Source organism: Myotis yumanensis, unplaced genomic scaffold, assembly GCF_028538775.1.
Source record: "Myotis yumanensis isolate MYYU_CA2020_CCGP unplaced genomic scaffold, mMyoYum1.0.hap1 SCAF_12, whole genome shotgun sequence".
NCBI classification, from domain to species: domain Eukaryota; kingdom Metazoa; phylum Chordata; class Mammalia; order Chiroptera; family Vespertilionidae; genus Myotis; species Myotis yumanensis.
Genome location: NW_027223763.1, coordinates 61778051 through 61850139, shown reverse-complemented (window position 1 = coordinate 61850139; position 72089 = coordinate 61778051). Strand labels below are relative to the sequence as shown.

At 46.1% G+C, this 72089-nt stretch overlaps 1 protein-coding gene and 1 pseudogene across 1 annotated transcript; both read right to left on the bottom strand.

The window, feature by feature from the left end:
- Positions 1-13826: 13826 nt before the first annotated feature.
- LOC139020340 (small ribosomal subunit protein uS2B-like) lies at positions 13827-14659 on the bottom strand (annotated as a pseudogene).
- An 8408-nt stretch (positions 14660-23067) lies between these two features.
- Positions 23068-68812, bottom strand: MTAP (methylthioadenosine phosphorylase). The gene is made up of 8 exons (XM_070431769.1): positions 68700-68812; positions 59479-59565; positions 57866-57924; positions 56051-56218; positions 41840-41942; positions 34984-35223; positions 30614-30736; positions 23068-24923 (listed from the first exon to the last, which is right to left on the bottom strand). The coding sequence occupies exons 1-8, from the start codon at positions 68730-68732 to the stop codon at positions 24885-24887; spliced, it is 852 nt and encodes a 283-aa protein (XP_070287870.1). The 5' UTR covers positions 68733-68812; the 3' UTR covers positions 23068-24884.
- Between the last annotated feature and the right edge of the window lie 3277 nt (positions 68813-72089).

Sequence of the window (72089 nt, the reverse complement as noted above, 5' to 3'; positions counted from 1 at the left end):
TGATTAATTTCTAGTCCATGCCATTATGGGGAGAGAAGATGCTTCATATGATTTCAATCTTCTTAAATTTATTGAGACTTTTTTTGTGTCCTAACTTGTCTATTCTAGAAAATGTTCTATGAGTGCCTGAAAAAAAAATATACATATATCCTATCTAATAAAAGACAAAAAGGGTAATTAACCATACCTCCGCTACGTTTCCCATTGGTAATCAGCAAGATATGCAAATTAACTGCCAACAAAGATGGTGGCCGGCAGCCATGCAGCTGAAGCGAGCAGGAGGTTTGCTTGCTCCAGTGATGGAGGAAGCCAAGGTTCCCCACCTGCTGTGGCCTACTCTAAGCTCTGAAAGCAATAGCTCCAAAAGCAACAAAGTTTCAATTATAGAAGCTAAACAAACCCCAGATACCTGCTTTCAGCCAGCCACAGCCTCAGAGCTGGGAACGCCAGTGAAGGCAACAGAGTTTCAATTATAGAAGGTAAATAAATCCCAGAATAAAAAAAAAAGAAAAAAGGAGAGGCTGGGAGCTTCAGTCACAGGCCAGCCTGAAAACAGCCATCAGCCCCTCATCCAGGCTGGCCAGGCACCCCAGTGTGGACCCCCACCCTGATCCAGGACACCCTTCAGGGCAAACCAGCTGGCCCCAGTCCTTGCACCAGGCCTCTATCCTATATAGTAAAAGGGTAATATGCAAACTGACCGTAACAGCAGAAAGACTGGGAATGACTGGTCACTATGACACACACTGACCACCAGGGGGAAGATGCTCAATGCAGAAGCTGCCCCCTGGTGGTCAGTGTGCTCCCACAGCGGGAGCTCTGCTCAGCCACAAGCCAGGCTGATGGCTACCAGCACAGCGGTGGTGGTAGGAGCCTCTCCTGCCTCCTCAGCAGCATTAAGGATGTCCGACTGCAGCTTAGGCCTGCTCCCTGCTGGCAAGTGGACATCCCCCGAGGGCTCCCGGGCTTCCAGAGGGATGACTGACTGCCAGCTTAGGCCTGATCCCCTGGACTGCGAGAGGGCACAGGTCGGGCTGAGGGACTCCCCTGAGTGCACAAATTTTTGTGCACTGGGCCTCTAGTATATATATACTCTGCTGTTTGGTGATGAAGTGCTCTGAAGATATAAATTAAACCCAACTGATCAAGTATTTCATTTAAGGTCACTGTATCCTTGTTGCTATAAATGGGGTGTTAAAAAAAAACCTTACTGTCAATCTCTCCTTTTATGCGCATTAAAATGTGTTTTACAGCCCTGGCCGGTTTGGCTCAGTGGATATAGCGTCGGCCTGCGGGCTCAAGGATCCCAGATTCGATTCCAGTCGGGGGCATGTACCTTGGTTGTGGGCACATCCCCAGTGGGGGGTGTGCAGGAGGCGGCTGATCGATGTTTCTCTCTCATCGATGTTTCTAGCTCTCTATTCCTCTCCCTTCCTCTCTGTAAAAAATCAATGGAATATATTTTTAAAAATGTGTTTTACACATTTAGATGCTCCTATGATGGGTGCATAAATGTTTAGCAGAGTTATATCCTCTTACTTGTTTGCCCCTTACTTCTTTTTGTTTTTAATGTATTTTATTGATTTTTTTTTTTACAGAGAGAAAGGGAGAGGGATAGAGAGTTAGAAACATCAATGAGAGAGAATCATCAATCAACTGCTTCCTGCACACCCCCCACTGGGAATGTGCCCCCAACCAAGGTACATGCCCCTGACCGGAATCGAACCTGGGACCCCTTAGTCCACAGGCTGATGCTCTATCCACTGAGCCAAACCGGTTAGGGCTGTAGCATACTTCTTTGTCTCTTACTCTAGCCTTTGTTTTGAAGTCGATTTTGTCCAAAATAAGTATTGTTACTCCAGCTTTTTTCTCCCCCATTTCTATTCACATGAAATATCTTTCCACCCCTTTACCTTTAGTCTGTGTATGTATTTTGTTTTGAGGTGAGTCTCTAGTAGACAGCATATATATGAATCTTCCTTTATTATTCAATCAGTTACCCTATGTCTTTTGATTGGAGCATTTAAGACATTTACATTTAAAATAGTTACTGATAGGCACATATTTATTGCCATTGTATTCTTTTTTTACTGCAATATTTTATTTTATTTTTATTTTTTGAATAAACTATTGTTCAGATTATTACAGTTGTTCCTCTTTTTTCCCCCCATAGCTCCCCTTCACCCAGTTCTCACCCCCACCCCATGCCTTTACCCTCCCCTCATTGTCCTCGTCCATAGGTGTAAGATTTTTGTCCAATCTCTTCCTGTACCCCCCACATCCCCTTCCCCCACAAGAATTGTCAGTCTACTCCCTTTCTATGCCCCTGATTCTATTATATTCATCAGTTTATTCTGTTCTTCAGATTTTTTATTCACTTGATTTTTAGATTCACTTGTTGATAGATATGTATTTGTTGTCACTTTGTTGTTTATAATTTTTATCTTTAACTTTTCTTCCTCTTCTTAGAGAATACCCTTCAGCATCTTACCTAATAATAGACAAATATGTAAATTGACTGTCCCTTCAATACGCTCACCAGCCAATCAGGGAAGTATGCAAATTAACTCAACAAAGATGGCGGTTAATTTGCATACATAGGTGCCCAGCAGCCTGGGTCCCAGGAACATCACTGGCACCCAGGTCACTCCAAGGTAGGCCCTGTGTGGGCCCTGAGCAGTGTAGGAAGGGCCTGAGCCAGGGGGCTCCTGGGCAGGGGTGGAGCTTGCCATCGGAGCTGCGGGGGCCCCTTCCCAAGCCTAAAGCCTCAGCCAGAGGCGTTAGGCCTGGGCGGGGGGCAGAGCTGGTGATCCAGGGAAGATAGGGGTCTCCTGCCCAGGCCTGAAGCCTGGGCCATAGGCATCAGGCCTGGGCTGGGATGGAGCTGGAAATCGGAGGGGTCTGGGAGCCTCTGCCCAGGTTTGATGCCTGGGCCAGAGGCGTCAGGCCTGTGCGGGAGGCGGAGCCGGCGATCAGAGGGAGATGGGGGTCCCCTGCCCAGGCCTGACGCCTCAGCCAGAGGTGTCAGGCCTGGGCAAGGGACTGATCAGGCAATAGGAGGGTGATGGGGGTCGACACCTCTGGCTGAGGCATCAGGCCTGGGCGGGGGGCTGAGCCGGCGATTGATGTGAACTACAGAGGAAACACCTTTTCTGACCGCTCATTGGCTAAGCTCCCTATATGCCACTGGTAATATTCTTAGTAACGGGTAATAAGAATCCAAAAAGGTGATCTAGGGTTTTTCACCACACTCCTGGTGAAAAAAACGAAGGTCTACTTCTCTAGGGCTAAGAAATGTCATATCCTGCCCTAGCTGGTTTGGCTCAGTGGATAATGCCTCGGCCTGCCAACCGCAGGGTCTGGGTTCAGTTCTGACCAAGGGCATGTACCTAGGTTTCAGGCTCCTCCCTGGCCGGGGCCCAGGTCAGGGCTCATGCAGGAGACAACCAATCAAAGTGTTCCTCTCACTTTGATGTTTCTCTCTGTCTTTCCCTTTCTCTTCCACATTCTCAAAAATCAATGGAAACATATCCTCAGGTGAGGATAAAAAAAAATCATAAAGAAATGTCATATCCTATGAAAGACATCTTGAAAATGCCTAAAGAAAGTTGTCATTTTTTCATGGTGAAAGGACTGGAGTCCGTGTTGATGAAAAAACCTTGGTGGCTGCAGTGACTGGCAGTGGCCCCAGCAGCGGGGTGATGGGGCTGGTGCCTTCCCCTGATCAGCCCGGTCGCCTCCCACAAAGGGAGGCCAGACTGCTGCTTAGGCCCGCTCCCCAAGGGGAGCAGGGAGCAGGCCTAAGCTGTCACTAGGACATCCCCTGAGGGCTCCCAGTATGTGAGAGGAGGCAGGCTGGGCTGAGGGACCCCCCGCCCCAGTGCATGAATTTTGTGCACCAGGCCCCTAGTTTCATATAATACTGGTTTGGTGGTGATGAACTCCTTTAGCTTTTCCTTGTCTGTGAAGCTCTTTATCTGACCTTCAATTCTGAATGATAGCTTTGCTGGGTAGAGTAATCTTAGTTGTAGGTTCTTGCTATTCATCACTTTGTGTATTTCTTGCCACTCCCTTCTGACCTGCATAGTTTCTGTAGAGAAATCACCCGAGAGTCGTATGTGTACCCCCCCATAGGTAACTAACTGTTTTGCTCTTACTGCTTTTAAGATTCTCTCTTTGTCTTTTGCCCTTGGCATTTTAATTATGATGTGTCTTGGTGTGGTCCTCTTTGGATTTCTCTTGTTTGGGGTTCTCTGCACTTCCTGGACTTGTAAGTCTATTTATTTCACCAGGTAGGGGAAGTTTTCTGTCAATATTTCTTCAAATATGTTTTCAATATCTTGCTCTCCCTCTTCTTCTGGCACCCCCATAATTCAGATGTTGGTATGCTTGAAGTTGTCCCAGAGGCTCCTTATACTATCTTTATATTTTTGGATTCTTTTTTCTTTTTGCTTTTCCGGTTGTGTGTTTTTTGCTTCTTCATATTTCAAATCTTTGACTTGATTTTTGGGATCCTCTTGTCTGCTGTTGGATCTCTGTATATTATTCTTTATTTCAGTCAGTGTATGCTTAATTTCTGATTGGTCTTTTTTCATATCCTTGAGGGTCTCACTAAATTTCTCGGAGGTTTCTAGAAGATTCTTGAGTAACCTTATAACCGTGGTTTTGAACTCTATATCCAGTATTTTGCTTTCCTCCATTTCTTTCATTTGTAACTTGTTACTTTGTCTCCACATTTTGGTTGCTTCCCTGTGTTTGTTTCTATGTACTGGGTAGCTGCTAAGTCTCCTTGAGTTGATAGAGTGGCCTTGTGTGGTTGGTGTCCTATAGGGCCCAGTGGCTCAGCCTCCCCAGTTACCTGAGATGGACTCTCTTAGTGCACCCCTATGCAGGATGTTTGCACAGTCTTTTGTAGTTAACCCTTGATTGCTGTTGGTATCACTGGGAGGAATTGACCTCCAGGCCAATTGGCTTTGGTGACCAGCCATGTCTACACTGGAAAATCTGTTGCACAGGAGACACCCTATGGGGCAGGACTTGCTTCAGTGGGGGTTTGGTGCTCACTGAATCTGTCCCGTGAGTGTGTCTTTTATGGATGTGAAGAGTTGTAATCCGTTATCATCTCCAAGGAGGTGCACGGTCAGCCACTATCTGGGGCCACTCAGCAGGAGCTACAGAGACATCTGCAGATTCCTCCTCTTTGTATGGAGTTTGGAAGTGCCCAGGTGAGGCCCAGCTATGACGCAAGGCTGCTGCTTCTACTAGGTATTGGGCCTTCTTTTGGAATCTCTGGGGCTCTCTGATCCAGCTGCAGTTTGTTTTAGGCGAAAGGACAGGCAATTCATATGCAAAAGCCGATGCGCACAGTTTGGGTGGGGTTATAAATTGAGTGGGGTGTGGTCTCTGGGAATCACCAGGGTGGAGCAAACAGCAATGGCTTCCCTGAACTGGAGAAGTCCCTGGTTCTCCGCCCGCGCACCCATGCAGGAACAATGATTGCTTCGAGCACCTCTAAGAGTAAGCCGCCCTCATGTTCCTGTTCCAATGCCAGACAGTCCAGTTTCTCCCTGTATGTGTCTGGGTCCCCCAGAGTCTCGCCTGTCACTGTAATTCAGGGCAAGCGGGAGCTTGTATCTCCCTCCTGGTTTAAAGAACAGCACATCAGGTGCCAGCACTTTCTGCGCTTCCACACCTCTTACCTGTCTCAATGTGCTTTCTTCACCTCTCTAGTTGTAGAATTTCCACTCATCCAGCTTTCCCGTGGTTCTGGGTGGTAGTTGTTCTGCCATTTAGTTGTGATTTTTGTGTGGTTGTGAGAGGCAGCAAGTATATGTGATTACCTATGCCACCATCTTGCTTAATCACCATTGTATTCTTTTAAAAACATGTTTTAAAAATTGATTTGAGAGAGAGAGGAAGGGGGAGGGAGAGAGTAGCATTGATTGATTGCCTCCTACACTCTACCTTTTGGGGATGGAGCCCACAACCTGGGTATGTGCTCTGACTGGGAATTGAACTGGTGAGCAGTCAGTGCATGGAATGATGCTCAACCAACTGAACCACACTGGCCAGGGCTGCCATTGTATTCTTTTAACTCTTTCCCTCTCCTCTTCCTCCTTCTCCTCCTCCTCCTCCTCCTCCTCCTCCTCCTCCTCCTCCTCCTCCTCCTAACATGCCCTTTAACATTTCTTATAATGCTGGTTTGGTGATAAGAAACTTATAGCCTTTTCTTGTCTGGAAAGATCTTTATTTCTCCTTCAATTTCAAATGATAGCCTTGCTGGGTAAAATATTCTTGGTTGCAGATCCTCGTTTTTCATCACTTTGAATATTTCTTGCCAGTCCCTTCTGGCCGGAAATGTTTCTATTGAGAAATCAGCTGATAGCCTTATGGGAGCTCCCTTGCAGCTAACTGACTATCTTGCTTTTGCTGCCCTATGATTCTCTATTTGTCTTTTACCTTTGGCATTTTAATTATTGTGTGTCTTGGTGTGGGCCTCTTTGGGTTCATCTTGTTCAGGACTTTTTATACTTCCTGGACTTGTGTGTCCTTTTCCTTCAAACGGTTAAGAAAGTTTTAGTCATTATTTCTTCAAAAAGGGTCTCAATCCCTTGCTTTTTCTCTTGTCCTTCTAATACTCTTATGATGTTAATGTTATTATGCTTCATGTTGTCCCAAAGTCCCCTTAAACTATCCTCCTGCTTTTTAATTCTTTTTTTTCTTTTTTCTTCTCTGATTGTGTGTGTTTTTTCCTAACTTGTCTTCCAAATCGCTGATTCGATCCTCTGCTTCATCCAAACTACTTTTTAATTCTTCCAGTGTATTCTCAATGTCAGATATATTTTAACTCCTGACTGGTTCTTTTTCATGGTTTCTGTCTTTTTTCATGCTGTTGTAGTTCTCACTGAGTTCCTTGAGCATCCTTATAAACATTACTTTGAACTCTATCTGATTGTGTGCCTCCATTTTATTTAGCTCTTTTTTTTTTTTTAGAGATTCTTCCTGTTCTTTCATTTTGCGCCTGTTTATTGGTCTCCCCATTTTGTCTGTCTCTTTGTTTTCTTCCGATATATTAGATAGATCTCAGTCTTCATGGAGTGGCCTTATTTAGTAGGTGTCCTATGGGACCCAGTGGTATGATCTCCTTGATCATATGAGCTGTTTTCTCTAGGAATGTCCTTTTTGTGGGTTATGTGGGCCCTCCTGTTGTAATTGAGTCTTGATTGCATGGGATTGACCCACAGGCTGGCTGACTGTGACGCTCAACCCAGACCTTGGCATGCAAGCTGTTGTGCAAAGTGCTGACCAAAAAATTATTTTTTAAAAAGTTAATTAAAAAATGAAAAAGAGACTAAGAAAAGATAAAAGGAAAAAAATAAGGAAAAAGAGTAAAGAGATAAGAAAAGAAAAAATGTTTAAGAAAAAAGAGAAGATAAAAGAAAAACATTTAAAAAGAAAAGAAGTCCCATTCGCCGCAGCAGAGTTTAGTGTCTGTTGTGATCTCCCTCTGGATAGGCTCTTTGTGAAGTTTGGGATCCTGCTCTGATGTTGTCTGAAGCTTGCCACTTGGTGTGTTGTTTTGGGGCCTCTTGGGAGGGACTCTGGAGCAGGCCAGTATCAGACGTCTGGGCCTGGCCCTTGGCAACCTGTTTGAATATACAAGTGATCCACAGCTTTTAGTTGCTTCTGTGGGGCATGGCTGCACATGGAAAGAACCAAGCTACTTTTCAGGACAGCTTTTATTGGAACTGGGCCCCAGGGCAGGTCAGCAAATGTGCCAAGGCACCCCAGGATCCACCTCTGCCTCTGCCTGCCTCCATTTGCCAGCTGCTTGTTAAGCTCAGTCACTGAAAGAGCCTCTGGCAGAATCTGAAGGATGGGGCTAGTGGATCTCTCATCAGGGGGAGGTGCGGTTCAGACTTAAGGAAACGTGGTGGGTATAACACCCCGTAACACCCTGTTCCAGAGCCACACGTCTGAATCTTTCCTGGATTTTGGCCTGACCTCTTTAGGATAGAGCAGCTAGTGGTCAGATGGGTAGACCTCCTGAGCCCAGAGATTGGTCTGCCAGAAAGGGAAAGCCAGATGGATGTTTCTATCAGATCTCCTGAGGGGTAAGCACCAATCAGGCTCACGGGAAAGTGGCGTGAGCTGCCCTGCTTCAAAGCCAGTCACTGATACCCCCTGAGTCAGCTCTGACTTCTTTGCCTGGGCCTATGCCCTTGATTCCTCAGCAGGGTGTAACATGGCAGAGTGCTGCAAGAGGCATTCCTGATGGTGTGGTAATTGCTCTCCCTCAGGCTGATGCCATTCAGAGGGTATTGCTCCATCCAAGAAAGATGGCCACTGCAGTATCCGAGAATGATTCAGTACAGGGATCCTGGTGGCTGTCCCCCTATACTTCTCCCCAAGCCACAAACCCCAGATTCTGTTCAGATGACTCCAGTCCACACCACCCTCCCTCTGCCAGAGCCCAGGGTGTGTGGCTATGAATGAAATTTTGCATGTTGGCCCTTTAAAATATTGCCTGTATCTCCATCAGACTCTGCCTCTCCTTGGTGGACAGAAACCTTGCTGCTTTTCACAGCCAGAAGCTATGTGGGCCTCTTCCCAGCTCTGATGCTCTGGGCTGGGAAGCCTGGCCTGGGGTTTAGGCCCCGCATCTCGTCAGAGTAACCTACCATGGCTGAGGTATCCCTCTGGCACCTCAGCCACCACCCGTGGGACCTGTGTCAACCCCTTTCAAGTCTCCGCCCTTCCTACTAGTCTTGATGTGGCTTCTGCAAATCCTTGGTTGTAAGACTCCTCTTCAGCTAGTCCTCAGTTGGTTATTCAGGGTGATTGTTCCCCAATTTATAGTATTTCCAATTGGGTCCTGGGAGGAGGTGAGTGCAAAATCCACCTACTCTGCCATCACCTGAACATTCTCTCTCTCTTTCTTTAAAAGATTTTTTATTTTAGAGAGAGAGAGAGAAAGGGGGAGGCAGAGAAAGAGAAACATTGATATGAGAGCGCAGCATCAATTAGCTGCCTCCTGCATGTCCCCCACCTGGAATCAAGCCTGCAACCCAGGCATGTGTTGTGACCAGGAATCGAGCAGGCAACCTTTCAGTGCATGGGACAATGCCCAACCAGCTGAGCCACTGGCCAGAGCTCTTCTTTTTAAATTCTTATAATAGTAATAGTTCATCACAGTTGCAGTTATTAGTTTTTCTTCTTTTCTAGCATAAGCATCTAAAGGCTATAAATTTCCTTTAAGTGTAAGAGTAAGCTGCATGTCACAGTTTGATACATAATCAAATTTTCTAATTACTCTTTATTTTTTTACACATGAGTTATTTAGAAGTGTATTTTTAAACTTACAAATGATACTATTTGTTTATGATTTTTAATTTTTATTGACCTTCACTTTTGTATTGTGGTCAGAGAGTAAAACCTCTGATAAAAGTTACTTTAAAATTTGTTGAGACATAATTTGTGTACTGAAATGTCATTATTTCTTATAAATGTAATGGGTTTTTGAAAAGAATGTAATTTTTCTAATTATCATATATAACATATATTTATTTAATAACATTTGATAATTATGTTGTTCAAATCTTCTATATCTAAATTTTTGGTCTATTTGATGCATCAGTTACTGAAAGAGAAAAATAAAAATCTCTCACTTGGATTGTGGCTTTGTAAATTTCTCTATGTAATTCTGTGTTGAATCTCTAGACCAGTGGTTGTCAACCTTCCTAATGCCTCGACCCTTTAATACAGTTCCTCATGTTGTGGTGACCCCCAACCATAAAATTATTTTGCTACTGTTATGAATCGTAATGTATATATCTGATATGCAGGATGTATTTAGGCGACCCCTTGTGAAAGGGTCATTGGACCCCCAAAGGGGTCTCAACCCACAGGTTGAGAACCGCTGCTCTAGACCAATTTGAGGAGTATTGGCATCTTAATAATATTAAGTCTTCTAATCCATAAGTATAGGATGTTTTTCCATTTATTTAGATTATTAATTACTTTCAACAATGTTTTGGCCCTAACTGGTTTGGCTCAGTGGATAGAGCGTCAGCTTGTGGACTCAAGGGTCCCAGGTTTGATTCCAGTCAAGGGCATGTACCTTGGTTGTGGGCACATCCCCAGTGGGGAGTGTGCAGGAGGCAGCTGATTGATGTTTCTAACTCTCTGTCCCTCTCCTTTCCTCTGTGTAAAAACTCAATAAAATATATTAAAAACAACAATGTTTTGTAGTTTTCAGAGTATAACTTATTTTTTTAATTGTGATAAAACATATTACATAAAATTTACCATCTTAACTATTTTTAAGTGTACAGTTTAGTAGCATTTAGTACATATATATTATTGTTCCACAGATCACTACATTTGTTTTCATTTTACAAAGCTAAAACTCAATACCCATTAAACAACAACTCTCCATTTCCCCTTCTCCCCAGTGTCTGGTAACTACCATTCTATTTTATGTTTCCATAAGTTTAATTTCGATACATAATATAATCATACAGTATTTGTATTTTTGTGACTGGCTAATTTTATTTAGCATGATGTTCTCGAGGTTCTTCTATGTTATAGCATGTGACAGTATTTCCTTCCTTTTTAAAACTGAGTAATATTCCATTGTTTGTATAGCATATTTTGTTTATACATTCATCTCTTGATGGATATCTGGGTTGCATCCACATCTTGGCTCTTATAAATAAAACTGCTATAAACATGGGTGTTTGAATATCTCTTCAAGATCCTGTTTTCAGGGTTTGTTTTTTTTGTTTGTTTGTTTTGCATATATACTCAGAAGTGGGATTGCTGGATTAATTTGTTGTTGTTTTTTTATTGCAGCCATCCTAATTGTTGTGAGGTGATATATCAGTGTGGTTTTGATTTGCATTTCTATAATGACTAGTTATATTGAGCATCTTTTCACTTCTTGGTCATTTATGTATCATTTTTGGATAAATGTCTATTCAAGTCTTTGTCCAGATTTTAATCAGGTTATTTGTCTATTTGTTGTTGAGTGGTACGAGTTGTTTATATATGCTGAATACTAAACCCTTATCAATCAGATATATAGTTCAAATATATCATCCCCCATTCCATAGGTCACCTTTATACTCTATTGATTGTATCCCTTGATGCACAGAAGTATAAAAGTTTGGTGTTGTCTCTTTTTACTTTTGTCACTTGTGCTTTGGTATCATATACAATAAATCATTGCCAAGTCCAATGTTGTGAAGCTTTCCCTATGTTTTATTCTAGTTTTAGAGTTTTAAGTCTTCTGTTTAAGATTTTAATCCATTTTGAGTAATTTTTGTATGTAGTATGAGGTAATGATTCAACTTCATTCTATTGTATTTATTAAAAAGGCTATCCTTGCCAAAACCGGTTTGGCTCAGTGGATAGAGCGTCGGCCTGCGGACTGAAAGGTCCCAGGTTCGATTCCGGTCAAGGGCATGTACCTGGGTTGCGGACACATCCCCAGTGGGAGATGTGCAGGAGGCAGCTGATCGATGTTTCTCTCTCATCGATGTTTCTAACTCTCTATCCCTCTCCCTTCCTCTCTGTAAGAAATCAATAAAATATATTTTTTAAAAAAGACTATCCTTTTACCATTATGTATTTTTGGTACCCTTTTTGAAAACCAGGTGACTGTATATGTGTGGGTTTGCTTTGGGGCCCCTTTTCCCATTGTATTGGTTTCTAAGTCTGTCTTTATGCCAGTACCACACTGTTTTGTTTATTGTAGCTTTGTAATATATTTGGAAATCAGGAAGTGTGATGTTTCTAGTTTTGTTCTTTTATATATATAATTGAATTTTATATATATAATTGAATTTTATATATATAATTGAATTTTTACAGAGAGGAAGGGAGAGAGATAGAGAGTTAGAAACATTGATGAGAAACAGCGGTCAGCTGCCTCCTGCACACCTCCTACTGGGGATGTGCCCGCAACCAAGGTACATGCCCTTGACTGGAATCGAACCTGGGACCTTTCAGTCCGCAGGCCGACCCTCTATCCACTGAGCCAAACTGGCTACAGCTAGTTTTCTTCTTCTTCTCAAGATTGGTTTGGCTATTCTATATCCTCTGTGTTTCCATATAAATTTAGGATTTTTTCCCTATTTGTGAAAAAGAATGAGAATGTAGTTTTGATAGGGATTGCTTTGAATCTGTAGATCACTTTGGGTAATATGGAAATTTTAACAATATTATTCCAATCCATGAGCATAAGCTGTCTTTCCATTAATTTGTGTCTTCTTTAATGTCATTCATCTGTGTTTTGATGTTTTCATTACATACGTTTATTCCTAAGCATTTTATTCTTTTTAAAAAACTGATTTGAGAGAGATTTGTTGTTCCGCTTATTTATGCATTCATTGGTTGATTCATTTTTTAAATTTAAATTTTATATTCTTGACACTATAGCAGATCTCCCCAATTTTCCCCCCTTTGTCCACCTTCCCTCAGCCCCTGACTCCACTTCCACTTGGTCCTCACCACACTATTGTCTGTATCCATGGCTGTGTTCTTTAATAGTTTATTTTTGAAAAAATATTTTTAATTGATTTCAGGGAGGGAGAGATAGAAATATTGATGAGAGAGAAGTATTGATCTGCTGCCTCCTGCATGGCCCCCTACTGGGGATGGATTCCCCAAACCCTGGGCATGTGCCCTGACCAGGATAGATGCTCAGCCACTGAGTTACACTGGCTAGGCTGCTTTTATTTTTTAAGGATAAATTTTCTGAATACAGAATTCTTAGTTAACACTTTCTTTCTTTGAGCACTTTGAATATATTATTCCTCTGGCTTCTGGCTTCTGCTGAAGTCAGGTTTGAATATTATTGGGGTTCCCTTGTAAATGATGAGTCATTTTTTTCTTACTCCTGTCAAGATTTTCTCCTTGTCTTTGACTTTCAGTATTCCTCATATGATACTTCTGTTTGTAGACCTTTTTACCTTTATCCTTCTTTGAGTTTGTTGTGCTTCCTGGCTATGTAATTACTGTTTTTCAGTACATTAGAGAAGTTGTCAGCCATGATTTTTTCAAATATGCTGCACTTAATAGTGACCCACATTTCTCTGAGCCCCATTCATTTTTTTAAAATTCTTTTTTCTCTCTGTTCTTCAGGTTGCATAATCACTATTGATCTTTCTTCGAATTATTATCTTCTGCTAATTCAAATCTACTGTTGAGCCCCTTTAGTGAGTTTTTCATTTCAGTTATTATACTTTTCAATTCTAGAATTTCCATTTGATTCTTTCCTTATCATTCCTATCTATTGACATTCTTTATTTGCTGTGACATTTTCACCATACCTTTTCTACTCTTTAATCATTGGTTTCCTTTTGTTCTTTGAACATATTTGTAATAGCTACTTTGAAGACTTTGTTAAATTTGACATCTGGTTGCTCTCACAGGCAGTTTCTGGTTTGTTTTTCTCCCCCAGTGGATGGGTCATACTTTCCTGTTTCCTTGCATGACTAATATTTTTTTTGTTGAAAACTGGACATTTTAGATAATATATTGTAGCACCTCTGGGGACTGGTGCCTCCCCTCTGGTGCTTGTTGTTATTTGCTAGTTTTTTTGTTGTTGTTGTTTTGGTTTCTTTAGCAACTGGCTGGAATCTTTTTCTTTCCTGTACTGGTAAGCTTCTGATAATGCTCCCCAGAGAGCATATTCTTGGGTTATGTCCATTGTCATCCTGGGTTAACAGTATATTTTGTGCATGTTTTAATTTTTAGAAATTCTATTTTCCTTCAACCTTATTTCTATTTTGCTTAAAAGTTTGCGGAACTTTTAAAACTCCTCAGTTTATTCCTACCCATTCAGTGGCCTGCACAGTGGGGGGCTGCAGACCAGTCTTCAGGGGCAGACTGAGCTCTCCAGGCGTCAGTAGGCAACTGCCAAATAGACACAGAGGGCACCGGCATGCCTTCACACCAGTCTGCAACCTCAGGTTGAGCAGCAGTGAACTTGGGGGCTAGAACATCCATTCACCCTGAAGTTCCTCCTTGGAGCACAGCCGTGGTCTGCTCTTTGCTTTCAGTCTCTTCAGGAGCTCTATCGAAGTAGACATCAGATATGACCTCCCATGGTGTTCACTGGAGATGGTGCCACACTGGTGCACACCTTCCTGGGCCAGGCAGGATCCACTGCATCTGCGTGAGCCCCCTTGTTATTGCAAGGGATGGCAATGTCCACACAGGCAGAGGAGAGTCTGTGTTACACAGGTTTACTGCCCCCGTGAGAAGCTGATGGGCAGCCCTGGAATCAGTAACCACAGAAGTCTCAGCTCCCAGATGGCTGCCTGGATCTGGCTAGTGAAGGTTCCAGGAGTGAGGCGTCCAGCAATAGCTGTGGCTCCGGTGGCAGCAGCAAACTTCAGCACAGCTCGTGGCCAGTATGCCTGGACCATATGACTGACATCAGCTGGGTTTTCAGTGGCCACAACGGCACGAGCTGCCAGAAGCTTCTCCCAGGTTCTCTTCAGATTTATGATGTAGATGCCATTACTTTTCCTTTCGTGGTTGAATTGTTCCATTTGGAAGTCAAGGTTGGTGCCACCAAGCGGGTTCCTGCTGCAAGGAATGTGAAGACATCCTCCTCTTTCATGTGCAGGACATTTAGGGCTCCGGACATTGTGAAAGTTCTCCTTCAAGTTACATGGGAGCCGAGAACAAGGCTATTTGGGCCCCTCCCTGGGTAGCTGGGGAGGGGGTGGGGTGGAGGACAGTGGTTTTTACAGGGTTCTCTTTGGCTGTTTCATTTCCTGACCATAGCCAGCTGTTAAGGTTTACTAATTGCTATGTGATTGCTTTATTTTAAACTAGAGGCCTGGTGCACGAAATTCGTGCACTGGGGATGAGTGGGGGATTCCTTAGCCCAGCCTGTGCCCTCTCGTAGTCCGGGACCCCTCCCTCCTTACCACCCACCTGCTTGCTGCTTTCTACTGCTCGGCTTGCTGCTCCTTAGTGCTGCCCGGAAGGCTCCCGCCACTGCCACTGCACTCGCCAGCTATGAGCCTCACTTCTGGCTGAGTGGCACTCCCCCTGTGGAAACACACTGACCACCAGGGGGCAGCTCCTGCACTGAGCGTCTGCCACTTGGTGGTCAGTTCATAGCCACCAGTCATTCCACCATTTGGTCAATTTGCATATGAGGGTTTTATTATATAGGATAGGATATTGAATGTGAACTGTAAATGAAAAATAAAATTTAAAAAAGAACCAAATAAAATTTTAGATCTGAAAATTTTTAAAAATATATATATATTTAATTCTCACCTGAGGATGTTTTTAAAATTGATTTTTGGAGAGAGAAACATCCATGTGACAGAGAAATACCAGAAATACCAGCACCTGCTTACCCACTGGGATCTAACCAAACCTAAGTATGTGCCCTAACCTAGAATCCAACAGGAAATCCTTTGGTGTACAGGTTGAGACTCTGACCAATTGAGCCACCTGACCAGGGCAGATCTGAAAATTTTTTTAAGTGTATCCTCCAGATCCTGGTCAGTGTGGATCAGTAGTTAGAGTGTCCTCCCACGCACCAAAGGGTAATGGGTTCGATTCCAGGTAAGGGCACATACACAGGCTGTGGGTTCCATCCCTGTCAGAATGCTTGGGGAACTTTCTCTCTCCCTTCCTCTCTCTCTAGAATCAATGAAAAGAACAATCCTTAGGAGAGAACTTAAAAAGAAAAAATAAATGCTGATTTGGTTGAGTAGATAATGCTTCTGCAGGCGAACTGAAGGGTACTGGGTTGGATTCCAATCAAGGGCATGCACCTGGGTTGCAGGCTCAACCCGGGCCCTGGTCGGGGATTCAGCAAGAGGCAACCAACTGATGTCTCTCACATTAGTTCTTTTCTTTTCTTTTTCCTTCTTTCTTTCTCTCTCTTTCTTTCTTTTTTTCTTTCTTTCTTTCTTTCTTTCTTTCTTTCTTTCTTTCTTTCTTTCCTTCCTTCCTTCCTTCCTTCCTTCCTTCTCTCTCTCTCTCTCTCTCTCTCTCTCTCTCTCTCTCTCTCTTCCTTCCCTTCCCTTCCCTTCCCTTCCCTTCCCTTCCCCTCTCTGAGAAAAAAAAAAAAATCAATGCAAAAATGTCCTCAGGTGAGGATTAACCAAAACAAACCAACAAACACCCATCCCCAGTGTGATTGTTGAAGGAGCATATGAAGTATTTGTTGAATGAGCGGGAAGGGATGAGACTTCACTTTCTATCTTTTTTAGCAACTCTGCAAGCCAGAGGGTTTACTTTTTATTTTAATTTTATTGAGAGAGGAAGGGAGTGAGAGAAACCCCAGTGTGTTGTTCCACTTATTATGCTCTCTTTGGTTGCTTCTTGTCTGTGCCCTGACCAAGGATCCAACCCGCAACCTTGCTGTATCGGGAGGAGGTTCTAACTAACCCACTGCGCTGCACACTGCCAGTCAGGGCCCCTCAACAAAACCCCTCTGGCTGCCCTGACCCCTGCTGTGGGTTGGAGCTCTGCTACAGCAAAGGTTTGGGTTCCATTCTGCCAGGGCACCTACTTAGGTTTCGGGTTTGATCCCCGGTTGGGCTGACTGCTGCTCAGGAAGTGACTGAGGACCGTGTGTTCTAGTCATTTGGTGGGGAGCTGGGGTTCCATTGCCAACCTGGCCGACTCTGATCCCCGCTACCCCCACTCCTACATCAAGGACGACTTCAACTATGGCAGCTGCGTGGCCTCCGCCAGCGTACACATCCGCATGGGTAGGTCACCCTCTCTGTGGCTCGCCAGGCGTGGCTGCTGCGCAGTCGCCCCAGAGGTGGATTTCCAGGTTCCCAGGGAGAGCGCCCTCCGCGCCGGACTCCCAGGGAGAGCTGGGTCAGAGGGAAAGCACTTCGCCTGGAGCAGAGCACCTGTCCTGTGCAGGGCTCGCGGGGTTTGTGTCTTCGATCCTGCCCTCAGCAGCCCCAGCGCAGAGGTGGTGGGTCTTGGGGCTGCTAGGTTCAGGGTCCTCCTGCGGGTTTGTGTCTCTGATCTGGCCCCCACAGCCCCAGCACCTTGGTGGCTGGCCTTGGGTCTGCTGGGTGTCGGGCCTGCGGGTTTGTGTCTCTGATACCCCCAGCAGCCCCAGCACCTTGATGGCAGGGTTTGGGGCTGCTGGGTGCTGGGGCTGTGGATCTGTGTCTTTGATCAGGCCCCAGCACCAAGGTGGTGGGCCTTGGGGCTGCTGAGTGCCGTGCCTGCATGTTTGTGTCTCTGATCCGGCCCCCAGCAGTCCCAGCACCAAGGTAGTGGGCCTTGGGGCTGCTGGGTGCCCGGCCTGCTGGTTTGTGTCTGAGGCTGCTGGGTGCTGGGCTCCCCTGCGTGTTTGTGTCTCCAATCCGGCCCCCAGCAGCCCCAGCACCGCCTAAATAACTTAAGGGAAACTTTATTTAGTCTTCTTTTTTTTAAAAAGCAATCTAGTTTAAAAATGAGTTGCATTTAAGAGAGAACAAAGAACATGGTACCTAAGAGTGAGATAGACAGACAGAGGAGAGGCTGGGCACTGGTCAGGGGCTTACATGCCAACTGTTCTCCACCTAGGATATGATATAAAATCGGTTTCTTTAGTTTTCTGCTCAACGGTCTTCTCCAGCGAGTGGAGTGGCATCTGCTCTTTTCTCCCTGGGGCCTGGCTTGGTGGTCGCCTTGGGGTCTGGCTGCGCTCCAGCGGGCTCCTCGTGGGCCTGCCTGCTCCGCCTGGCCCTGTCCACACAGTGCTTCCTCCAAGTCTTCCTTGGGCGCAGACCCGGTCCATCACCTCCTCCTGTGTCTTGCAGCGCTTCCACAGAGCTGAGAAAGATGCCCACACGGAGTTCAGGTCTGCAAGGAGCTGGTCCTCTGCTTTCAGAACCTTCGGGATCTCCCCTTGCAATTGTTCCCTTCCATGACCTTCCTTCCCTTCCTCCAGCATCTTCCCGAAGCACCATACGCCTGCCCTCCAGCATCAGGCTGTCTTTGTGTGGCTTCCAGGGCAGTGTCCAGGGCCTGGTGGCCCCACTGCGGCCCTTCCGCGTTGGGCGCCAGGCCTGAGGCCCGGGGAGGCCGGGGGAGGCCCTAGAAGGGGGGCAGCTACCCAGCACGTCCCACTGCACCAGGCACATGTGCGCCCACCCCGCCCGCGCCCTCCAGGCCTGCGCGGCTCCACGCTGTGCTCAGGGCCTGGGCAGCACTCCAGGAGCGAGGCGTGGAGGTGTCAGGACTCCTCTCCAGGGCGACCCTTCACCCGGGAGTCCCTGCTGCCCCATTCACCCCCTGGGCCAGCGGGGAGCACCCTCGGTGGGTAAGCTGCTCTGGGCACTGGGGAGGAGGAGGCCGCGGAGGGCGAGGCCCTGAAGCAGGAGGAGGCCGCGGAAGGCAGGCAAGGAGCCCAGGACTCATGGCGCTCCCCAACCCCCCCACCCCCCACCACCCCACGTCCCACTGGGGCCTGCACCCAGGAGTGCCATTGCTGCAGCAGGGCGACTGGCTGGGCTTGGAGGTGAGTCCTCTGTGCACAGGCCCAGCGGCCTGCCTGGTGTGGGTGGGGGTTTCGGGTCACCTTGAAGGAGGCTCCAGCCTTTCTCTGCTCCTCTCCTGATGGAGCGGTGGGACTCCGGCGCTGTGGTCAGAGGAGCCGCCTTCCAGCCCCCAGGCCGCTTCTCGGAGTCGGAAGTTGTGCCATCAGCCTCTGCCTAGGACAGGACCTCTGCACCCCCAGGGTGCATAAACACACAGGGCTTCCATCAGGCTTCGCTGCTCCGCAAGCTCCACTTCTTGGAGCTTATGTATGCAAATTAACCACCATCTTTGTTGGGTTAATTTGCATACTCTCTTGATTGGCAGGTTAGCATAGCAAAGGTATGGTCAATTTACATGTTTGTCTATTAGGTAAGACTAGAGGCCTGGTGCACAAAAATTTGTGCACTCGGGAGGGTCCCTCAGCCTGGCCTGTGCCCTCTTGCAGTCTGGGATCCCTCAGGCAATGACCACCTGCTGGCTTAGGCCCGCTCCCCAGGGGATTGGGCCTAAGCTGGCAGTCAGACATCCCTCTGGCAGCCCAGGAGCCCCCTCGGGGGATGTCCATTTGCCAGCGGGGCGCAGGCCTAGCTGCAGTCGGACATCCTTAGTGCTGCTGAGGAGGTGGGAGAGGCTCCCACCACCACCACTGTACTGGCAGCCATCAGCCTGGCTTGTGGCTGAGCAGAGCTCCCCCTGTGGGAGCACACTGACCACCAGAGGGCAGCTCCTGCATTGAGCGTCTGCCCCCATTGGTCAGTGTGTGTCATAGTGACCAGTTATTCCCAGTCGCTCTGTTAGGGTCAATTTGCATATTACCCTTTTATTGTATAGGATAGAGGCCTGGTGCACGGGTGGGGGCTGGCTGGTTTGCCCTGAAGAGTGTCCTGGATCAGGGTGGGGGTCCTGCTGGGGTGCCTGGCCAGCCTGGGTGAGTGGCTGAGGGCCGTTTTCAGGCTGGCCACACCCCCTTCAGGGAGGGGGGTCCTGCTGGGGTGCCTGGCCAGCCTGGGTGAGGGGCTGATGGTCATTTGCAGGCTGGCCACAGCCCCTTCAGGGTGGGGGTCCCTGCTGGGGTGCCTAGCCAGTCTGGGTGAGGGGCTGATGGCTGTTTGCAGGCTGGCCACAGCCCCCAGCCACCCAAGCTCCCAGTGAGGCTGGCTGGAAACAGGTATCTGGGATTTATTTAGCTTCTATAATCGAAACTTTGTTGCCTTTTGCGGAGGCCACAGCTGGCTGGGAAGCTTGGCTTCCTCCATCGCTGGGGCAAGCAAGCCTCCTGCTTGCTCCAGCTCTGTGGCTGCCGGCCACCATCTTGGTTGGGTTAATTTGCATATAGTCACTCTGATTGGCTGGTGGGTGTGGCAAAGCTATGGTCAGTTAGCATCTTTGTCTTTTATTAGTGTAGATAATGCCCGAGGCAAAAATTGCTCACCAATAAACCAATGAAATTCAGACTCCTTTTAAGGGATAATTCTGAAAATCAGTTGAGATTTGTTCTTGCCCCAGTCTCCTCCCAACTATGTCCTTCCCAGGTTCTCTCATGCAAATGAGCCAGCCTACAATTTAGTTTTTATGTCCAATGATTCTACCAGTATCGTACCCAATTGCCCTTCCCTACAACTTCTACTTTTTGAGAGCACCCTTAGTGTTTCAAATGAAACCAGTTCCTTTAGGAAAAGGAGCTCTCTGGTGTGTGGCCTGCTCTCTCTCCAGGAAACACCTCTGGTCATGCCTATGGAGCTGGAGGTGGGGACAATGGCAAGCTTCTCCAGTTTAGTGGCTGAGTGCTCAGGGGTGGTGGTGGGGGACAGCACCTTTAGCTCTGATTTGCTTGGCTCTCCCAGGATGGAATCACTGTCTAACCAGCCAGCAGAAAGATGACTGGGGCCCCCATATTACTAGCAGCACCGCTCAGTGCAGAACCTCCTTGGTGGCTAGGCAGAAGAGAAACCCCACCTCTCACCTACACTTGACCATAAGTTAGCTTCAGGAACAGGTGGGAGCAGGATGAGAAATACTGACATCCTGGGAGCTGAAGGAGGTGGGGCCCTGTGTCCTTGGCTGCACCAGTCTGGTTCCCATCTTGTTGAGTTGGGAGAAGTGATTTCAGTTCAAATTCCACACTCTCACTGTTCTTATAAAATGTTAATACATTTTCTTGAATATGTGTTTCTTTAATTGCCATATATTCTTCAACCATATTGAGATTTTAACTGATTGTTTTAAAACAATTTTCAGGAGTTTTGCTGGTGAGTCGAGTTCCTCATGCTAAACTCAGTCACATCCCTCATTTTCTTTATTTCCTCTTTCTGGAACATGAAGTCCCTTTAATAAGATTTGTTAGAACTTGTGCTATATTTTACATTTCCAGCTATCATATTTTCATCTCTATTTCTCTATACATCTTGGTTTTTTTCTTGAGTTCCTAATCCACCTCATCAATTTTCCTCTCCAACTGTAATGTTCTGAATAATTCTAGATTTTTAGTTTTATTGATTATATTTTAAATTCAAATTTTTATCAGTAGTATTTATTTTTTCAATTTAACATTAAAAAAAATTCTGTATTGACTTTTTTTTTTTTTTTTTGAGGAGAGAGAAACATCAATGTGAGAATGGCTGCTTCCTGCACACCCCCTACCAGGAATCAAGTCGGCAACCTTGCAGTGCTCAGGATGACACCCACCCAGCTGAGCCACACTGGCTAGGGCCCATTTAGTTGTTTCAAAAATCCACCTAGTCCTGGCCAGTATCTCAGTAATTAGAGCATCAGCCCAAGCACCTAAGGGTTGCAGGTTCAATTACTGGTCAAGGGCATGTGGGTTGCAGGTTTAATTCTGGGCCCTCGTTGGGGTGCATTCAGGAGGCAACCAATCAATGTGTCTCCCTCACATTGATGTTTCTCTCTCTCTGCCCCTTCTCTAATAATCAATGGAAAAAATATCCTCATGTGAGGATTAACAACAAAAAATCTGCCTAGTATTTTAAGGTAGTCTCATTGTTTATTTTTTCTTCATGTGGCTTTGTTCCTAATCATTTACCAAATATGTTTCACAGTATACTAGTATAGCTGATCCATTTTTAAATCCTACAGGATTTTGATTATTTACTATTAATGACTTCAATGGTATGAAATGTATATATTGTTTTTAATCTTAATTCAAACAGGGAGGCTGTCACCTTACTTTTCAGGGGTTACATGAAGGTAACTTTGAACTGGAATAATTTTTTGCAACTCACTAAATTAATGATAAAGGCATCCAAAGCTGATGGCTGCTAACATCCAAGAGATGAGATATTATGTCCCTCCTATGGAAGACCATACCACCTCCTCTAAAGTAGTCTTGAAAAAAAAAGTCTAGATTCAATTTATCAAGTTAGAGGAAATATAGACAGAGGATTATGTTACACTATGGGGATGCAGTTACAAGAATCTGGATTATATTTAAGTCTCAAGGACAAACTGGATTTCTTTCACCAAATAAACTGTAAGAAGAGGAGAGAGAATGTGAAAAAGAAAAGGCAAGGAGGGGGAGGAGAAAGGGAAAGTCAGTAAGAGGGTGAGGGAACAGAGATGAAAACAAAATGCATGTCAACCACTTGCAATGTATGACCTGTAACTGAATCCTGTTTCAAATAAACGATGTGTAAAAAATGGCATTTATGAAACATCTGAACTGTTGAATATCCACTACATATTTGATGACATTAAGGAATATTTATTCATTTTTTCGTCTCAATGGTTTTGTGATTATCTTAAAAATATTGTTTAGAAATAACACTGAAATATTCATGGATTAAATTATGTGATATGAGAAATGCTTCAAAATAACATGGGAGGAGGCTAGGGGTGGGAGTTTAGAAGACAATGGCTGAGATAATTCTTGAAGCTGGGTGATTTGTATATATTTGGAAATGGCTTTCTTATTACTGCTTTAGCCTTGTAATCTTGATTCTTATTGGGGGGAGGGGGCATCTGTAAACTAAAGTGAGGTCAAAAGTGGCAGTTTATGAATGTGTCATCACATTCCAATGTGTGGACTTTTTAAGCCTGAATCATCTATAAAACTGAGGACATAGTTTGAAAACACTGACAATTTCCTTTTAATCTTCCCCAAATGAAATCATCAAATGCTTTTGTGTTTTTTTATTCTATAAAAATGTGCTCTCCAACAAATACCTATGAAATCAAGCACATTTTTCAGTTGCCTAGTATAAACAACTCCAGGAAGTACTGAGGCTAATTTGCAAAACATTCTTATGTCTCAAATGTAACCTTGCAATACCAGCCTTCTCCACTCTTTTGGTTAACGCTATGCATAAACTTCTGATTGTCCATCCTCAAAATCAGGAAAATAATAAGTAGCTCATAATATGTACCAATAAAGATTTGTAAGTTGATGCAGATGTACTAACCTGTAACTGGCCATTCTTCCAAGGGCCTAAATCACTAAGCTAGAACTTTTCTATTACGCCCATAATTCACTTCCAAATGCTCAAAACTGATCACGATGTCAATTTTGTTTTTTTAAAAAAAAAAAGAGAGAGAAGCATACCAAGAATAAATGGTCCAAGTTCTGAAGAATGAGGTCTAAGGAAAACTAGATAGGCTTTGTATAAGCAATGAATGATGGGTAACAGAAAACAAGTATAGTCCATTTGTGAAGTCTGGAAATGAGGTTGCTAGAAAAGGCAACTGGATTAAGAAAAGTAAAAGTGGGGGAGAACAGTACTTTCTGAAGGCAGCAAGAAAAAAGCCCATGTTTTCACCTTCACATCTTCAGACATCTAAGAATAAAAGAAAGTACGGGGTGGTATATATTACAGGGGAGTGAAAACAATTATTGGTTGGAGCCAGAAAATCCTGAGTTCAGATCCACTGGGTCCTTTGTGGGTCTCTAATGTGCAAGTAGAGTTGAAACCACTGCATTAGCGATTCCAAGACATAATCACATGTAACCCAAACAGCTCAATATTAATGCTGGAGGGTAACGGGTTTATTTCACTGTTTAATTACAATTAGTAACTTATAATCTTGAAGGCAGTTTCATAGACACAAACACACTGACTTTACAGACTCTTTGAACAGACGAAAGCTATATCATTCAAGGACCCTGTATAATAGACCACAGTGAAAATTAACGATCCTGAGAAAAAAAGATCTGCCTCTGATAGAAAAGAAAACCCATTCCTTTAAAGTTAACAGTAAAATGTTAATTTAAAAAATATCTGGCACACGATAATGTGTGTATGTAGTCTTTTCAATAGCTTAAGACTATCCTAGTGTTAACTGCCCGGCTCTTCTCACGAAGTTGTTTGCAAACAAAGTATCTCGATGACTGTTCAAGTCGTTAATGATCTTTTTTTTATATATAAAATAAAGATGGAACTCAAAAAGAATTCCTTTTATTATTACCATCTTAATTTTTGCTTCATTACCAGAAATAATGTATTTAACGGCTGGATCTTTCTCAGTAATTTTTATTTTTAAAACAACTATACTCTGATTATATTTATGTAGAAAAAATGTGTAGACAGAAAAGTATAAAGAAAATTAAAATGATCCAATATACCCCTAAAATATAACAAAAGATTATGTCTTTTTTGCATTTATGTAGAATTCTAAAACAAAACCAGTACTGTAAAATGCTCATGTTTTTTTCATTTTATATTATACAGCAACCAATCCTTTAGGACATTAAATATTACATAAAAACATGATCTTCAGTTGGCCCCTTCATAACCTAATTAGAGCTAAACCATAATTTATCTCTAATTTTTGGATATTCAGATTGTTTGAATATTTGCTATTAAAACTGGCACTATATAAAACATCCTTCTTTACACATAATTCTTTGCAGTTATCATTCCCTACCATATTTCTAATTTTTTAAAGATGAATTTTTAAAGATAAAAGGAGCAGAGTAACCAGCAAAAAGGGTGTTAAGTGTTTTTAAGCCTTTTGGTACATTTACCAAACCGCTCTCCAGAAAGACTGTACACATTTACAGTGCCACCGATAAATAGTCCGAGTCCCATTTCGTCTTCATATCCTTGGCAACATAAGAAACTGCACCTCCCACCTGTTATTGTTATGGATTTAATGGGGGAAGGGTGAATGGTATCTTCTTGTCTTTTCTCTACAGGTTAGGAATTTTCACATGTTTACTGGTCATTTGCTTCCCTGTTTTTTGGAGCAGTCCATGTCTTTCGGAAGGCATCTTTCACACGGGCATGGTCTTAGCACATGTTCTTCCTTAGCGGGCAAGGGCACCAAAGCTTTTCAGATTAAGCAAGAATTCCCCAAATGACTAGAATTAGAAAGTCTTATCTTCTGGGAAGTCATGCTATATTTTAATGTCTTGGTAATAAAACAGAGAACTGGGCCATATTCTGAAAGGAAAAAAGTAGGCACAGATTATAATTAACCAAGCACTTACTGGTTTTTATGTATGATTTTACTGGAATGCTGTTAAAAACCGTATTTTGATTTTAGAGTGTAAACTCATGAGTCATACACTTTTAATAAATTCTCCAGGAAATTTGCACATTCATCAAAGTAGAAATCACTAACCAGATGTGGGATTTCTGCAGAGCTCCTAACCCAGTGGTTCTCAACCTTCCTAAGGCTGCAACCCTTTAATACAGTTCCTCATGTTGTGGTGACCCCCAATTTCATTGTTACAAATTGAACATAATTAAAGCATAGTGATTAATCACAAAAACAATATGTAATTATATATGCGTTTTCCGATGGTCTTAGGCGACCCCTGTGAAAGGGTCGTTCAACCTCCAAAGGGGTCGCGACCCACAGGTTGAGAACCGCTGGACCTAACCAATTCCTTACTCTCCCTTCCTGTGAGCAAGGCTCATGATGCTTATCTCAGAGGACTGCTCGGATTCTCACCATCTCCATTCCATCCCTTACATATCCACTAGGACAAATTTACACATCAGCCCCAGCCTGGATTTTTGTTTATGCAACCTCCATTTTTCACCCTATCCCACTGAAAAAAATCATTCAAATTTTAATGTCACTATCTCCAAAGAGAATAGGATCTTCTTCATGATAGTAAGTCTAATTGTATCGTTGCAAGCCACGATTTGACATACAGTGGGCACTCAGTGTTTCTGAAACTAATTAGTGAATGATATACATTTCAGTGCTGAGAGAGCTGAGAAGAAGGAATAATTGCAAGGTGATCCTTAGTGCTATAGAACGAAGGCCTTGATTCTTCACTTTCTCTCTTTAGGTTACATATTCCTTTCAGAATCTGATGAAAGCTACATACACCCTCTTTAGAAAGTTATAGATAGGATACTACACACAGCTGTAACCGGTTTGGCTCAGTGGATAGAGCGTCAGCCTGCGGACTGAAAGGTCCCAGGTTTGATTCCGGTCAAGGGCATGTACCTTGTTTGCTGGCACATCCCCAGTGGGAGTGTGCAGGAGGCAGCTGATTGATGTTTCTCATCGATGTTTCTAACTCTCTCTCCCCCTTCCTCTCTGTAAAAAAATCAATAGAATATATTTTTTTAAAAAAGAATACTACAGCCAAAACCGGTTTGGCTCAGTGGATAGAGCGTCGGCCTGCGGACTGAAAGGTCCCGGGTTCGATTCCGGTCAAGGGCATGTACCTGGGTTGCGGGCACATCCCCAGTAGGAGGTGTGCAGGAGGCGGCTGATCGATGTTTCTCTCCCATCGATGTTTCTAACTCTTATCTCTCTCCCTTCCTCTCTGTAAAAAATCAATAAAATATATTAAAAAAAAAAAAGAATACTACAAACCAATTTTACACACAATTTCAGAAGCTTCAGAGGGGAGGAAAACACTGATTTCTAACATCTGGCATTCTGACTTATAAATGAAGTGGAAATATTAAATTTATTGTTTGACAAGTCATCTAAGTTCAAGAGATTAGTCAAATTGGGACAGTTGAGAAAAACCAAAACCCACCACATCTTAAGATGCAGGGAAAAAATAGCAGTATGAGTCACAGTTCCAAGAAGTCAAGGTGGGCTTGCTTAACCATGCTTGCGCTGTGATGCGTTATTGCATTATCAGAGGCTAAGTGCACAAAATTTGTGCACTGGTGGGGGAGGGGAGGTCCCTCAGCCTAGCCTGTGCCCTCTTGTAGTCCCGGACCCCTCGGGGGATGTCAAACTGCCGGCTTGTGGCTGGATGGCCTTCTGCTGCTGCATATTCTGCTGCTTGAGCTTCAGCAGCTGGTGCACATACACAGGCTGGGCCACTAGCCTGTCCTGTGAACACCATCGAGTGGGTGAGTCAAGCGCAGTGGCAGGCTCACCTGAGTTCCCTGAGTCACTGAGATGTTCAGACTAACTGCCTTCTACAGAGAACGTCACCAGGATCAGGTCTAAGATGGCAGTCAGACATTCCTCTCGCAGTCCGGGACCCCTTGGGGGATGTAGCAGTGTGCCAAGCAGCAGGAAGCCAGGGAGGAGCCTGAATCAAGGCTGGGTGCCACACCGCTCGCACTCATCCTGGCCCACTGCCACCGCCTAGTAGTGCTGCCATGGAGTCAGGAGAGGCTCCCACCATGGCAGCTGCACTTGCCAGCAATGAGACCGACTTCTGGCTGCACTGGAGGCAGCTCCTGCGTTCAGCGGCTGCCCCCGGGTGGTCAGTGTGCATCATAGTGGCTGGTCGTTCCGCCGTAAAAGTCACTTAGGCTTTTATATATATAGATGCACATTACACTCAGGCAAATGTAACCGTTTCTAAACTGACATTCTCCAATTCTTATTATTTCCAATTCTTATTATTTTCTAGTCCTCTTGTCTTCAATAAGGGCTTTTATATTTCAACTAGAGGCCTGGTGCACAAAAATTTGTGCACTGGAGGCGGGGAGGTTTCCTCAGCCCGGCCTATGCCCTCTCGCAGTCTGGGACCCCTCGGAGGATGTCCACCTGCTGGCTTAGGCCCGCTCCCTGGGGGATTGGGCCTAAGCTGGCAGTCAGACATCCCTCTGGCAGCCTGGCAGCCCTCGGGCGATGTCCACTTACCAGCAGGGAGCAGACCTAAGCTTCAGTCGGACATCCTTAGTGCTGCTGAGGAGGTGGGAGAGGCTCCCACCACCACCGCTGTGCTGGCAGCCATCAGCCTGGCTTGCGGAGCTCCCCCTGTGGGAGTGCACTGACCACCAGGGGACAGCTCCTGCATTGAGCATCTGACCCCTGGTGGTCAGTGTGTCATAGTGACCAGTCATTCTGCTGTTAGGGTCAATTTGCATATTACCCTTTTATTATATAGAATAGAGGCCTGGTGCATGGGTGGGGGCCGGCTGGTTTGCCCTGAAGAGTGTCCCGGATCAGGGTGGGGGTCCTCCTGGTGTGCCTGGCCAGCCTGGGTGAGGGGCTAATGGCTCTTTGCAGGCTGGTCACACCCCCTTCAGGGTGGGGGTCCCCAATGGGGTGCCTGGCCAGCCTGGGTGAGGGGCTGAGGGCCGTTTTCAGGCTGGCCAAGCCCCCTGTCGACGGAAGCTTCCAGCCTCTCCTTTTTTAAATTTTATTTTTTTTTTTATTCTGGGATTTATTTACCTTGTATAATTGAAACTTTGTAGCCTTAAGTGGAGCTCAGAGCCAGGCCAGGCGGGAAGCTTGGCTTCCTCCATCGCCAGGCGCAACCCAAGCCTCCTGCTCGCTCCAGCTCTATGGCCACAGCCGGCTGAAAGCAGGTATCTGGGATTTAGTTATCTTCTATAACTGAAACTTTGTTGCCTTGAGTGGAGCTCAGAGCCAGCTGCGGCAGGCGGGAAGCTTGGCTTCCTCCATCACTGGGGCAAGCAAGCCTCCTGCTTGTTCCAGCTCTGTGGCTGCTGGCTGCCATCTTGGTTGAGTTAATTTGCATATAGTCACTGATTGGCTGGTGGGCATGGCTTAAAGCATAGCAAAGGTATGGTCAATTTGCATGTTTGTCTTTTATTAGTGTAGACTAGAGGCCTGGTGCATGAAATTCGTGCATGGGACAGGGGTGTCTCCCTCAGCCGGGCCTGCATCCTCTTGCAATCTGGGACCGCTGGCTCTTAACCACTCGCCTGCCTGCCTGCCTGTTCGCCCCTAACTGCTCGCCTGCCTACCTCAATGCCCCTAACCACTCTGCCTGCCTGATTGTCCCTAACCGCCTCTGCTTCTGCTCCCGTGGCTATGTCCAGAAGGTCATTGGCTGTCCAGTCTACTTAGCATATGACGCTTTTATTATTATAGATATGATAAAATACTTCATGGAGGAAAGGGATTATCATTTATTCATTAAAGAACATTTATTTCCTAGGTACACAGGTTGAAACCAACTGATGTTTCTCGTTCCTTATGGACTTAAAAGTCTAGTAGGAAAGATAGATTACAAATCCCATATTCTTGACTTTGCCAGTCCTAAAGGCACCTTAGTTATACTAGTGTGCAGGAGCCTGCTCATACCAGCTTACGAGACCCATCTACGTGTATCCTGTCCAGCTTATCAGTGGCTTCCTGTTGGTAGCTTAACACTTGGAGTGGGGGAAACGAGTTAAGTCGGCTTGCGTGAATTGCGCGTACTCCGCGGGAGCCGTCTTAACTCGGTTCATAGATTTGCGGTGGAGTGCGGGAAACGTGTAAGCTCGGGCCGATTGTAACTGCGTATTACCAAATATTTGTTTGTTTGCCGTTCACAAAGATACCTACCTGCGTATGCGAACGGTTTCATACCTATTGGGGTAATAGGTATCATAAAAATCCCTGATTTTGCGCGGGAAACCTAAATAATTGCCCGCGCCAGCTTATATTTTGGCGGGAAATTCACCCCACACCGGAGTGTTAAAGTCAGCTATACTGGAGCATTTACACCACATACACTGGCAAACAGTATAAATCATGACTTCCCCACACCCAGGGGTTATCAATCATTCACTACCATATTGCATCCTCATCACACTAAAATTATGGCTCTCGTTCCAGGGCTCCTCAATGGTAATTGGGGTAGGGAGGGCTTATATCAACCTTTCAAATCCTTTCTCAACTACAGGCATAAGACCTAAGTGTATAGGTGTGTCCTAGGAGACCTCAGAACATACTGGCTACCCTCTTTGGATATTAGGTGAATGTAAAATCTGATCAGTTTGAGGCAACTCCTTATCTAATATGGTTAATCTAGAGTCACAACATGTCCAAATAAAAATCATACATGTCTGAGTGTAGCAGTCAGTTTAAATTACAGGGTGGGACAAAGTAGGCTTACTGTTGTGAGTATGCAAAACACAGAGTTTATTCTTGTACTATTACTAATTATTTCCTTATTTTCCAACTGAGCAACTGTAAGACTATTTTTGCCCCACTCTGTATATTCGGGGAGTTACTACTAGAGTTGAAAAGTTACTGCCTGATTGGCATGGATCAGTGGTTGAGCGCCAACCTATAAAACAGGAGGCCACGGTTTGATTGCCAGTCAGGGCACATGCCCAGGTTGTGGGCTCAATCCCCAGAAGGGGGCATGTAGGAGGCAGCTGATCAATGATTCTCTCTCATCATTGATATTTCTATCTCTTTCTCCCTCTCTCTTCCTCCCTGAAACCAATAAAAATAAAAAAAATAAAAAGTTACCAACCTGCAACCCACCCGATGTTTATCACTAATGACTCTTAGTTAGATGCAACATGAAGAGTAAGCAGATATTCCTCGGCACCATTTTGTTACTGCTCTGTCAGTTTTAGCTTAAAAGGCTGCAACCACTCTGCATGGATCTGCCAAAGAAAAAACAACTTCCTTGGCTACATAGGCCACGTGAAGAGCCAGTGCTATCCATCTTGTGAAGTAGGACTTAAGAGATACGCTGCAGGGCAGAACCGTGTCAAGAATCTGGCGGACTCTCCCCACCTCAACTTCCAATGGTCTTGCATTACCAGCCAGCTCTAACTACCCAATATCACAAATGGTTACTAAGGAAGGAAATGGAATGAAAACTTGCAGAAAACATCCAGGCTAGTATAAAACACAGGAGGAGATGCACCAAGGGTGAGATGCACATAATAGGAAAGGCAGCTGAGGATGTGGAAGTGTCTGCTTGCAGATGGCTCGGGATACTTACCTTCAGGTTATGGAGGGTTTCTGACCATTCCATGGAACCTATCTGAGGTATGGTCGTGAGGAGCAAACTTTTGGCTTTGTTGGCATTTTCTTTTAGGGTCTTTAAAACCCGGTCCACCGAAACCTAGGGAAACAGCAGCACAGGATGTTTCCAGCAATTAAAAAATCACACTACTTTTTGTGGAACATTTCCCTAAGTTCCTTCCCAATCTGTGAAGTCAGTTGACCCTAGTTTCAACCCCAGCCCAAGTTTTGCATTTATCAAAATGGTCTTGGTCCCATGGGGGAGGTGTTAGAGAAAACAAACACCTCTGAAAAGTACCGTTTGCAACATGATTTCTAAGAAACTCTCTCCAGAGGTGTGATGTGTTAGCAGCTCTAGAAAGCTGTGGCTATTCTCCCCAGGTCCACAGAATGGATCCCAGTCATGAAACGGTTGCTACACTGGATCACCAACCAGTCCAAAAAGAAACATTTCTTGAGAGAAGTCTTCCAGCTCATAAAGAAAAATGATGAAATCAGAATATCATTATTTTCTTTTAACAGCTCCCAATGAATTAATGGATGGGCTGCTAACATCACACACACAACCCAAAACGAACAAACAACCCACTCTTCTGATGAAAAAACTAAACGCTACGTAGGATACCTGAATCTGCACAAGTCTAGATCCATCTACCAATTTACATAAAATACAGAAGACAAAGAATCTGGTTAAACTACCCTGAGGAGATGATTTCAACAATTCAGACTGTGGGAAAGTACAGGTCAAATCACTTGGTTTCTTTTTAGAAAACTTGGAAGAAGAAATCATCTGAGATAACTGGAAACTCGAACTTTGCCTGGGAATGATAAGGCATTATGGCTGGAATGTGACAAGGACAAGGTGGCTCGGTTAGATATCTCCTAACATGTTGATGGACAAAGCTATGGATCAAAGTACAGATGAAATATGAGTGGCTATAAGTTGATGTGATAATGGTTGACCTTGGATTCACAGAAACCCATAGAATTGTCTGCTGTTGTACATAACTAAAATTGCTTCCTAAGGAAAGGCTGGAAAAAGCTGTGGACTATACACTGGCCGGTTAGAGGAAGAGTACTTGTCACACTTCACTCTACTTAGAAGAAATCCAAGATTCAGGGCACAGCGATTACAGCTTTCATTCAGTTTCCTGGAGTATAAAGTCCAGACCCCTCCCACAAACACCAGGATGTGGTTAGACAAAATGATCAGTACCACAGCGGAGGGAGTCCCGTTACTGTGGGAACACAGAGCAGTGACCAGCTGGGTGCCTGTCAGGCCAACATACGGGCACAGTTCAAGTGGATCCTTGAAATGCAGGCTCATAAAGCATGCAAGAGGTTTACCTTACATTTACTCTTATCCCTACACTTCCTGTGACTGGTATTTCTATGTAGACTGACTTCTGTTCTCTTTGGTCCTGCTATTGGGCTCCACCCAAAATGCCTCCCTATTAACCTCCTCACGATCAAATCTAACCCTCTGTTGGAGGACCAGCTCAATTCTCAAGTTTCCTTCACAAATTTTTTGTAGTCTTTCTACCCCCACTGCCATCACTGCTACTATCTGGTGACCAACCTCCTAGGAGCCAGCATTCAACTAGTTGCTCTACACATTCCATTTGGCTCAATTCTCCCAGTAATCTAGCAAGATCAGAAGTGTAACTGAACAACTCACACCCCTCACCCTGAAGCCCTGGCTCCATCCCGCAGAAGAGCAACTTGTTAAATTACAGGCCTGGCATCACAGGTAATTGGAGGAACAGGAATTTGAAGGTGGCGTGGCAACTCTAAAACAGTTTGATCATGCCAGGCTGCACATCTGGTGTGAAGCACAACACACACAGCTGGCTGAGATGATGCTATCTGTCATATATTCGTGTGGCACTTAACATTATTTGCCTTCATGACTTACCACTTACACAAACCTAGCTTCTCTACTTTTAATTGAAGTAGTTCCAACTGACTGCTTTCCAAACCTCACGGGGTCGACTAAAGGAAAGCACCGTTAGCTCTGCAGAGAGATATGTTCCTGGACCAAGGAGAAAGCCACAGGCAGGCAACAATGCGTCCTCAGGGAGTGGCAGACACTGACGTCTTCTATTCACTGGGAGCAGCTTCCTAACACCGTGAGGCCAAGCAGTTCTCTTTGATGAGAGGGATTGTGCTGCAGCAGGATTTACAAATCTCTTACATTAAAAAGCATCCTCGTGGTTAATTACACTGAAGAGTCAGGATAAGGCATCATGCAAGACACAGAACCTGTGTTCATCTATGTCCCAAAATCCAGGTAAATGAACAGATAGAGAGCAAGAATATTCCTGCTTTACATGAAACTGAGTGGTGAAACAAGCAGCCCTGAGATGGTGGGAAGGGGCCCCCTGCAGAAGATGTCACCTGTCCTACATGTGCTCAGAGCAGCCAGCCCTACACTTTTTTACTTCAAAATTCCTTGACTGGCCTGGTCAGTGTGGCTCACTGGTTTAGCATCAACCCATGAACCAGGAGGTCATGGTTCAATTCCCGGTCAGGGCACATGCTTGATCCCCAGTGGAGGTGTGCAGGAGGCAGCTGATCAATGATTCTCTCTCATCATTGATGCTTCTATCTCTTCCTTTCCTTTCCTCTCTGAAATCAATAAACACATATGACTGTAGTTCTGTCCCTTTCTCTATTTTAAAATAAACGATCCAGTTTCTTTAAGTGAAATGCAAGGGATGAAGAGAGAAAAATATTAGGTTAAAAGAGACTCTGAATAGTTGAAATGATGAGACAAGAGGGAAAAATTGAACAATCTAAATACTTGAGTATATTAAGAAATTAATATCAATATGTTTTATACATTAATGGTCCTGTGGCTATTTTTTACTATTTTATTTTTTATAAGAGGCCCTCAGCCAGGCTAGTATGGCTCAGTGGTTGAGTGTTGACCCATGAACCAAGAGGTCACTGGTTTGATTCCTGGACAGGGCACATGCCTGGGTTGTGGGTTTGATCCCTGAGGTGGGGGGACATGCAAGAGGCAACCAATCAATGTTTCTCTCTCATCGATGTTTCTATCTCTCTATCCCTCTCCCCTCCTCTCTCTAAAATCAATACACATACACACACACACACACACACAAATATCACTCCACCATGCCCTATATATATATATATATATATATATATATATATACACACTAGTGGCCCTGTGCACGAATCCGTGCGTGAGTAGCTTGCTGCTGCTTGCCTCAGCTGTCCGCCCCACCCATCGCCATTCGTAGCTCTCCACCGCATGTAGCTCGCTGCCCTGCCCTCCTGCTGACTGGTCATTACATGACAGTGTCCTGACCAATTGGCATATTACCCTATTATAAGTATAGATATATTTTAAAAAGGCCTTTATAAAAATTATTTACTTATGAAGGCAGGGAAGAAAGAAGGGGCAGGGGCATATGTATGACACAAAGTGGGCCATGGCCGATACCTGGAAGGCTGGGTGATGGGTCACTGGGGTTTATTATACTAGACTCTCTACTTTTGGAGATGTTCCAAATTTTTCACAATGAAAGTATTTGTTCTGGAAGCCTGACCTCAACCGTCTGGCCGGACCGTGCCGTTTTTATTACCTAAAACCTCTTACTGACTTCCCATCTGAAACAGTCTCCACAGCTCTGCTTCCTTCTTGCTCCCTCCCCTCCTCTCCACTCAAGCATGCCCACCTTTCCCATCACATAAGGAAGCTTCCCTGACTGCAAATACTCGGCTGAGTCAACTGGATTCATATGTGTATCTCACCTGAGCTTTCTCACATTCGTTTGCTTAACCTCTAACCACCCACCTCCTCCTCTCCGTGAAAACCACAGAATGCTGGCTGGCTCCTTAACTTGTTTTGGTTACTCCCACACCAAGCATGGTATCCAGTCACGGTAGGGTAAACAGATAGCTATGAATAGAGCCCACTTACCAGGAAGATATTAAGAAACAGTTTTTTTCCTTTGGAAAAAAAAAAAGAGCACAAACAGTAGCACAGCACAAGGAAATTACAACCAGGACCTTGATCCTTAAGGCCCAAATCTCAACATGATTCCCAGCATGCCTACAATGTACAGTTCATTGCTAATCCTTGGATAAAAGTGTTTTTTTCTTTGCTCTGAAGATCCTGATCCTTACTTTCCAAAGTCAACTATAGAAAATATCTGGTAATACTTAACGACAATGTATTAAAAGTTGACTTTAAAACCTGGAAGAAAGGTACTTTCTGGAAAGAATGCAATAGAAACACATAGTGAAGATCCTTTCTTACCGGGGCTCACGGCACCTGGCAAGACAGGCCATACGTGCTCTGGAAAGAATTCCACCTACCACTTCCTCGTGCTCCTTCCAGCAATCATAATCTGTTGCCATGGCGATACTTGCATAGCAAAGTCCAGCCTCCTTAGCAAGAACCACCTCTGGAACTGTGGTCATGTTGATAACATCTGCCCCCCAGGTGCGAAACATGATGCTCTCTGCCCGTGAACTAAAACGTGGTCCTTCAATCGTGAGCATGGTCCCTTTGGAGTGGTACCGGAGTCCTAGCTTCTTAGCAGTCTCTGTCAGGACCTAGAAGACAAGGAACCACAAATGCAAAACATGCAAACCTAAGTCCAGCTTACTATTTTATTTTCCCCTGAAATGTAAAAGGTTGAGTCGTTAAAGATCTTTGTTATAAAAGCCTAGTAGCTGCCGACCCTCAGAGAGAACCTGGGAGCGTCAGTTTCCCAGACCCTCAACCACGCGCACACCCTGTGTCCCCTGCCCCTGCACATAGAGCTCACAGCTACGAAAGAGAACAGTGAGCTTTTCCTACGCACCAGGAATGTGTTTACAAGTTTTCATCGCATGTACTTCTTCACAGCTTGAAGCGACAAAGCTGGGGTGTGAGCAAGGTCTTGAGACAGAGCTTTTAATCTCCAGGCTCAGCGCAGGTGGCGCCCCTCATCACATCTCCTCAGAGAGATGTGCGGACAACCGTTTCTAGTCTCCTGAGAAATTCATTCTCTTCGCTCTTTTGTGAAAAGTCTGCAGACTTCTGTAAAAGCTTTTTTTTTTTTTTTTTTTTAGTTAGAAAGTAATTACTCTATAATCTCTTTTGCCTGTTGCCTCTGCAAGGACATACAGTAAAAACAGAATGGGCCCATGCTGATTATTTTCTGTCCAGGGATAGACGTATCTTACTTAGCCTGTGCTTCAACATTCCTTTCTAATTAAAAACATTGAAGAGGAAAAAAGATGGATTCCCAATGGGCCACTGTCTGGGTGGAGTGTGTTTGCTCTCTCCATCTCTGCGTGGGTTTTCTCTAGGGACTCAGGTTTCCTCCTACATCCTGAAGATGTGAGCTTAGGTTGTATCGACATTGTCCCAGCGTGAGTGTGAGTGCCTGTGAGTGCACCCTGCGATGAAAGGGCATCCAGTCCAGAGTGGGCCCCGCCTGGTGCCCTGAGCTGCTCCGATAAGCTCTGGCCACCTATGATCCTGATCGAGAATAAATGGGCTGGAAAATAACTATCTTACTTGTTTTCATTCACCTTCCTTAAATGTATGTATAGCTCACATTTATTTCAATGTTTCATATTAGAAGAGTTTTGGGGATCTTTATATTTAGAACTATGGTGATGTTTCTGTCACTGGAAATATGCCACAAGGACTTAACTCTTGTCTATCTCAGCCTAAGGTAAAATTGGTTTGGTTATGTATCATTTTGCATAAAGACACAGTTTCCAAGAACCTATGGACAAGGTTAAGTGAGGATTTATTGTACTGGCAGCTTCTATAGGTTCACCAAATAATTGGCAAAGCTTCCTGAGATACCATCCTATATAATAAAAAGCTAATATGCAAATTGTCCCCTCGACCGGAGTTCAACCAGGGGGAAGGGCTGGCCCGCCAACAGCCCGCAGCCCCTCCCCCGGGCTGGCCCAGCCTGATCCCACCTGTGCACGAATTTGTGGGGGGGGGGGGGGGGGGGGGGGAGACAGACTATATATATATATATATATATATATACTAGAGGCCCGGTGCACAAAAATTTGTGCACTGGCGGGGGGGGGGGGGGGGGGGGGGCGTCCCTTAGCCCGGCCTGTGCCCTCTCACAGTCTGGGACCCCTCGGGAGGTAACGACCTGCTGGCTTAGGCCTGCTCCCGGGTGGCAGAGGACACGCCCAATCCCTAAGTGCAGCCCCTGGTCAGGCTCAGAGCAGGGCTGATTGGGGAGTTGGGGCACCACCCCGTCATGCACAGAGCAGGGCGGATCGGGAGGTTGCAATGCCACCCTCAGTCACGCTCAGGGTAGACTGATTGGGGGGTTGGGGCACCGCCCCCTGTTACACTCATGGCAGGGTCGATGGGGAGGTTGCGGGGCCACCCCCTGTCACTCACAGAGCAGGGCCGGTCAGGGGGTTGGGGCGCTGCCCCCTGTCACTCACAGAGCAGGGCCGATCAGGGGGTTGGGGCACTGCCCCTGTCACTCACAGAGCAGGGCCGGTCAGGGGGTTGGGGCGCTGCCTCCTGTCACTCACAGAGCAGGGCCAATCAGGGGGTTGGGGCACTGCCCCTGTCACTCACAGAGCAGGGCCGGTCAGGGGGTTGGGGCGCTGCCCCCTGTCACTCACAGAGCAGGGCCCATCAGGGGGTTGAGGAGCTCCCCCCTGTCACTCACAGAGTAGGGCCGATAGGGGAGCTGGGGCACCGCCTCCTGTCACACACAGAGCAGGGAAGATCAGGGGGTTGGGGCGCTGCGCCCTGTTACACTCAGGGCAGGGCCAATGGGGAGGTTATGGCTCTACCCTGTCACACACAGAGCAGGGCCCGTGGGGGCAGGGGGTTGGGGCACCGCACCCTGTCACACACAGAGCAGGGCCGATCAGGGGGTTGGTGCGCCGCACCCTGTCAAACACAGAGCCGGAGGGCAATCGGGGGATTGGGGAGCTCCCCCCTATCAGGCACAGAGCAGGGCCCGTGGGGGGGGGGCGGTGTTGGTGCGCTGCACCCTGTCAAACACAGAGCCGGAGGGCAATCGGGGGATTGGGGAGCTCCCCCCTATCAAGCACAGAGCAGGGCTGATCAGGGGGTTTGGGCGCTGCCCCCTGTCACGCTGACCCTGGTGCCGGGAGCCTCGCTGCTCCTCTGATCCCGGTGCCGGGAGGCATATTACCCTTTTACTATATAGAATAGAGGCCTGGTGCATGGGTAGGGGTCGGCTGGTTTGCCCTGAAGGGTGTCCTGGATCAGGGTGGGGGTCCCCACTGGGGTGCCTGGCCAGGCTGGCTGAGGGGCTGAGGGCTGTTTTCCCACTGGCAGTTGACTAAAAGCTCCCAACCACTCCTTGTTTTCTTTTTTTTTTTTTTATTCTGGGCCAGCTTTAGCTCTGAGGCCTCGCTGCTGAAAACATGGATACAATGTTGCGGTCCGGGGCTGACTGAAAGCCAGGTTTTTTTTAGCTTCTTATTTGCAACATAGTAATAGTTGCTTAGAGTTGCAGTTGAGAAGCCGGCAAGTGAGGCAGGGAACGTTGGAGTCTAAAGTCCCTGGAGGAAGCAAGCCTCCCTGCTCGCTTCAGTGCCTGGCTGCCGGCCGCCATCTTGGCTGACAGTTAATTTGCATAAGGATACGCTGATTAGCCAATGGGAAGGGTAGCGGTCGTACGCCAATTACCATGTTTCTCTTTTATTAGTGTAGATAAAACGCAGTGACTCATGCTCAATAGAAGGCTCCAATTTGGGAAAATCTTGCCTCCTCATGCCTGAACCACATAAGTAAATTAATCCATTTCCTTAAAAAACAACTTATGCTATGCTATGACAATGGGTGAAAAAATTTTAACAAGAGCTTTGGTAATTCCAAATTTAGAACCACGACAAGCCACAGACAATGAATAGTTGATGCTACTTCATGTTTCTTTATTCTATATGTGCTAAAAATAAGACTATGCGTAACCAAAGCTTTTCCCCAAAGAGTGAAGGTTATAAATGCAGGGGCCTAAATCATGCCTCCCCTCCTTTTTTCAAAATTAATTTATAACCAGCCCTGGTCGGGTGGCTCAGTTGGCTGGAGTGTCATCCCGTACATGAAAAAGGTTGTGGGTTCAATCCCTAGTCCAGGCATGTACGGGAGGGAACTAATCAATGTTTCTCTCTCACACTGATGTTTCTGTCTGTCTGTCTCTCCTTCCCCCTCTCCCTCTCCCATCAATAAAAACATATCCTTGGGTGAGGATTAAAAAAAAGTTATATAACAAGCACTGCCCTGTCTTCATTAAATGTCTTTTAAAATCCCAAATAACCGAGCTGTCTGTCTCAGCCAACCTAGAGCACTTCTAGAGATCAGTGGAGGAAGGTCATAGCTACCAGCGGCTGAGGCAAGAGGCCCTCACCATCACCTGGGAGGTGGGGGCCATGATGGGAGGAGGAGGACGCAGGGGCGCCTGGATGCGCACTGGGGCCTCTCTGCTTGAACCACCACTTTGCACCAACACCCTAAGGTGTCAGAAACACAAAAGTCAAGCTGAGAAATTTCTGGGTCTGAGGTTAAGCTGCTCTCATTTCCATGTCTCGAGTTATCATAATGGAACTCCTGTATCTATCATCCTTGTCTCTAAAATATTAGCAATATCAGATCACCAGGCAAAATACATTTCACGAGTCAAAACTCTCGGAGTATCTATCAAATCACCTCCTAAAATGATTAGAAGTGACACTAATTTTGGAATAGGTAACATCGGCAGGGAACAAAATGGCATTATTCTTCCACCCATGCCCCCATGACGCAGTTCACCTTCCCAAGGGAAACACTCTTTTCGCACATATTCTCATATTCATCTCCTTACATATTTATACACATTTTAACACAAATGTACAAGGGAGGCCACGTTCTACTACTGGCAACTTCCACCAGCCACCACATTTACATGTGCTCTGTATGCATCACTAGCACTTCCACCGCCTACTTCTACCCCTAATATTACTGTACGTTACTATTTTCTGCCTGCGAAAAGGTCTTCGATCTCCTACACTCTCTCCCTAGTCTACCGCATTCCTTCCCAAACTGCCCCCATTTTGAAATGGACAAGAATTTTTAAAAAAAATATTATTATTTATTTCAGAGAGGAAGGGAGAAGAAGAGAGATAGATAGAAACATCAATGATCAGAGGGAATCATTGATTGGCTGCCTCCTGCACGTTGGACCGAGCCTGCAACCCAGGCATGTGCCCTTGACCGGAATCAAACTTGGGACCTTTGGGTCCGCAGGCTGACACTCAATCCACCGAGCCAAACCAGCTAGGGCGAAATGGACAAGAATTTTACACGCATCTAGTTTCTGCTGGAGAGCAAATTTATTGTGTGGGTAGATCCATGTTTCAGAGGGAAGACTGGCAGCATTCTGATATATTCTGCTGATAACTACCCAGAAACATATACATTTAAATACATTCAGTGAATGGACACACACACTGAACCTGCCACTTATTTTAAACATGTATTTTCACAGAGCTCAGAGAGAATGTACAGTGGTACACCTCAAATGGCTCCCCGTAAACCCTTACCGTGCATTCTAGATTTTGTTGTTTGTGGGTTTTTTTAGAGTAGGGTGACGTTAAGATGCCGTTGACTACATGGAAACTGGTTTTACATGGTGATGCAGGGATGAATATAAAAGCTGCTTTCCATATGCAGGTGTTGAAATTAGTTTACTTTCTCTGCTCTTCAGCATAATAGCTGTGTGTCACTGGGAAAGTTACTTAACACCTCCGAGCTTCAGTTTTCTCATTTGTAAAATGAAGGTAATAATCACATGTACATTGTAGGACTGTGTGAGGGATAAAAGAGTTAATACCTAGAAATGTATATTAGTATAGAAACGTCCAATGACTGGTAACTGCATTTATGAATCAAATTATTATTATTGCTGTTCTATGCATTGTCAGGTTGTCATCATTTACGTTTGAGCTGAGTTTGGCCATTACTCTCCAGCCTTCTCTCTGGGATTAGAGTAAAATCTCCGAACAAAGCGGGCAGCCCCACAGAAGTCGGCATCAGGCCTTAGCCCTCAGAGAATAAAAATGGCTATCACAATTCAAAAGTCCGTCTCTCGCTCCATGCACAGTATTTTTCATATATTCCAGGTTTGGAATTCAGGTGCAACACAACAGATTAGAAGCAATGTCAGTGATGTACTAGCCAGTGAGATCAGTTTTTAAATTAATATACACAAGTTAGCCGAAACCGGTTTGGCTCAGTGGATAGAGCGTCGGCCTGCGGACTGAGAGGTCCCGGGGTTCGATTCCGGTCAAGGGCATGTACCTGGGTTGCGGGCACATCCCCAGTGGGGGATGTGCAAGAGGCAGCTGATCGATGTTTCTCTCTCATCGATGTTTCTAACTCTCTCTATCTCTCTCCCTTCCTCTCTGTGAAAAATCAATAAAATATATTTAAAAAATATATATATACAGAATATAAATACCTACACATGTTAGTCATTCAGCTGGTCCCAGGCTATATACTCTTGACTAATATGCTAGTCTACACTAAATTATTTAAAAAGTATCCTGACAGCAAAATCAAAACTTCTAAAGAAGGTAGGTTGCTACCTTGAGTGATTCAGCTTACAAATGACTGACAGTAGTGAAAGCAATATTAGCAAAGGGAAACAACTTCCACAAAACCTCGCATAGGACGTAAACTTGAGAGAAAGAGGGACCATGTGCTTATTAGCGAGGCCCAGTGAATTTTGTGCATGGGGGAGCGGGGTGTCCCCTCAGCCTGGCCTGCACCCTCTCCAATCTGGGAACCCTCGGGGGATGTCCGGATTGCCTCTTGCAATCAGAGACTGCTGGCTCCTAACCACTCACCTGCCTGCCTGCCTGATCGCCCCTAACCACCTCTGCCTGCCAACCTGATTGCCACGAACCGCCTCTACCTTGGCCCTGCACCCAGGACCCAGGATTCCTTCCTCCAGCTGGCTGCAGTCACCCGGGACCCGGGCTTCCCTCCCTGTGGCTGGCTGCAGGGGCAGGCGGCTTCACCTGGGCCCGGCTTTGTCAGGATGTCCGGATGGTCATCCAGAAGAAATCCAGTCCAATTAGCATATTACCCTTTTATTAGTATAGATTAATCTAACCCTAAATGCCAACCCAAGCCCTTACAATTTATTTTAGTGTACTTTCCAGACAGATTACAAACCTCTCTCGTTTTGGGGCAGAACGGCTCAGCCATTGGGATGTGGCACACTCCTCTGGCACATGAGTGACTCCCATCATAGAAGGTCTGAGGCCTCATGGTGGTCCTACAAAACAAAGTGAGAAGGTTTTGTTTCAAAGAAGGCCAACTTTCCTTGGCCAGGTGGCTCCGTTGGTTGAGTGTCCTCCCCTGCACCAAAAAGTTTTGGATTCCATTCCCAGTCAGGGTGCATATGGGAGGCAAACAATTGATGTTTCTCTATCACAGTGATGTGTTTTTTTCTCTCTCTCTCCTTCCCTCTCTCAAATCAATAAAAACAGTGGATTTCAAAAACGGTGGCAACATAAGTGGAAGCTACACTGACACACTCCTAGGACCAAACTGGAATTACAATGAAAATACAGAAAACTCTGGGGCCTACAGCACAAGCTGGGCTCCCTTTCACAGAGCACTAGACCTGAGAAAGTTGCTCACATAACAACATCTGGCTATAAAAAGCAGCAGGACTGCTGTCTGCCAGCAATAGATGACTGGAAATGCTGGCACACTCATAAAGAGCCAATGCACAAAATTTTGGGGGCAGCCACTCACCTTGGCAGAGTGGACTGGAGTTGTGTGAGCAGAAGCCAGGGTTGGGGGCTCTAGTGTTAGACATCAGAAGGCAGACACCCTGGTTTCCTGTGCTGTGCTGAGTCATTCCCTCACGCTGCAGAGAGGACATCTTTCTCCAGTGGACCTTTGGGATCTAGGTGGTTTTGCTTGGGGAAAGACAGTTGCCCCACTCTACTGGGAAAACCCCTTACCCCTTCCTGTGGAGTTTCCAAGACCCATTAAGAGACTAAGAATAACAATCCACCTGCAGGCAGAAGTAATTGCCCCATCCTGTTGGAAAACCTCTTACCCCACAGTGTGGTCTATAGCCAGAGGCTAATCAAGACTGAATACAATCAGAATGCAGGCAGACATGGAACTCTGCAGGCTTTGAGTCTTTGCCTGATCTAATTTGGGGCCCAGGGCTAGGAAAAGCAGACCTTGGTGCACATCTTGGTCCTTTCCAAAGGCACCCAGCCCCAACATAGGGAACCACAAGCTGTGGATTGCTGATAGCTGCAAACAGGGTATTCAGGGGCAGTTAGAAACAGCGTCTGACACTGTCTTACATTACAGCTTGGGAGGCATAGTAGATCTATCTAATACACAGACACAAATCCAAATAGGCAGCCCCTCAAACAAGCCCCAAATGAAAGAACAAGAGCATTCTCCAGAAGAAAAGCTAAGTGAAATGGAAATAAGAAATTTATCAGACATACAGTTCAGAATAATGATGGCAAATATGCTCAATAGCATGAGAAAAAACACAGTAACTATGAAGCATAACATAACACTAATAAAGAACACAGTGGAGAGGAACACACAGCAGATTAGGGGAACCGAGGATTGGATCAGTGAATTAGAAGACAGGGTAGAAAAAAAATCACTCAATCAAAGAACCAAAAAAAAAAATTAAAAAACAGGACAGCTGGGAATAGAGGGATCATACCTCAACATAATAAATAAAGGCTATATATGACAAACCTACAGCCAACATCATACTCAATGGGCAAAAATTAAAACCATTTCCACTAAGAACAAGAACAAGACAGGGGTATCCCCTTTCACCACTCTTATTCAACATAACACCGGATGCTAGAAAAAGCGGTCAGACAGGAGAAATTAGAACTCTCATTATTTGTAGATGACATGATATTGATACCCTAAAGACTCCACCAAAAAAATACTAGATTTAATAAAATGATTTTGGCAATGTAGCAGGATACAAAGTTAACACTCAGAAATCAATGGCATTTTTATATATCAATAATGAATTCTCAGAAAGAGAAAGAAAACAAACAACCCTATTTACTATAGCAACCAAAAAGACCTGTACTCTGAAAACTACAGGACATTGAAAAAAGAGATAGAGGAAGATATAAAGAAATGGAAGACTACACCATGTTCATGGATTGATAGAATTAACATCATTAAAATGTCCATACCACCCAAAGCAATCTATAGATTCAATGCAATCCCTATTAAATTACCAATGGCATATTTCACAGATCTAAAACAAATACTCCAAAAACTTATATGGAACCAAAAATCCCGAAATAGCCATAGCAATCTTAAGAAAAAACCAAGTTGGAGGGATCACAATACCAGATATCAAGTTATATTACTAAGCCACTGTAATCAAAACAGCCTGCTACTGGAACAAGAACACATATATAGATCAATGGAACAGAACAGAGACCCCAGAAATTGACCCAAGCCATTACATTCAATTAATATTTGATAAAGGAATGAAGAGCATACAATGGAGTCAAGACAGTCTCTTCAGTAAATGGTGCTGGGAAAATTGGACTGATACATGCAAAAATATGAAACTAGACCACCAACTTATAACATACACTAAAATAAACTTAAAATGGATAACTTAAATGTAAGATATGGCCCTAGGAGAAGCCATAGCAGCAAAGTCTCTGACATTTCTCATAGCAATGTGTTTATGGATACATCTCTTAGGGCAAAAAAAACTAAGGAGAAAATAAACAAATGGGATTACATCAAAATAAAAATTTTCTGCACAGCAAAAAGAAACTATCAACAAAATAAACAGGGAGCCCACTGTATGGGGGAACATATTAGCCAATGATACATCTGATAAAGGTTAATATCCAAAATATAAAAGGAACTCATTCAACTTAACACTTGGGAGTGCGGGGAAACGAGTTAAGTCGGCTCGCGTGAATTGCGCGTACTCCGAGGGAGCCGTCTTTAACTCGGTTCTAAACTCGGGCCGATTGTAACTGCGTATTACCAAATATTTGTTTGTAATCCACCCTTTTGGTGGATGGAACAAAACCAAAAGACAGAGCCATCTTATATTTTGGCGGGAAATTCACCCGCACTCCAAGTGTTAACTAAAGGAAGACAGACAATCCAATTAAAAAATGGGCAAAGGACCTAAATAGACACTTCTCAAAAGTGGACATACAGATGGCCAAGAGACATATAAAAAAATCCTCAAAGTCATTGATCATCAGAGAGATGCAAATTAAAATGACAAATTAAAACACCTGTCAGAATGGTTACCATCAACAAATGACAAGTACTGGCAAAGTTGTAAAGAAAAGGGAACCCTAGTACACTGCTGGTGGGAATGCAGATTGGTGCAGCCATTATAAAAAAAAACAGTATGGAGTTTCTTCAAACAATTAAATATGGGACAGACGCCCCGGAGAGCACATTCGCTTTAAGAACAAGAAAATAAATGAAGAGCGAACCAAGATGGCTGCATAGGTAAACGCCCGTACTCGCAGCCTCCCGCAACCACAGCAACATGACAACTAAAATACAGAGCAACCACCATGCAGAACTGCCTGAAAGCTGGCTGAACAGAAGTCCTACAACTAGAGAAATGAAGAAAGCACCGAGACTGGTAGGAGGGGCGGAACGGGCTGGTCCGACAGCCACGTGTGCTGTTGTGTTTTTTTAATTGGGAGGGAGATGTCTCTATGGAAGCTGCCAGTGAGGAGCAAGGGGTCCCAGCCTAGGGTTCCAGAACTGGGAAGAGAAGTCCTCGCAACTACAGGCTGTAAAAAGCAGGGGGATTGTGGCTAAGTGACAAGGAGACTGCTGGGATCCCAGGGGTTCCCCTTAAAGGGCTCGTGCACACACTTGCAGGGTCCCACTTCTTCCAAGCTCCAGCGCTGGGGAACCAGACACATGGGGAGGAACTAGATTGTCTGGCATGGTGGCAGGAACTCGGGGGCGGCTTTTTCCCAGACAGGGGTGCTCACAGTGGTCACTGTTCCTGTGCCGGGACCTCCCCTGTCACAGGGCTGACTGGCAGCCATATCTGAGTCTCAGTCAGCACACTGTTTGCTCTGCCTTGGGGGTTCCCTGAGACCCCAACCAATTTGCAGCTGCTTTTCCAAATCAATGGCCTGTCCTGGCTCAGGCTTCAGACTTGGCTAAAATCTCCCAAACAAATCTCTCAAACAAGCAGCAGCTGGTGTCAAAGCTATCAACAAAAGGCCCAAGACCCAGCATTAGCACCAGCCCGCCTTGTTCCACAGCTGGCCTGGTCAGGCCTTTCCTGGGCATCTCTAAGCCCAATACAGATAGCAGATCTCTCTGTAGTTCCTGCTGGGTGGCCCCAGGCAGTGGCATCCAGTGGACAGCCTTAGACTACAGTAGATTACAACTCTACACACCCACATGCGACACACCCAAGAGGCAGACTCAGTGAGCACCAAAGCCCCACTAGCAAGTCCTGCTGCATAGGGGTGTTTCCTGCACAGCAGCTCTCCACTGTAGCTGCAGCTGGTCCCACAGCCTGGCCTGGGAGTCAACTCCTCCCAGCGACAGCAAGAGCCATCAAGGCTCACCTACAAGACTGTGCACACAGCCCACACAGGGGCGTACCTAGAGTGCCCCCCAGCTCAGGTGACTGGGGAGGCTGAGCCATAGGACCTCTACCACACAAGGGCACTCTACCAATTCTAGGAGACTGAGCAGCTCTACCTAATACATAGAAACAAACACAGGGAAGCAGCCAAAATGGCAGGGGGCGGGGGGGTAGGGGGGGGCAGGAAAGAAGGAGGAAGAAAATATATTGTTCATATATTTTATCTATCAACAATCTCATCTAAAAATCAAAATGAACAATAAATCTAATGAACAAAATAAACTGGTGAATAAGATATAATCAGAGGCACAGCAGCATGGAATGGACTGATGAATCTCAGAGGGAAGGGGGAGTGGGTGTGGAAGAGATTAACCAAAGATCTTACCTATAAACAGGACAGTAGGGTCATGAAGGCCTGGGGTGGGGCAGGAACCGGGTGGAGGGGGGCAGGCAATGGGGGGGGAAAGGGGGACATCTGTAATACTCTCAATAATAAAGATTTAAAAAGAAAAAAAAGTTAAATATGGGACTGCCATTTGACCCAGTGATCCCACTTCTAGGGATAGTATATCCTAAGAAACCCAAAACACTAATCAGAAAGAAAGTATGCACCCCATGTTCATAGCAACCCATTGTACAATAGCTAAGATCTGTAAACAGCCCAAGTGCCCTATCAGTAGATGAGTGGATAAAAAAGCTGTAGTACATTTACACCATGGAGGGACCTGGAGAGTATTATGCTAAGCAAAATAAGCCAGTCAGAGAAAGATAAGTATCACATGATCTCACTCATATGTGGAATCTAATGAACAAAATAAACTGATTAACAAAATGAATCCAGAGACAGAGAAGCATGGAACAGACTGTTGAATCTCAGAGGGAAGGCGGGGATGTGTGGGAAGAGATCAACCAAAGAACTTATATGCATATATACATAACCCACGGACACATACAATAGGATGAAGGGCTGGGGCGGGGAGCCTGGGTGGGCTATAAGGGGTCAATGGGAGAAAAAAGGGAACATATGTAATACTTTCAACAATAAAGATTTTTTAACAATAATAAAAGAAAGTCAATAAAAACACATTAAAAATAATTTTTTTAAAAAAAGGCCATCTCGCCGAAACTGGTTTGGCTCAGTGGATAGAGTGTCGGACTGTGGACAGAAAGGTGCCGGGTTCGAGTCCGGTCAAGGGCATGTACCTGGATTGCGGGCACATCCCCAGTAGGAGATGTGCGGGAGGCGGCTGATCGATGTTTCTCTCTCATCGATGTTTCTAACTCTCTATCTCTCTCCCTTCCTCTCTGTAAAAAAATCAATAAAATATATATATATATATATATATATATATATATATATATATATATATTTTTTTTTTAAAAAAGGCCATCTCTCCATTCTCTGGGGCTGGTGAAATCAACTCTATATAGAACAACATCCTGGTCCTCACTCCAGAATCAATGGCTCTGGATAAGCTGAAGGCAAATGGTAAAAACGCAGCTTCAGGATGGTATTTGGCTTCCCTGGCTCTGGGTTGGTGGCAGCGCACTTTCCAACAGATGCCTGTGATCTGGTGGCTGTGACAGGATAAGCACACTGTTTTGCAGACACAGCTCAACTCTGGGTTCAGGAGGGCAGATCAAACACTTACGAAGTCACCGTGATTATTACCAATCACTGTAAATGTAGAGGACCGAATACTGAGCCCCATTGATATCCATCACCTCGATTCAACAATTTCCAAAATTTGGTCAAATTTGCTTTATCTGTTAGCATTTCCCTGGTAGCAAATCCCAGGCTTTTGTCATGCACCCCTACTTCAGATGGACCAAAATACGTGGACTATTTCCACTGCCATGTCATTACCACATTAATAAAAATAACATTAATTCCACATTATCAGCTAATACATAGACCATATGCAAATTTCCCTGTTGTCCTTAAAAATGTCCTTTCTGAAAAAACAGTTGCTTTGTTAGTTTTGGGTCCATTAAAAGCCTTCATCTTGCAGCTGATTGTCATTTACTGAACCCTGACACTAGTAGCCCAAAGCCACCTCGCTCCACTTGACCTTTTGTTCAACCCATCTGGAATTTCTTCGGGGTTAAGTTAGCTTTTCCCTTAAACCACTGACAGTGCTTCTCTCTCATCATGGATGGTTCTGTCTCTCCCTTTCCCCTCCCCTCCGAAATCAATCAAGAAATATATTTAATAGAACACTGATAGGTCTTCTTCATTCCTCCCCCGCACCGAGGCCTCATCTTCAGCTATAAACTGGGGAAATTACCCTTGTGTGCAGCAAACAGGATGGATCTGTGGCACCTCCTAGGAATTCCAAAACTGGGAGCTCACCAGCATTTCTTTTTTCTTTTTTTTTTTTAAATATATTTTGTTGATTTTTTACAGAGAGGAAGTGAGAGGGATAGAGAGTTAGAAACACTGATGAGAGAGAAACACCGATCAGCTGTCTGCTGCACACCTCCTACTGGGGATGTGCCCGCAATCCGGGTACGTGCCCTTGACTGGAATTGAACCTGGGACCCTTCAGTCTGCAGGCCGACGCTCTAGCCACTGAGGCAAACCGGTTAGGACGCTCACCAGCATTTCTATTCAGTGAGGCTGCCCCGGGAAGTGGCAGCAGAACGAGGCTACAGAGCACAAGGCCAGAGGAGCTGGCCTCCGCCAGGGAGGGGCTGCCCCCACTGCTGGGGGTGAAGGAAGCTTGTTTTCTTCCTGGTGAAGAGGTACCTTCTCAACCAAGAGTGAGAAGAGACGGGCAGGAAGCGGCAAGACCAGGAAGGGTTTAGGCAGCAGCTGACGGGAATGCTCAGCAAAGGCCTTCTGCCTAACTTTACCACGAGCTCCCATTTCCACTGCGAATGCCCACCCTGCCCAAGAGGCCGAGGGCGATGATGTCACTGGTATCAGGGTGCACCCGAACTTCCCAGCCGGGCTTTAGAGGGGGGGAAAAAACAACACCAGATGGGACATGAAGGGGAAGCCCAAGGCCGTGTCTTTGGGAGGGGGAATAACCTGACATAGTAATCCCTCGGCACTTTCTGTACAGCGGGACTTTCCTGATGAGTAAGCGTGCCCCAGGAGCAAGCTCACCTCAGCGCCTTGCTGCTTTCTGGGGCGAGCCAGTATGTGAAACCTCTACATTACATCATGTGAGAAAAAGATGTGGGAGCAAGACACATAAACTACATAAATAACAAATGAATCCCCCGGCAGCCTTTTCTTTCTAATGCCATACTATCTAATAATAGACAAACATGGTAATTGACCGTGCCTTTGCTACACCTCCCATTGGCTAATCAGCGAGATATGCAAATTAACCGCCAACAAAGACGGGCAGGACAGTGCCAGCCACCAGTGCGAGCCGCCATCCAGGCTCCCGTGGGTGACCCTAGAAGCCGCCTGCCTGCCACCCGTGATCAGATCCAATCCCGGGCTGCTGGCCAGCCCCAGAAGCCCCCTGATATGGCAGTAACTCTATCAGTAAGCACTCTGAAAGTCAGTGGCATAAATGCACCAGTTAAAAGACAGATTATGAGGGTGAATCAAAAACAAAACCCACTTTAAATATAAAGACACATATAGATTAAAAGTAAATGAATTAAGCTGCAGCCTGTTTTGCTCAGTGGATAGAGCATTAGCCCGTGGACTGAAGGGTCCCAGGTTAGATTCCAGTCAAGGTCATGTACCTCAGTTGCTGGCTTGGTCCCCATTCCCTATCAGAGCATGTGCAGGAGGCAACCAATCAATGTGTCTCTCCCTTTCCCTTCACTCTCTCTAAAATTCAATGGAAAAATATCCTTGGGTGAAGATTAACAAAAACAAAATGGATTAAGTAACATTAAAGAGATTATAAGATTATCATTTGTGCTTCTTAGATCATTTTTCTTACTGATATCTTTATTGTGTACATGTCCGATATTAAGAGTCATGTTAATATTTCCAGCTATGAGTATAGAATTATCTTGCCTTTAATTTATGTCAATTTATATTTAACATGTTGTGATGTTATGCAATTGAGTTCACATTAATTAATGCTAAATCTTTCATCTTATAAAATATATATTTTTTAAAATTAAAAAAAAAGAGGTTATAAGAAAAATATATTCCAAATTCTGTTAGTTGTATAATGGTTATGTTTAAATTATTAACAGCTAAGAAATTGGGTGAAGGGTACATATAATATGCTGTAATATTTTATAGTTTTTTTTTACATGTATGAGATTATTTCAAATTAAAATATTAAAAAATTAAAAATTAATAAAATATTAATGGAAATGTATCTGCATTACATGAAAAATCTTCTAATTGCTTCTAGCATAATTTATTAAATTGTGCTAAAATTTACAAGGGTTCAATTAGAAAATATCTTAATTCTAAATGATATAATAGAAAATATATAATAGTGCAGTTATAAGCACTTATCTGAAAATAAAAATTTAGAGAAGTGAATTTAAAGGAGGGATTAGCCAAAGAAAATATATGCACAACCCATGGACACAGACAAACAGCATGGTGATGACCAAAGAGAAGTGGGGGGCAAGAGCTGGGTAGAGGGGGCAAGAGGGGGGAAATAGGGACACCCTATATCCTATCTAATAATAGACAAACATGGTAATTAACCGTACCTCCGACACGCTTCCCATTGGCTAATCAGGGCGATATGCAAACTAACTGCCAATCAAGATGGCGGCCGGCAGCCAGGCAGCTGAAGCGAACAGGCGGCTTGCTTGCTCCTTGATGGAGGAAGCCGAGGTTCCCCGTCTGCCGCTGCCGGCCTCTGAGCTGCAGTCTAAGAAACAATGTTGCAAGTATAGAAGCTAAACAAACCCCAGAAACCTGCTTTCAGCTAGCTGGGCTTCAGCCAGCAGGACCGCAACATTGTTTCAATTATAGAACTCAAACAAACCCAGAAACCTGCTTTCAGCAGCTGAGTTCTCAGAGCAGCAGCCAGGCCTCAGAGCTAAAGCCGGCTCTCAGCTCCAGTGACAGCCATAGAAGGTAAATAAATCCCAGAATTAAAAAAAAAAGAAAAAAAAAGGAGAGGTTGGGAGCTTCAGTCACCTGCCAGCCTGAAAACGGCCCTCAGCCCCTCACCCAGACTGGCCAGGCACCCCAGTGGGGACCCCCACCCTGAAGGGGGTATGACCAGCTGCAAAAGGCCATCATCCCCTCATCCAGGCTGGCCAGGCACCCAAGCAGGACCCCCACCCTGAAGCAACAAGATGGCGGCTAATTTGCATACTGAAGGCGGGCAGCAGCGGGCAAGGCTGTCTGCAGTCTGGGACGGGATCTGTGACCCTGCCGGGCGGGGCGGCAACACTTGAGGCTGTCCACGGTCTGGGACCCGGATCCGTGACTCTGCCGGGTGGGGGGCAGTGCTTGAGGCTGTCCACGGGACCAAGACACAGATCTGTGACCCTGCCAAGCGGGGAGGCAGTGCTTGAGGCTGTCCGTGGTCTGGGACCCGGATCTGTGACCCTGCCGGGCAGGGGGCAGTGCTTGAGGCTGTCCGCAGTCCCGGGACCCGGATCTGTGACCCTGCCGGGCGGGGGGCAGTGCTTGAGGCTGTCCGCAGTCCCGGGACCCGGATCTGTGACCCTGCCGGGCGGGGGGCAGTGCTTGAGGCTGTCCGCAGTCCCGGGACCCGGATCTGTGACCCTTCCCGGCGGGGTGGCAGCTCGCACAGGGGGGGATCGGCCGGGGTTGGGCAGGGCAGGACGCCTGGCTTCCGCCCAGACCCAGTCACTCTGGGCAGGTGAGCAGTGCAGAGAGCCTCTGGACAGGGGAGGCAGGCCGGCGGAGGGCAGCCTGTACTCCCCACATGGCGGTGGTGACAGCTGTGAGTGCACCAAGCGGAGCCTGCAGGCTGAGCTGAAGTAGCGCCTGCAGGCCATCAGCGCCCAGGAGTGGCTGCTCAAGATCCGCCTCCTGTCCCAGAAGGTGCAGGATCGCAGGGACAGCCACTGTGGCGGGCCAGACTGACGTCCTCCTGGCCGCACCACGGGGGTTTGCAGATCTGCAAAGCCAGAGGCCTCCGGTGTGCACATCCCCCCCTGGCGTGCGAACATCCCCCAGCACACTGTCACGCTCCAGCGCCTGCAACAGTTGCAAACCAAGGCGTGCACAAGTTCCCTCCGCCTCTCCACCACACTTCCATCAACCCAGCATGCCTAACACCCCCACAGGATGTGCACACATCCCCTCTGATGCACTCACGTCCTTTGGAGAGTGTCTGGGTGTTCTGGGTGCTGAGAGTGGGCGCCTGTGAGATGACAGTGAGAAGGAGGAGTGGTGATGCCCTGTTCCCACAGAGGCCAGTGCAGCTACAAGATAACCTCTAGGGGGTTAATGCAGGTGCTGAGGCGGGAGCAGGTGCAGACAGATACACCTGGTGGGCGCGGGCAGCCCTCGCTGAGGTGCCTTCGGTCAGCATTCAAGATCAAGAACCCAGAGGTGGAGAGGAATTCTGTCCTCTCAGTGAAACAGTGGGATAGTCGGGGCGACTGTAGAGGAGGAATGTGCACTTTGGGTGCCAGCACCCATGAGCAAAGGCTGCCCTGACTGAGCCTCGCTTGCTTGGGGCCTAGCACACTCCTGCCGGGCAGCAGGTGACAGGACATGCTTTTCCGAATTAATGAGAGAAAACGTTGATTCTCCCACTGCCCACGAAGGTGGAAAGTGAAGTGGGGAGACATGTGGGGAGTGAGCGAGGTTCCCTATCTGGGGGTTCCAAATCTGCTGTTGGTTTCTTTCACCGCTGACTAGAGATATATAGGGTGTCCCCCCCAAATGTATAAACACTTTGAATACCTACTAATTCCAATGGTTTTAAGCATAAGAAAGAAACAACAATGGAGCTGTTATCTGTTAAAAGTGTGGGAACAAACAGGCTGTTGGACATTCCCTGAGGGGTCTCAGATTGGAGAGGGTGAAGGCCAGACCGAGGGGCCCCCCTCTCCCTCCTCCCCCAGTGCACGAATTTCGTGCACCGGGCTACTAGTAATAATAAAAGGCTAATATGCAAACTGACTGAACGTCAGAATGGCTGTTTGCTATGATGCGCACTGGCCATCAGGGGGCAGACACTCAATGCAGGAGCTGCCCCCTGGTGGTCAGTGCACTTCCATATGGGGAGTGCCACTCAGCCAGAAGCTGGCTCATGGCTGGCCAGTGCAGAGGTGGTGGCAGGAGCCTCTCCTACCTCCGTGGCAGCACTAAGAATGTCCAACTAATGGTTTAGACCCGATCCCTTGGGGGGCTAAGCCTTTAGTCGGACATCCCCCAAGGGCTCCCTGGCTGTCAGAAGGATGTCTGACTGCAAGCTTAGGCCTGATCCCCCAGGGAGTGGGCCTAAGTCAACAGGTGGACATCCCCTAAGGGGTCCTGGACTGCATATGGGCACAGGCTGGGCTGAGGGACCACCCCCCCTGAGTGCACAAATTTTTGTGCACTGGGCCTCTAGCCTATAATACTTGAGGAATCCGGATCATTCTGAATAAGGAGTTGTAAACTCTGCTATATTAAACAGCCACATTACAGCCCTGGCCAGGTTGCTGTTGGTTGGAGCATCATCCTGCACACCAAAAGGTTGTAGGTTCGATTCCTGGTTGGGGTGTGTACGGGAGGCAACCAATGGATGTTTCTCTCTCTCTCTCTTCCTTTCCCTAAATTAATAAACATATCCTTGGGTGAAGATTAAAAAAAATCAAACCACCACCATAGTACAACCATTTTCTTAAACTATTATCTCCAAACCCTTGGACTCTGACAGCCACAGAGACTTTGATGATATTGCCTAAACATGAACTCCAGCTCCTTCTCCCTTGGTGTGATCACATCCATTCAATCACTCGAAAAATACAGGCCAGGCAATGTGGGTGTTAGGGATAAAGCAGCAAACAGGAAGGTCTTTACCACAGATGGTTTATATTCTATCACAGGGGCAGACAGACAATACATATATAGTATCAGGTACTCAACAATGACAGGAGAAATGACAGGGGCTGGGAGGAGCATGTAATGATTTTAATCTACCCGTTACGTATTAGGTTGAACTACATGAAACTGCCGATCTCCGACCATTTCTAATTTACAGAATGCTCCATTTCCTACGGGTCTATCTGAGAGCTTCCTTTCATAGGGGACAATAAAGAATCCTTCTGATGGACGACAAATTATAACGAATCCCTGAAAGGCAGCAGACACCCAGAACTGGCTGACTCAACCTCCCTTCCATAACAGAAGACGTAGGAGAGGCTCTGGGTATAGTAAGTTCAGAGGTAACGAGGGGAGGAGCAGGATGACTATGGGGTGGTCTAGATGACTGAATGGGGGACTCTGGTAGGAACCCCAAATAGCTCACACCCTTTGGCACTTCTCCCCACCACTCTGGATGAAGGTGCAGAGCGCAGTCACCTGTCTCCATCCAGAGCACCCTGGGAGGCGGTTATTTCCACCAGGAATGGGGTGTGGGAGGAGTGGGAAGGAATCCCCACCAGACTCCCACTTTCCCTTGTGATTTCTTCCACTATTTCTAAAGGCAGAAGCAGCCCAGGATCTTGGCAGCCTATTACTGTTTAGTTTTGGGGGTAAAGAAACATTATACCTTACCTGTGTAAATAACAAAAAATCCCTAGCTCCTGAACCAACTGTGGCCCTGCACCAACCAGACATTATGTGCCTCCTGATAGGATCTGTGACCCTGCCGAGGTTCAAGGTTCAAGGTTCAAGAATTTGAACCTTGTTCTGATAAGGCCTCCAGAGCTAACCACTGATTTCCGGCAAAGACAGGAGACGGGAAGACGCCAAATGACACTTAGGGATGCAAACAGCAAAATCCAGCACGTGGGGAGACTCCCCAGGACAAGAAAGGAGGCAAGGGGATGGGGACCTCTAGACCAGCGGTTCTCAACCTGTGGGCCATGACCCCTTTCGGGGGTCGAACGACCCTTTCACAGGGGTCGCCTAAGACCATCGGAAAACACATATATAATTACATATCGTTTTTGTGATTAATCACTATGCTTTAATTATGTTCAAGTTGTAACGATGAAATTAGGGGTCACCACAACATGAGGAACTGTATTAGAGGGTCGCGGCATGAGGAAGGTTGAGAATCACTGCTCTAGACAAAGAAGCAGATTCATTAATACACTCGTGTGCAACCAGTGGCCTCCTCTGGCCCCTTATTTGAACAAATCAACTAGAAAAAAAAGTTTGTGAGATAAGAGGAAAAAGGAGAACATTGCCTGGACACTTAATACTAAGGAAATATTAAGCAACTTTTTCTTTTTTAAAGAGTCCTCATCTTTTAAAGTTACAAATTGCAGTGAACTGATAAATGCTGAAATGATTATTATTCTATTTGTTACATGTGTAAGAACTCCCACAATAAAAAGCTTAAAACAAGCCTGTGGGCCCGGCTGGCATGGCTCAGTGGTTGAGCGTCGACCTATGAACCAGGAGGTCACGGTTTGATTCCTAGTAAGGGCACTCGCCCAGGTTGTGGGCTTGATCCCCAGTGTCAGGCATACAGGAGGCATCCAATCAATGATTCTCTCTCATTATTGATGTCTCTCTCTCTATCTCTCTTTCTTCCTCTCAGAAATCAATAAAATATATTTAAAAAACAACAACAAAAGTCTGTGGGTCTTCCTCCCCCTCCCCCCAAGTTCCCGCACACTGTCCATTTGAGCTGGGAATGGTCTTCCAGGGGCCTACAGCGGCGTAGAGGATGGCATACCTGTCGATGAACTGGTCAATAATGACGATATCGCCCGGCTGTATCTCCTCCCTCAAGGAACCGCAAGCTGTGGTCACTATGACATGAGTACAGCCCTCCTCCTTCAGGGCCCAGATGTTCGCCTGATAGTTGACTTTGGAAGGCATGATGGTATGCTGCCTCCCATGCCTGCGGGAAGAAGAGCGAATGCGGTCGGTGAGGGAGCAGCACGTTTTAATTGTGTCAGAAGAGAAAACCAATTCACAGCCCTTTCCACCAAAGCGCTTCCATTGGCAGAGGGGTTGAAAAAAGACGCTGGGCCGTAACCAGCCAACTCTAAGTATAAACCATTCGGTTTTAAAGGGCGGTTCAGAGTCTGTGTCCTCATTCTCCTATCAAGAGCAGGTACTCACTTACTTAGAATTCCCTGTCCAGGAAGCCGAGTTGTGTCTACCCAGTGGGACACCAAGCCCCCCAATCAGAGGCATCTGGTCTGTGACCCCCGACACAGAAAACAAGAGGTGCCCAAGAAGAAAGCCTCTGAATAGAAATAAAAGCTCCAGCTTCCAGGTGAAGCTCTCCGGTCCTTCTACCCAGCCACCCAAATAAGTTAATGAAGCGTTTAAAGCATTAGAAGGTTTCATCTGAGAACTGATCACTTCACGCATGACCCATGTTATGGGCTGAACTGTGGCCCCCTCCATTCCTACGCTGAGTTCCTAACCCCTAGGACCAGCAGAATGCAACCATATTTGGAGGTAGGGTCTTCAACAGGGTAATTAAGTTAAAATGAGGTCATTAGGGTGGGCCCTAATATAACACAAATGGCACCCTTACAAGCAGAGAACATCTGGAGAGATACGCAGAGAGCATGTGTGAAGATACAGGGATAAGATGGTCACCTACAAGTGAAGAGGGTCATCTACAAGCCAGAGAGGCCTCCGAGAGACCCTTCCCTCCGGGCCCCCAGAGGAAACTAATCCTGCTGACACCTTGCAGGTGGACCCGAGACTTGATGCCAACCAATGGGATACAGCAGAGCTGCTGGGAGTCCCTCCCACGGGTAGGCTCCATCCTGACAGCAGAGACCCGCTCACCGGGCCTTGCAGGGGAGGGCTGCTGTCACGTGATCTGCCCCTGCCGAGGGTCACGTGGCAGAGAATGCGCACAGCCTCCAGGAGCTGAATTCTGCCAACAGCCACGTGAACTGGAATGAGGATCTGGAACTCCAGGTGAGAACAAGGCCTGACTCTACCTTGTGTGACCCCGAACAGCGGACTGAGCTAAGCTGTGCCCACATGGCTGACATCCCCGAAACTACGAGATCACGTGTGCTGTTTTAAGCTGCTAAATGTGTAGTTCATTGTTATGCAGCAACAGAAAACCAATACATGTATTTTCTAAAAATGTGATGCAAATGATTTTTCTCCCTCTATACCGGGAACCCTGCAAAACTTATTGAGATAACAAGGGTGTAGAAACCTCTTCAGGGACCCAAAACCGACACCCCGAAAACAGAACTATAGTAATATTCACTGAATGAAAGTTTTCCTTTATCTTTAGAAAAAGAGTTTCAACTTTAGTCAAATGCATCCTATCTCTCATTGGATTGTTCTAACTACTCTCCCAACCTAAAAAGGGGATTCCCTTTAGGTGGATGAGATATGAATCAGTTTAACTTGCCCCAAACACCGTAAGCGGTGAATAAAGGTGACTGAGATACGTTGGCTCCACCAGCACATAAAACGCATACCTGCATCATCACTCTTTCTCGGTTTTAGGTTATATTTAAATTATCCTTCAGTAGTAACATTTGAAAAGCTTAAGACACCTTACCTTGCAAGGAGGACGCAATCAACATTCTTTATCTTCCCCAAAATTAAGGCATCAGAAGGCTGCACACAATGAATAATGATTACAACTCAGTGATTTGAAAACATAGATGAACAATTAAAAAGCTGCCACTTCGACGGTTCCACCATGAAAGGTTCCATGGAAACTTGGGTGTTGGAGCACACACTTTAAGAAGAGTCTAGATTTGATGAATAATCAGTAAATATTTACGGAGGCCTTTACAAGCACAGAGGTTCACAGGAATTTGAAGGTTGCCTCAGGCTAGGTCCCGTTTAGTGAGACCTATTTGTAGCAGGCACCCCGGCGGACTCTGAGGGCACACTGATCAAATACAGCTGTGTTGGTATCTGTCAGGTGTGAGAGCGCCGTGGGCGGGGGCGGGGGAGAGAGAATTAAGAACTGAGCACTGGAACCGTTTGCTCTGTTAATCAACCAGAAGATGGCCAGGGGTGGCCTGAGGTAATGGAGAGAAAGGTTTTGAGAACCTAGGGCAGGGGTGGGCAAACTTTTTGACTCGAGGGCCACAATGGGTTCTTAAACTGGTCCGGAGGGCCGGAACAAAAGCATGGATGGAGTGTTTGTGTGAACTAATATAAATTCAAAGTAAACATCATTACATAAAAGGGTACGGTCTTTTTTTTTTCAGTTTTATTCTTTCAAACGGGCCGGATCCGGCCCACGGGCCGTAGTTTGCCCACGGCTAACGTAGTGGCTCAAAAAAACATAAGACTAAGAAGTGAGCCAAGCTTATAGCACAGCAGTTCTCAACCTGTGGGTCGTGACTCCTTTGGGGGTCGAACGACCCTTTCACAGGGGTCGCCTAAGACCATCAGAAAACACATATATCATTACATATTGTTTTTGTGATTGATCACTGTGCTTTAATTATGTTCAATTTGTAACAGTGTAATTGGGGGTCACCACAACATGAGGAACTGTATTAAAGGGTCGCGGCATTAGGAAGGTTGAGAATATAATATAATATAGCAGGACTCGGAAGACCTGAGATCGACCTAAGGACTCGCTGAAAAAGAGGGTTTGGTTGGGACCCTCAGATGCAGGGACCTTCAGAGCTGATGGAAAACTGCAATGTTTGGAAGCAGCACGAGGAGCAGCCCCCTTTAAATAGAGAAGGAGGGTCTTACTGTATTCCCAGTTATGCAATCCTGTTACGGATCCCCACGAAATCCCCTTTGGGGCCAGGGCTTACTGTGAATGCTGCTTCCTCCCATGGCCTTTCTCCTAAATTAGTGTGACATGACCTACATTACAGCTTCTAATGTAACCAGATTAGAAGCTGATTTACATGCTTTAAATGCAGAGAACTGAAGGGTACAGTTGCTATGTCTAAGATGAGTATGTGGCTTCTAGGAATGTAAATTGGGAAGTAATTTGCACATGTTCAGCAGCAGTACTTTTAATATAAGAAAGTCCGGGCGCCCTTCTCCGCTGGTAGAACCCACTGACGGGACTCCTGGCCCCTCTCAGCCTGAGGCAGGCAGCCCCGGGGCTGACAAGACAACAGTCATTAAAAAAAATTATTTTAAACTTAAAAACCAAGCCAGCTGGTATGTCTCCATTAACTGGGTACTAACCTTGCCAAATGGAGTATCCACATATTTCTCGGTTCTTCCCTCTAAGATTTCTGGATCATCCAGGCCTGTTCCACCAATGATTCCAATCTACAGGGAGACCACAAAAAGGTGCCGTATTTCACCAGTTTCCATTAGAAACAAGATCAGAAGCAAATTCGTTTCCTCACATGCTCTTCTCCATTCCTGCTAGTTATTTTTTTAAAAATCTACAACTACTGACGAACAGTCATTCAACACACCTTTGAAATAACCCAAACTTAGGTCACCCTTTTGGACTTTATCACATTTATTGCTGATAATTTAAGCAACAAATTAGTACAGAAAGGTACTCTATTTAGCTTCAGCAGGAAATCAATCCTCAAAATAGCCAACTGCGGTTGCAGAAAGTACTCTCTAACCGATTTTTTATTCTCTACTAAATGGACTGTGGAATAAAGAAAGTTCAAAAGACTGCTGGGATGGAAAATATTCTGTATGGCCACTTCCTAATGATGTCTCCTCATCCCTCCATTAGATAAAGAAACACAAGAGATGTTCTTTCCTGAGCCACTAACATCGGAGCTGCAGGGGACCACAGACAGACCAGTCTAGAATAGCATGAAAGATCAGCCTCATGTATATTTGTGAAATCCAAATGCCATTCCTAGGTATGTGTAAACAAATGAGTAATTCAAAGGTAGTTCTAATCTTTTAAAAATTCCAGTGTCGTATTGCCGTTTCCAGAACCTAACAGTCCTTGAAACCAATCTAATTTGACGATGAAGAAACACAAACAAGAACAATTTCAAAGATAAATACAATATTAGCTGGCCAGTCAACGAAAAATTAGAGAAATGAAGTCGTTAGGAAGGTTGCTCTCCGGGCCGCTACTTCCTAAAGGAGAAACAGTACTTACATTGTCAGCAACAGGCGAGAGAGACGACACGTTACTAAGAAACCCAATGGAAAATGACCTGAGCACCTTTTTCCAATGCTTTAAATCTATTGTCACTTGAGTAAAGTCTCCACTAAGTGGGAGAAAGTAACTCCTTGAAGGGGAAAAAAAAATGGGGAGTTAAAGATTAACTGAACATCTGAATAATTCAGATCGTGTTAACAAGTGGATTTAAATTAATGTGTGGGAAAAGGGTTACCTCTCCGGCCCTCAGTTTCCTGGAGAAAAAAAAAAAAGTCGCCCTATCCGGTTTTGCTCAGTGGATAGAGCGTCGGCTTTCGGACTGAAGGGTCCCAGGTTCGATTCCGGCCAAGGGCATGTACCTTGGTTGCGGGCACATCCCCAGTAGGGGGTGTGCAGGAGGCAGCTGGTCGATGTTTCTCTCTCATCGATGTTTCTAACTCTCTATCTCTCTCCCTTCCTCTCTGTAAAAAAAAAATCAATAAAATATATATTTTTTAAAAAAATCAACAAAACAGAAAATAAGGGCAATTTGGTGAGATTTTGCTGAAGAGCTGCCCGTTACAGGATTTGGAACTCTGCCTCCCCACAACTTCCTCAAGTGGCTAAACCTGTTTTTTTTAAAGATGTTTTTATTGACTTTTGGAGAGAGAGGAAGGGAGAGGGATAGACTGAAACATGGGTGAGAGAGAAACACCACTGACTGGCTGCCTCCTGCACGCCCCCTTCTGGGGATCAGCCCGCCACCGGGCCACCGGACGTGGGGTGTGCCCTGACCCGTGACCGGGAAGCAAACCGGGACCTCCGCGTTCATAGGTCAAAATTCAACCACTGAGCCACCAGCCGGGCTAACCCAGTGTTTGAAGTTGGTGCCACCTTGTGGTCCATTACTGAAACCACAGCAGGTTACATGCAGTCAAGTCTAACCACATTTGCCGGTTACAAATCACAGGTTCAAATCACAGTTTCACATTCACGTTTCAAAGCAACAGAAATGTTCACTTAAATTATACATTTAAATCATGCCAGTTCAATAGAATTTTTTTTCTTTTAAATCACACTGTTTTATGCAATCCTAACCCTTCATCTGCCTGGCTTCTCCATTTTACCCTTCATTCCCAGGTACTTGTGGTCACACACACATTGTAGGGGACTAACACGTCATCACCCCAGACCACAGAATTGAACTGCTGACTCAAATTACTCTCAGTCTGCTCTTCAGGGATTTTATCGCTCATGAAAACTTCCATTTTGCAAAAACAACCCCCCCAAAACACACACACACACAACAAACAAACCCCCAAACAACAAAAAGCTTATGAACACTTTGACTTGGCTGTTTCTGGATCATCTCAGGGCCATAGCATCTCACATTCTAGACTCTCAGAGTCACATGTACAAAACGAACATGTTTTGAAACCTTGCTCTCAGTTTAGGCAAGCTAGCTCAGCATTGTGGGAGCTCGTAAGAAATGCTAATGGGGATCCTGCTGAAGTTCAGTGCCCTTGAGCCCACCCTCAGCACTCCCAAGCTCCAGTCCCCACCACCCGGATGCCATGACAACCCTGCATTAGGTAGCTGGTAATTCGGCCCTCACCAAGGAACAGGTAGTAAGTACTGGGCATGGAAACAAGAGCTGCTACTGCTAGCCAGAAAGCCCAGCATGTGGTCTCTGGCCCTGGACTATGTGCAGGAGTGTCCATCCATTCACCCAACTGGCTCTGATTGTTCATGGAAACACTTACCTTGCAAGGGACACAGAACAAGTACAGCAATTGAATACTGCCACTCCAGGGAACTGGATTTCTAACCATTTCCTGCAGGGGCAGATTGAGGCCAGCAGTGCCAAGATATGGTAATGTCGCCACCTGCTGGCTCCACGGCAAAGTACTGTGTCTGAGCACTTACATGTCATAGGCACTACGGTAGGCGCTTCAGTCCCACGGGACAGACCCCATAGTATTACACCCATTTTATAAAATTGAAAAGAGAAAGCATAAAAAGGAAGAGACTTATCCAAGAGCTAATCACAAGGAGCCACGCTGGAATAGCAACCCAGGCTTTTCACGTTGACCACTAAGACATGCTACCTCCCAATACCCCCCTGGGAATCTTTATAGCACCATACCCTAGTATAGCACCAAACCTTTTGAGCTCGCGTGTCAGCATTTTGAAAAACCCTAACTTAACTCTGGTGCCGTGACACGTATAGAAATTTTTTGATATTTGCAACCATAGTAAAACAAAGATTTATATTTTTGATATTTATTTTATATATTTAAATGCCATTTAACAAAGAAAAAATCAACCAAAAAATGAGTTTGCGTGTCACCTCTGACATGCGTGTCATAGGTTCGCCATCACTGCCCTAGTAGAAAAGTTTTCTCTCCATCTTATGAGAAAACTGATGCTCTGAGAGGTCAAGTTCTGGCCGAAGGTCACAGAGCACGCTTAGAAACAGTGACTCTGGGCGTCTAAGTGAACCCCCTGGGAGGGCTGGGGGTGGGGCAGCTCTCCATCAATGACCTCATCCACACTTGGGAAGCAATGACAAGATCTTACTGGGCCTCCTGGGCCAGAAGCATCAGCCCCCATCCAGGCAGTCCCAGGCTGCCTAGGAAATGTGTTCCGGGGCTGAGATGGGATTTTGGGGCCAATTCTCCCCAGCCAGGACTTCATTACACAAGATAAAGTTCTGAATAGGGACCCCCTGATCAATCAAGATCATTGCCAGATTTTCACAGCTTAGTGTCATCCCACACTCTCCCACTGACACACCGCCAAGCCAATCTTCGTAAGAGAGGATTGGACTTTCTGAGACGATGAAAGCATTTTGTTGACATGTTGGCTTATTTGGGCAGAATGGCTACTTCCAGCAATGTTGACAGGGCTCGTACGAACCCCTCCCCTCTATTTCCCCTGGTGCCTGGACCCAGGAGGTTTCACATACCCACCTTGGTTTCACATTGAAGCACTATCACACTGAGGCCAGGACATACTACCTAAGGAACCCAGTCCTCGAGGATGGCATCTCAAAACACCATAACCCCGAGCAGCTGAGACCAGCTCCTGCCAGGCGGAGGCCTGCCTCTCAAGCTCTTGAAGCAAGAGAGCCGGGCAGCACTCCCTGATCTGAGTGCTCCAGTCCTTCAGCTCTGGTGGCCACTGACAAGTTTGGCAAGTGCAGCAGACAGCGCCCTTCTTATTGAGCCAAACTGGCTTGGAGGCCTCCCAGGGCCTTGCAAAATCCCAGAAGTCCAGTTGTGTGAGGAGAAAGTGGCTAAACGTCTGCTTGGGAGGCCTGTTCAAAAGCCGAGATACTGTCCACGGATGGAGCTGGTGGCTCCATCTCTGACAAGATAACCCATCTGTAAGCCACCTCTTCAGGTGATGGTTATGGGCTCAACTGTGTCCCCCATTATGACTGGTGAGCTTGTAAAAGACTAGGACACAGACACGCAGAAGGAAGACCATATAGTCACAGCAAGGAAATGGCATCTGCCAGCCCAGGAGAGAGGCCTCAGATGAATCAACCTGCTGACACTTTGATCTTGAACGTCCAGCATCCAGCACTGCCTAAGCCATCCAGTCTGTGGTACTTTGCTATGGCAACCCCAGCCAACAAGTACGTATCACTATGTTCAGAACATCCTTGGTTTTTACTTAACCAACCTCCCCCTGCAAAGTCAAGATATTATTCTAATGGGTAGACATCCCTCCTGAAACGGTCCATTATTTTTTGAGGATTTTCCGGGAAGCTTACTGTACTCTCTAAAGCTCACCTTCCCTTGAGGACAGCAGGGTCCCTCCCAGTGTGCCCCCTGGGTCAGCTGCTAGATACTAGACTCACCCGGGAGCTTTCAATACCAAAGCCCAGGCCACAGACTCCAGACATGCTGATGAATTGGCCAAGGCACAGTCTGTTTTCTTAAAGCTCCGCAGGTGGACCTCACACACAGCCAGAACCGAGCACCTGCTCTAGGACTGGGATCGTGAAATTCTAAAATCAGGGCTGGCTGAGGGTCACAGGCTGAAGAATGGCCCCTGAGAAAGATCCTATCTGCCCCGTCCTAATTCCCAGAAGCTGCCATCATTACTTGATGTGATTAAAGATTTGGGGACAGGAGATTATCCCAGATTATCTGGGCGGACCCTGAATACAATCGCAGGGGTCCTTGTAAGATGATCTCCCGAGGAAGAGGGTGATGTGATGACGAATGCAGAGGGAGAAACAGGAACTAAGTGAGGCAGGTCAAGGGGCAAGGAACGCCAGTGACCTCTGGAGGCTGGAAAAGGCAGTGAAACAAACAGATTCCTCCTTCGCTGCTCCAAGAGGACTTGCCTTGCCCTACAGACACCTTGATTTGAACTGTCAGAGAGCACATTTGCATGGTTTTAAGCCCTCGAGTTTGTGGTCATCCTTAAGGCAGCCACAGGAAACCAATACACTAAGAATCACCGGAAGAGCTTGAGCTTGTTAAGGTGCAGATGCTCAGCCTTTTCAAAGCTCCCTGGGGCAGTGGTTGTCACACCTTAGTGGGCATCTGACTAGACTTAGGCCCTTCTAAACCCAGATGGCTGGGCCCCGCTCCCTAGAGCTCCGGATTCAGCAGGACTGGGGTGGGGCCCAAGAACCTGCATTTCTATCATATTCCCAGGTGGGTGCAGAGGCACTGAGTCCTTTGAGAGCCACGGTTTTGGAAGCTTCCGTAGCACAGACTAGAATACCATGATTATAACCACCGTTATCGATCTAGGGTCCACTGCACACGGTTCCTCATCTGTACCTACAGGCACACCTTTTTAAAAAAACATTTTTGTTTCAGAGAAGAATTGATTGGCTGCCTTCTGCACGCCCCCTACTGTGGATTGAGTCCACAACCCAGGCATGTGCCCTTGACCAGAATCGAACCCTTCAGTCTACAGGCCGAGGCTATATCCACCGAACCAAACCAGCTCGGGCCACACCTCCTTTTTATTGTGCTGCACCTCACAGATACTGTAGTTTTGTTGCGTGTTTTTTGTTTTGTTTTTTAAACAAATGGAAGGTAAGACCCTCCACCAGCAAACAGATTACAACTTGCTTTATTGTGGCGGTCTGGAACCAAACCCGCACTATCTCTGAGGTATGCCAGTATAAGGGAAGGAAAGGAATCCATAGAATTATAAGACTCAAGTGAAAATAATGCATTAATATCTGTCACTGTCCTTGTACACCTTCCCACCTTTAGCAAAAACAAACAAAATCCAAATGAACTTCCTCAAAGCAGCAACAACAACAAAAAAAGCCCCTAACCTGGCTTTTCGATGTGGGCCGGGACACAGCCTGGTGCTGCTCCATCTCCTCTCCAGGCAGACTCTGCCTCAGCGACTTAGCCCAGGTCCCTCAGCCAGGTGTGCACTGCTCTCCGGGGGTGCCTGGACACCCAGGGACAGTTCTGGCTGCCACATGCCTTGGAGGAGCGCTACTGGCACTCCATGGGGAAGAGCCAAGAAGTACTCTATGTCCTGCAATGCTCAGACAGTCCTACAAAGACGGGAGTTGTCCTGACCAAAATGCCCCCGAGTCCCTGGGCAAAAAATACAGGCTCATGGGTCATTCCCAGTTGGGGCATGTAGGTTTGTCCCCCAGTTTCTGAGAGTCACTTCAAGACCTTGGATCTGAAGGCCTTGGCCAGCCACAGACAGCCAAGTGGCGAGCGTAAGGAGCCCATTCTCCAGTCTACATTCCATCCCCCTTAACGCCCTTTTGTGAACAGCTCACTAACCCACCTACAGTGGGACCATATCCCCTCCCTGTCATAGCAACCATAATAAACAAGACTTATTTTTAATCCCCCAGAGCAAAAGCTGGGAAGCTGCCTGGGGGACCCCCACACCCCCATTGAAGGAGGCCCCCAGAATGCCCTGTCTGGTGCCAAAGACCTGTTCAGCCCCCTGCATGGGCAAGCATACCACCTGCCCACGTCCGATGCTGGGGTTCTCCCAGACACGGCTGTTATCAGTCCCAGGGGCGAGCGCCCAGTGGGCAGAGGGAGGCAGCTGGCTTCTTGCACTCCCTCTACAATTGCTCTTCCTTAAAGCTGCATGATCTCTTTAGTCCCACAATAAACAGGGCACAGAGACCACAGGTGGGACTCAGGACTGTCTCACAACATCTAGTTGGTGGAATGTCAGTTACTATCTAGGTCCGACTGTATGATGCTGGGCACCTTAGCTGACCTTTCTGGGCCTCAGCTTCCTATCCACAGAAAGGGGTTCATTTGGCTCTCGCATCTTCAGGAACCTTCCAGCTCTGCATTCCATGATCTGGGGGCAGGATATGGTTTTTATCAGCCTATTTTGCTCTGGACACCAGCACCTCATGTTGTCTACACAGGATGTTGCCTCAGGAGCCTGGGGACTTGGGTGTTGGCAGCATGGACTCTCCACAGCAAGGGCTTACCCTTCTAACCTCAAAGACAGCCAGTAGCAGGCAGGCCCAGCACGACCCGTACTTCTTCAGTTTATACTCAGCAGCTCGCCGAGGCCAAAAATATGCATCATTCCATATTACATCAGGCTCTCGCCACAGTGCCCTGCAGTGCCCGCTCCGCACTCAAATGCACTGCACCAATTTTACCGGGAGGCTGTGTGGCGAGGAGAACGCTGAACCAGGTTCACGTGAGATGGTTTTAAATACCACCCCTCCCTGTTTTTACTATTTCTCCAAGTGTCAGGGACAGGTTTCCTGCTTGCCCACTGACAGCGGTGGCCAGGACACCTATCATTGTTTAATTGTTGGAGAAAAGATATTCAAAACGAATCTCAGCTCCCCCACTTAAAAGCACTCCCACTGAACAAGTTTCAACACCCAGCAAACCCTGCAGTAAATCTCCACTTTATAGATGGGCACCTAAGGAACTCGCTTAGCACATGAGCTTCATTAAAACTCTTTCTGCCTTTTCCCCCCTGCCGCTACTGGTAAGGGAGGAGTGTTCTGCAGATATATTTGAATGCAGTATTCTTTTCAAAATGACCAACGGAGTTTCAAATCTAAGTGTGCCTACAACACTCCCCACCCCACTCCCGGTCATAACTGTCGCATGAAAAGCTGCAAGGGCCTAATAAACGAATAATCACTGTGACCGATAACAGGGAGACCTCAGCGATCTGCCTTCTCCCGGGAGAAGTGAACACAAAGCCAGGAACCAACAGATACCTGGGTAAAGGAGGCGGGCCTCCTCCCTACCCCTGAGGCCAAGCATGTCTAAAGTTATCTGACTTCCTAGCCAATCATAAACAGAGAGGAGATCTTAAGTTTTATCGATTTCCCCTTAAGCACTGTAACTCGACACTCTCCCAGGACGCCAGCCAGGCCAGAAGTGTGTAAGCCCCAGGGAAGCTCGGGGCTCCCCTCAGAACTCCGACCCTCCTCTGGCTCAGGATCCCACCGCACAAAGGCGTCTTGTGCGGAGACCTGTACAAGTGCCAGCGGTTCTCAACCTGTGGGTCGCGACCCCTTTGGCGGTCGAAGGACCCTTTCACAGGGGTCGCCTAAGACCATCCTGCATATCAGATATTTACAGGACGATTCATAACAGTAGCAACATTCCAGTTATGAAGTAGCAACGAAAATAATGTTATGGTTGGGTCACAACATGAGGAACTGTATTTAAAGGGCCAGAAGGTTGAGAACCATTGACTGAAACCGATCTCTGACTTTCAAGATCGCAAACAAAGCAGTTTAAAGCCAGAGGCCTCCACCGAGGGAGCCGCCTGTATTCCAGGTCCGCGCTGCAGAAGTCAGAATGCCTGAAGCAACGTGCTGCAGGGGGCACTTCAGGGGAAGGACTACGTTTGGAAGAAAAAAAAAGCCGGAAGCTTGTAAAAGAGCAAGCACGTTAGTTCTCCCACGTGGGCCGCGGGCAGAAAGAGGAATCAGAGCGGAAGCACGAGGAGACCGGCTCCGAGCTGCAGGCACGCTGCTAGCCCCAGCCGAGCGCATCTCCGGGAAACGCAGTCCCACTCGGGAAAGGCTGGCGCGCGGCGGCGCTCTGCCCACAGCCCCTCTCCAAAGGGCTTGCCCACACCCTGCACGGTGAGGGCGCAGCTGAGACCAAAGGTGGAGGGGGCGAGCTTGCACGCTTTCCCTCCCGCCCGCTCCCCCCCTCCCCCTGGGCGAACCCGTCCTGGTGCAGCGCCCCAGCCCTTTCCCGCCTCGGCGGGGGCGCACGGGCAGGGCACCCAGGCTGGGCGCACGCCCCCGATGCGCGGTCCCCCCCGGGCGGGAGCGAGAGCGCAGCGGGCAGGGGCGGACCGCAGCCGCCAGGACGGCTAATCTCACCTTCACGGCTGGAGGGGTGGCTCCTGAGGCCATGTCTGCGCCGGGAGGAGGCTGCGGGATGGGCACACGGAGGAAGACGCGGAGCCCGATCGAGAGCGCGGCGCGGGACCGAGCAGTGCGGTCCGGAGTGGCTCTGACTCCTCCTCTTCCTCCCCGGGACAGCTGGATTGGCTGCTGGCGCGGGATCTCCCCCGCCGCCCCCCTCCTCAAATCGAGGTTCCCGCGTCCCGCCCAAGTGCAGACTTTCCGGTTCCCCGTGGGTTTGTGTTTTCCCCATCCCCGAGGTAACGGGTTTATAACAACGATAGCAGTGGAGACCGTTTACGGAGCGCGTGTAGGGCGCCAGACTGCTGTGCACTTTAACCAGCCGCGTTAACTTTAACAGGAGCCCCACAAGGAAGAGCAGCATCCCCGCTCTGCCAAGTATGGCTGGCTCCTCTGTGAAATCTGGCCGGCCTGCGCTCAGCTCTCGCGGGGGAAGGAGGGGGTGCATCAGCGGCAGAGGGAGCGGACTACGGCTTACTCATCTCTAGTTGGAGAGCAGGCTCTTAATACGCCGAGACCGCGCCCAGCTCCCAGCCTGACATGACAGGGCCAGCACCATCTTTAACCCCTGCCACTGGGCAGCATCCAGTTCACCTAGTAATTCAGGCTGCAGGCTCCTGTCTTCATCATTTCACATCGGCCGGTCCCCTCCAACACACACACACACACACACACACACACACACACACACACACACCACACGATCCTCCTGGATCACAGATATAACGGAACATTTGGCCACTACTTTGTCAGTGGATTAGAGCCTGGCACTGGAAGCTGAGGGGAAAAGCTAAAAGTTCTATTCACAAGCAGCCACTCTGGATAGAGCAGAACATTGTCAAAAAAATATCTTAAGAGGACAATAAGAAAATGAATAGTAATAATAATAAAATTTAAAAATTGCTGCCCCTTTAAATTCCCAGGTAGGCATAAAATCCTCAGAGATGTGTGAATTAAAAACCTCAATGTCATCATGGACTAGTAAATTTACAGTGCAGAGATAAGGGAGTTGGACAAGTAGGACTTGAGTCAGATCAGAGGAACGGCTGCCAAATGCATTCCTGAGTCTGTCAGAGTGTCATTGGCTTCAAGGGGGAGAAGGGTTTTGTAGGTTCAGGATGCCCAGTTATAAGCGATGAACAAATCACTTTACTTCAGGTATGGTAATTTACAGTTCACATGGCAAGACTCCACAGTTTTTATAAGACATTCACAGAGCGATATACATAAATATTTGGTTTTCTATAATGATACTCCATTTCCCTTTGTGTTGGCACACCTGGGGCTGTTCCTTTAACTTGGTTGAGTGCCTTGACTCATTAGTGGTGACCACTCTATTTTTGACAACAATTACCAGATAATCAGGTTTCCTAAGAAATAATCGTAGGGAGGATTTTTCAATGATTTGTATTCTGCTTTGGACAAGCTTAAAGAATGCCATAGAGGATCTTTGTGATTAGCTGGTTATAAATTCAGAGAGAGCTCAATGGTTCTTGCAACTATTCATCGTGCAAAAGTAATAATTTTCCTCGTGGGAAGGATATATAGAGTTAGGAAGTATCTGGGTATAATAGCAGCTGCCATTATGGAAGTCCTTGCATTTCCTTGCTGGCCTGACAGTAGTAAACTATGGGGAAAATTATTTTCTATATTCCTGAAAAACACATAATTTTATAAGTATATAAATAATTCTCTTTCAAAAAATATTTGAGTTCTTGGGAATGTTTTGCTTACAAGTGTTGTAAATCTATCCTGTCAGGAATTTGAAATGATTAAAAATGAAAGAAATTTTTGAAAAATGCTTAAAATATTTAATTGAATATAATTACAAAAGAGAACTGAGGGGAATAATTCTGTTCAACATAGAAATATTAATCCAATCATCAATGAAAAACTTATGACATTTTTCATCATACCCAATTTAAAATAGAATAGAAAAATGTGTAAGTTGAAATTAAATATTGAAGGAAAACTTGTTTTTAATTTTGTGACCTTAATAAATTGAACACTAATTTTAAACCAAATAGCTTTTAAACACTTCTTAATACACACAGAAACCTCAACTCTGGAATATTAAACATAAAAGCAAAATATTCACATTGATTATTCCACCAGGAGAGGAAACTCTGGCCAGACTGAAGAGCATGAGGAACAGTCTGCAGGTGAGTAAAAGGGATAGTAGATACCTCGTTCAAGAAGTTTGGATGAAGAAGGAGGAGACGTTGGAACATGATAAGAAAAAATAGGAAGTCAATGTTTTTAATAGATTTGTAAGCACAGAGTGAAGTTCACACAGAAGGAAAACTGGGAGATACTAATAGAATGAGAAGGCTAATGAGGCAGCACCCCAGAGGATCGCAGAGGAATGGCATTAGAAGCACTGGTAGGGACGTGGTCATATATCAGCAGACAGAGACATGGGTCTGGAAGGAAGGAGGTGAGAAGGGGGCTCTAGATAAATTTGAGGTAGGTATTGTGGCTCTAGCTGGTTTGGCTCAGGGGATAGAACATCGGCCTGCGGACTGAAGGGTCCCGAGTTTGATTCTGGTCAAGGGCACATGCCCAGGTTGCGGGCTCGATCCCCAGTGGGGGGTGTGCAGGAGGCAGTCGGTCAATGATTCGCTCTCATCATTGATGTTTCTATCTTTCTCTCCCTCTCCCTTTCTCTCTCTGAAATAAATACAAATGTATATAAAGAGTAGGTGTTGTGAACCTATAGGACATCACTCCTGATGGCCTAATTTTCTCCAGAAAATGGGGGTTGCATAATGGGTTTGAGGATAGATGGTAAATTTTGGGATGGCTGTGGAACCATGTCAGCTTATGGATGTGGATTTGAAATAGTACCCATCTGCAAGGGTATACAATAGTGGGGAAGGAAGAAATTCTATCCTTCTAGGTTTTTTTGGCTGGTCTAATAATTAAATCCACATAAGACATATTAACAAGGTAAAATAACCAAATTTAATTACTTGCATATATATGGGAACTCCATGTATATGAGAGGTTCAGAGACAGAAAGGTAAAATAAGGTATATATAACATCCTGAGCTAAGGAATGTGATCTAGAGAAGAGGAGGACAATTGGTAGTTTGATAAGAAGAGCAGATGTTCAGTGATTAGATGTTTGCCCTGCCATAGAGATAGGTCATAAAAAGTTAGCTCTGGTAATAACTCATTATGGGTCAGGCCCCTGATTTAACATTTCTAGGTAGTTACGGTGGGGACAGACGTTTCTCTTGAGCCCACAGGGTCTCTATTGCCATCAGCTCAAAAGAATCCACATGCCCTCAACTCTGGAATATTAAACATAAAAACAAAATACATTGATTATTCCATCCAGAG

Coding starts and splice junctions, on each gene's coding strand:
- MTAP (XM_070431769.1), bottom strand. CDS start 68,732: ATGGCCTCAGGAGCCACCCCTCCAGCCGTGAAG. Junction 56,219..57,865: donor GATTGCGTCCTCCTTGCAAG/GTAAGGTGTCTT, acceptor TTCTTCCCGCAG/GCATGGGAGGCAGCATACCA. Junction 24,924..30,613: donor AAACCCTCCATAACCTGAAG/GTAAGTATCCCG, acceptor TTTTCCTTTCAG/AATATGGCCCAGTTCTCTGT.